Below are 72,089 nucleotides of genomic sequence, written 5' to 3' on the forward strand. Positions count from 1 at the left end.
TCCGTTTGTGTCCTTGCTCTCATGTCCTTTGAGTAGTGACAGCATATAGATGGGTCCTGTTTTTTAATCCATTCTGCCAGTCTATGTCTTTTGATTGAGGAGTTTAATCCATTAACATTTAGTGTTATTACTGCGTGGGTAGTACTTTCTTCTAGTATTTTGCCTTCTGGATTTTATATGTCATATCTAATTTTCCTTCTTTTTACCTTTACTCATAGTCTTCCTTTCTACACTCTTCTGCACACCTCTCTCTTCTGTCTTTCCATATCTGTCTCTAGTGCTCCCTTTAGTATTTCTTGCAGAGCTTGTCTCTTGGTCACAAATTCTCTCAGTGATTTTTTTTTCTGAAAATGTTTTAATTTCTCCATCATTTTTTTTAATTAACAGAAAAAAAAGAAATTAACCGAACATTTAGAAATCATACCATTCTACATATGCAATCAGTAATTCTTAACATCATCACATAGATGCATGATCATTGTTTCTTAGTACATTTGCATCGGTTTAGGGGAACTAGCAGCACAACAGAAAAAGATATAGAATGTTAATATAGAGAAAAGAAATAAAAGTAATAATAATAGTAAAAAAAACAAAACAAAAAAAACCTATAGCTCAGATGCAGCTTCATTCAGTGTTTTAACATGATTACTTTACACTTAGGTATTATTGTGCTGTCCATTTTTGAGTTTTTGTATCTAGTCCTGTTGCACAGTCTGTATCCCTTCAGCTGCAATCACCCATTATCTTACCCTGTTTCTAACTCCTGCTGGACTCTGTTACCAATGACATATTCCAAGTTTATTCTCGAATGTCGGTTCACATCAGTGGGACCATACAGTATTTGTCCTTTAGTTTTTGGCTAGACTCACTCAGCATAATGTTCTCTAGGTCCATCCATGTTATTACATGCTTCGTAAGTTTATCTTGTCTTAAAGCTGCATAATATTCCATCGTATGTATATACCACAGTTTGTTTAGCCATTCTTCTGTTGATGGACATTTTGGCTGCTTCCATCCCTTTGCAATTGTAAATAACGCTGCTATAAACATTGGTGTGCAAATGTCCGTTTCCGTCTTTGCCCTTAAGTCCTTTGAGTAGATACCTAGCAATGGTATTGCTGGGTTGTATGGCAATTCTATATTCAGCTTTTTGAGGAACCGCCAAACTGCCTTCCACAGTGGTTGCACCATTTGACATTCCCACCAACAGTGGATAAGTGTGCCTCTTTCTCCGCATCCTCTCCAGCACTTGTCATTTTCTGTTTTGTTGATAATGGCCATTCTGGTGGGTGTGAGATGATATCTCATTGTGGTTTTGATTTGCATTTCTCTAATGGCCAGGGACATTGAGCATCTCTTCATGTGCCTCTTGGCCATCCGTATTTCCTCTTCTGGTAGGTGTGTGTTCAAGTCTTTTTCCCATTTTGTAATTGGGTTGGCTGTCTTTTTGTTGTTGAGTTGAACAATCTCTTTATAAATTCTGGATACTAGACCTTTATCTGATATGTCATTTCCAAATATTATCTCCCATTGTGTAGGCTGTCTTTCTACTTTCTTGATGAAGTTCTTTGATGCACAAAAGTGTTTAATTTTGAGGAGCTCGCATTTATTTATTTCCTTCTTCAGTGCTCTTGCTTTAGGTTTAAGGTCCTAAAACCGCCTCCAATTGTAAGTTTCATAAGATATCTCCCAACATTTTCCTCTAACTGTTTCATGGTCTTAGACCTAATTTAGATCTTTGATCCATTTTGAGTTAACTTTTGTATAAGGTGTGAGATATGGGTCTTCTTTCATTCTTTTGCATATGAATATCCAGTTCTCTAGGCACCATTTATTGAAGAGACTGTTCTGTCCCAGGTGAGTTGGCTTGACTGCCTTATCAAAGATCAAATGTCCATAGATGAGAGGGTCTATATCTGAGCACTATTCGATTCCATTGGTCAATATATCTATCTTTATGCCAATACCATGCTGTTTTGACCACTGTGGCTTCATAATATGCCTTAAAGTCCGGCAGCCCAAGACCTCCAGCTTCGTTTTTTTCCCTCAAGATGTTTTTAGCAATTCGGGGCACCCTGCCCTTCCAGATAAATTTGCTTATTGGTTTTTCTATTTCTGAAAAATAAGTTGTTGGGATTTTGATTGGTATTGCATTGAATCTGTAGATCAATTTAGGTAGGACTGACATCTTAACTATATTTAGTCTTCCAATCCATGAACACGGTATGCCCTTCCATCTATTTAGGTCTTCTGTGATTTCTTTTAGCAATTTTTTGTAGTTTTCTTTATATAGGTTTTTTGTCTCTTTAGTTAAATTTATTCCTAGGTATTTTATTCTTTTAGTTGCAATTGTAAATGGGATTCGTTCCTTGATTTCCCCCTCCTCTTGTTCATTACTAGTGTATAGAAATGCTACAGATTTTTGAATGTTGATCTTGTAACCTGCTACTTTGCTGTACTCATTTATTAGCTCTAGTAGTTTTGTTGTGGATTTTTCCGAGTTTTCGACATATAGTATCATATCATCTGCAAACAGTGATAGTTTTACTTCTTCCTTTCCAATTTTGATGCCTTGTATTTCTTTTTCTTGTCTAATTGCTCTGGCTAGAACCTCCAACACAATGTTGAATAATAGTGGTGATAGTGGACATCCTTGTCTTGTTCCTGATCTTAGGGGGAAAGTTTTCAATTTTTCCCCATTGAGGATGATATTAGCTGTGGGTTTTTCATATATTCCCTCTATCATTTTAAGGAAGTTCCCTTGTATTCCTATCTTTTGAAGTGTTTTCAACAGGAAAGGATGTTGAATCTTGTCAAATGCCTTCTCTGCATCAATTGAGATGATCATGTGAATTTTCTGCTTTGATTTGTTGATACGGTGTATTACATTAATTGATTTTCTTATGTTGAACCATCCTTGCACCTGGGATGAATCCTACTTGGTCATGATGTATAATTCTTTTAATGTGTTGTTGGATATGATTTGCTAGAATTTTATTGAGGATTTTTGTATCTATATTCATTAGAGAGATTGGCCTGTAGTTTTCTTTTTTTGTAATATCTTTGCCTGGTTTTGGTATGAGGGTGATGTTGGCTTCATAGAATGAATTAGGTAGTTTTCCCTCCACTTCAATTTTTTTGAAGAGTTTGAGGAGAGTTGGTACTAATTCTTTCTGAATGTTTGATAGAATTCACATGTGAAGCCGTCTGGTCCTGGACTTTTCTTTTTAGGGAGCTTTTGAATGACTAATTCAATTTCTTTACTTGTGATTGGTTTGTTGAGGTCATCTATTTCTTCTTGAGTCAAAGTTGGTTGTTCATGTCTTTCCAGGAACCCATCCATTTCATCTAAATTGTTGTATTTATTAGCATAAAGTTGTTCATAGTATCCTGTTATTACCTCCTTTATTTCTGTGAGCTCAGTAGTTATGTCTCCTCTTCCATTTCTGATCTTATTTATTTGCATCCTCTCTCTTCTTCTTTTTGTCAATCTTGCTAAGGGCCCATCAATCTTATTGATTTTCTCATAGAACCAACTTCTGGCCTTATTGATTTTCTCTATTGTTTTCATGTTTTCAATTTCATTTATTTCTGCTCTAATCTTTGTTATTTCTTTCCTTTTGCTTGCTTTGGGATTAGTTTGCTGTTCTTTCTCCAGTTCTTCCAAGTGGACAGTTAATTCCTGCATTTTTGCCTTTTCTTCTTTTCTGATATAGGCATTTAGGGCAATAAATTTCCCTCTTAGCACTGCCTTTGCTGCGTCCCATAAGTTTTGATATGTTGTGTTTTCATTTTCATTTGCCTCGAGGTATTTACTAATTTCTCTTGCAATTTCTTCTTTGACCCACTCGTTGTTTAAGAGTGTGTTGTTGAGCCTCCACGTATTTGTGAATTTTCTGGCACTCCGCCTATTATTGATTTCAAACTTCATTCCTTTATGATCCAAGAAAGTGTTGTGTATGATTTCAATCTTTTTAAATTTGTTAAGACTTGCTTTGTGACCCAGCATATGGTCTATCTTTGAGAATGATCCATGAGCACTTGAGAAAAAGGTGTATCCTGCTGTTGTGGGATGTAATGTTTTATAAATGTCTGTTAAGTCTAGTTCATTTATAGTAATATCAGATTCTCTATTTCTTTATTGATCCTCTGTCTAGATGTTCTGTCCATTGATGAGAGTGGTGAATTGAAGTCTCCCACTATTATGGTATATGTGTCTATTCCCCTTTTCAGTGTTTGCAGTGTATTCCTCACGTATTTTGGGGCATTCTGGTTTGGTGTGTAAATATTTATGATTGTTATGTCTTCTAGTTTAATTGTTCCTTTTATTAGTATATAGTGTCCTTCTTTGTCTCTTTTAACTGTTTTACATTTGAAGTCTAATTTGTTGGGTATTAGTATAGCCACTCCTGCTCTTTTCTGGTTGTTATTTGCATGAAATATCTTTTCCCAACCTTTCACTTTCAACCTATGTTTATCTTTGGGACTAAGATGTGTTTCCTGTAGACAGCATATAGAAGGATCCTGTTTTTTAATCCATTCTGCCAGTCTATGTCTTTTGATTGGGGAATTCAGTCCATTAACATTTAGTGTTATTACTGTTTGGATAATATTTTCCTCTACCATTTTGCCTTTTGTATTATATCATATCTGACTTTCCTTCTTTCTACACTCTTCTCCATACCTCTCTCTTCTGTCTTTTCATATCTGACTCTAGTGCTCCCTTTAGTATTTCTTGCAGAGCTGGTCTCTTGGTCACAAATTCTCTCAGTGACTTTTTGTCTGAGAATGTTTTAATTTCTCCCTCATTTTTGAAGGACAATTTTGCTGGATATAGGAGTCTTGGTTGGCAGTTTTTCTCTTTTAGTAATTTAAATATATCATCCCACTGTCTTCTGGCTTCCATGGTTTCTGCTGAGAAATCTACACATAGTCTTATTGGGTTTCCCTTGTATGTGATGGATTGTTTTTCTCTTGCTGCTTTCAAGATCCTCTCTTTCTCTTTGACCTCTGACATTCTAACTAGTAAGTGTCTTGGAGAACGCCTATTTGGGTCTAATCTCTTTGGGGTGCGCTGCACTTCTTGGATCTGTAATTTTAGGTCGTTCATAAGAGGTGAGAAATTTTCAGTGATAATTTCTTCCATTAGTTTTTCTCCTCCTTTTCCCTTCTCTTCTCCTTCTGGGACACCCACAACACGTATATTTGTGCGGTTCATATTGTCCTTGAGTTCTCTGATCCCCTGTTCAAATTTTTCCATTCTTTTCTGGATAGTTTCTGTTTCTTTTTGGAATTCAGATGTTCCATCCTCCAAATCACTAATTCTATCTTCTGTCTCTTTAAATCTATCATTGTAGGTATCCATTGTTTTTTCCATCTTTTCTACTTTATCCTTCACTTCCATAAGCTCTGTGAGTTGTTTTTTCAGTTTTTCTATTTCTTCTTTTTGTTCAGCCCATGTCTTCTTCATGTCCTCCCTCAATTTATCGATTTCGTTTTTGAAGAGGTTTTCCATTTCTGTTCGTATATTCAGCATTAGTTGTCTCAGCTCCTGTACCTCATTTGAACTATTTGTTTGTTCCTTTGACTGGGCCATATTTTCAATTTTTTGAGCGTGATCCGTTATCTTCTGCTGGCGTCTGGGCATTCAGTCAGATTTCCCTGGGTGTTGGACCCAACAGGTTGAAAGATTTTTCTGTGAAATCTCTGGGTTCTGTTTTTCTTATCCTGCCCAGTAGGTGGCGCTCGTGGCACACATTTGTCTGCAGGTTCCACCAGTAAAAGGTGCTGTGGGTCCTTTAACTTTGGAAAACTCTCGCCGTGGGGGAGATTCACCAGCCGAAGCGGCTTGGAAGAGTGCCAGCCGGCCCGGGGGTCCAAACGCAGGGAGGGTCGCTGGCCAACGCAGCCCGGGATAGTGCACCATTCCCAGCCGGACCGGGGAGTCACGTGTTTGGAAGGGACCCCCCCCCGGTCACCATTCTCTGCGGCCTGGGGATTTCTGACCCAACTCTCTCAGTTGTTCCGGGGGGCCTCGCGTGGTGGGGGCGCCAGCCGCCACGGCCCGAGGGGACCGCCTGCTGAATTCTGCCAGCTGCCCTGGGAAGGAAGAAGGGAGGGACTCCGGCCGCTTGTCGTCCCGCCCGGGAAAGCCCGTGCCCCTCGGCGATCTCAACGGAGCTGGTTCTCCCAGACAGTCAGCTGTTCTAGGATGGGGTACGCCGTCCCTTTGATCTCCGTCGTGGCTCCGGGAGGTGCTCTGTATTGTCTCCACTCCCCCAGTAGCTGTTCTGGAGTAGGAAAGGTGAGGGTGGCAAGGCTGTCGAGGACGGTGGCGGAGGAACTGGTGAACGCGGAAGAGGGCACGGTGGTGGTTGGAGAGCCGCCGGAGCAGGAGGAGAAAGGGAAGGATAAGATGGCGGATGGAGCGCTGCCGGAGCAGAAGGGGAAAGAGAAGGGCAAGATGGCAGCGGGAGCGCCGCCGGCAGAGAAGGGAGAAGAGGAGGGCTGGCTGCCTGGCGGCGGGAGCACCGCCGGCGGAGAAAGAGGGAGAGGAGGGCTGGCTGGCTGGCGGTGGGAGTGCCGCCGGCGGAGAAAGAGGGAGAGGAGGGCTCTCCCTCATTTTTGAAGGACAATTTTGCTGGATATAGAATTCTTAGTTGGCAGATTTTCTCTTTTAATAATTTAAATATATCATCCCACTGTCTTCTGGCTTCCATGGTTTCTGCTGAGAAATCTACGCATAGTCTTATTGGGCTTCCCTTGTACATGATGGATTGCTTTTCTCTTGCTCTTTCAAGATTCTTTCTTTCTCTTTGACCTCTGACATTCTGATTAGTAAATGTCTTGGAGTACATGTATTTGGATCTGTTCTCTTTGGGGTATGCTGCACTTCTTGGATCTGTAATTTTTAATCATAAAAGTTGGGAAATTTTCAGTGATGATTTCCTCCATTAGTTTTTCTCCTCCTTTTCCCTTCTCTTCTCCTTCTGGGACACCCACAACACGTATATTCGTGTGCTTCAGATTGTCTTTCAGTTCCCTGAGTCCCTGCTCATATTTTTCCATTTTTTCCCCTATATTTTCTTTTTCTTGCTGAATTTCAGCTGTTCCATCCTTCAGTTCAGAAATCCTATGTTCTGTCTCTTGAAATCTACCATTGTAGGTTTCCATTGTTTTTTTCATCTCTTCTACCGTGCCTTTCATTCCCATAAGTTCTGTGATTTGTTTTGTCAGACTTTTCATTTCTTCTTTTTGTTCATTCCTTGCCTTCTTTATATCCTCCCTTAATTCATTGGCTTTTGCTCAGGTTTTCTATGTCTGTTCGTATATTCTGAATTAATTGTTTCAGTTCCTGTATCTCATTTGAATTATTGGTTTGTTCCTTTGACTGGGCCATATCTTCAGTTTTCCTAGTGTGATTTGTTATTTTTTGCTGGTGTCTAGGCACTTAATTACCTTAATTAGTTTATTCTGGAGATTGCTTGCACTTCTTTTACCTATGATTTTCTTGCTGGATGAATTTGTTATCTATCTGTTCTTTGATATTCAGTTCAGCTTTATCTGGACCTTTAGCTTAAGTTTTGTTTAAGAGAGGAGAATTTTTCAGTTCTTGTTTTCTTTTTTCTTGCCCTGCTTGTATGGTGCCTTTCCCCGCACACACTTAGGAGGATTTACTTAGGTATTATAGACCGCAGCCGGATTTTTCCCAGACCAAAGTGGCCTCCTATCAGGAGGAAACAGTCATCTGCGTCGGTTTTCCCTGAGGATGGGACCCAGCAGGTTGAAAGGCTTTCCTGTGAAGTCCCTGGACTCTGTTTTTCTTATCCTGCCCAGTATGTGGTGTTTGACTGCCTGGAGGTCCCACCAGCATAAGATTATGCAGTACCTTTAACTTTCGCTGGGGGCGTGGTGGAGACAGAGGAGAGGTTGTAGGCTGATTTTAATAGCTTCAAATTACCAAGCCCTGGTGTCTGAATTCCTTGAGAGAGGGATTCCACCTGAGTTGGGCTTCACCCCTCTCCTGGGGAAGGCACAGGCTCCAGACAAGCCCTCAAACGAACTTGTTTCTGTCTCTGCCTGGGGCAGTTGTAGCCTGAGGAGCCCTGCCACTGTATCCAAATGCAGTCAAGCCTTTGTAGAAACACAGCCACAAAAACTTCTGTTTCCTTCTTTTTTTTTTTTCCTTTTTCTGTCAGCCCTGCCCCCTTGGCACTGGGGCAAAAATGAGCGACCTCCGCTTTGACCAGGTTCACCTGAGCTGGGAGCCTATTTTTAGTAGTCAGAATTTATTAATTCCACGATTGGCATTTATTTGGGCTCAGCCCCTGCTGCTGGTAAAGTCTCTTTCATTTCCCCTCTGGGATGCAGCCTGTGGGGGAGGGGCGCTGGCCGCTGCGGCTTGGGGAACTCACGGTTCTGGGTGGGGGGTGCTCGCAGCTGGTCCTGCTGTTCCAGGCTGGGGTACACTGTGTCCGGTCACTGACGTGGCCCCAGGAGCTGTTCTGTACTGTGTCTGGTTATTTAGTAGTTGTTCTGGAGGACAAACTAAAATGTGCACATTGTTAAGCCACCATCCTGAAGTCTTGTGACTTTTGTTTTTACGCAAAGAATAAGCACTTGAAATGTTTCTCTAGGAGATGGAAAAGAATAAAAATGTGGCAGTTATTCATTATCCTGCAAAGAATCGGCACAGGAAGTAAAATACTGGACAGAAAGCAAGCAAGGAAGACTCTTGTCTCCAGCCAGAGTCCTCAGTTTATTTTTTTGTCTGCTATTTATGGGGTGAAAGGGCCATTTTGGAGTTAAGCTATCCTTCAGTCACCAGGGGAGGTTCCCCGTTGCCTTAAGGAGGTATCTTTAAGAACAAAGCAGGAATTTTCCCATGCATAGATGTTCTAGATAAGCAAATGGCATAGATAAGCAAAGCAGACAAACATTTTGAGCTGTTTTCAGATCTCATGCTGTTTTCAGCATCAAGCCTATGAACAGACAAACCAGCAGACAGGTGCAGTGGTTTTCCACTGCTTGAGGATGTGCAAACGCAGAGCAAGTTTACAATGCTTTAACCATATCCTCCCCACGTCTCCCCTCTTTTTATTTATTATTGCTGTTGATGTTGATGGCAGCAATGACTGCAAAGGTGAAGCGACTACGGCTGCTAGTTGAAAAAAAAAAAGAGACAAGAAATCATAGAATAAATCATTCTGAGGGCTTCACAGAGTTAGAGGTGTCTACAGCTAGGTAGTCCAAAAATCTGTTCTCAGGTGTAGGGGGAGTATCCGTTCATGCTAAAATTTCTGAAGCTTTTCCATCTAGTTGTTTAAGACTACCCCAGGTTACTTCCTGAGCCTGCTGGGTGCTCCTGCATGGTGCTATGTGTTGAAATTCTTGATCGTCCAGACTCTGGGTCTCCATTTTCGCAATTGGGCTGAATGGTTGGTCCTTCCAGCTCATGGTAAGGTTTGACAAACTTTGCCAAAAGCCACTGGGATCCTTGGAATGAACGGTTTCAGTTTTTCTGCTGCAGTTGAGTTTCTCCTCTATTACACATACTGACTTTCCATGTCTGGTATCGCGTCTGTAGTTGAAGTTTCACTCCATATGTTTCCTCACATGGGGCACCATTTGTGGCAGTTATTCTTCATCCTTGACAGTCTAGAGAAATAGGCATCTGTGGCTGAGTAGCGTCCTACAGCCTGGGAAGGGACCAGTTGTGCTTCTCTGCGCCTCACTGGTGAAAGCGCAAGGCAGAGCCTAAACTCTTAACCATGAAGCTCTACTGCAAATTATTTCCTTTTTTTAGTATGTTTCTGACTAGAAGTTCCCAAAGAATATTTTAATAGTGGTGAAGTCTTCATAATGGCCAAGAGAATGCCTCTTACCTAGGGTCTCACTATTAGTGATGCTATCGATTTGACACATTATCATGATAAGCTGTACCTCTACCTTTGAGACCGAAGTTCATAGTCATGAGAAAGATCACTATTAGGTGGGGCCCCAGTAGAAAATGCCTTTGGAAAGACTGGAAGTTGAGGTCAGATTTTTCTCTACAACTTTACAACGAACAATATGTATATTGGTTTGCTCTATCATATTTTTAGATTCAAGTCCAGCATTTGAGTAACTACTATGTGCCAGACCTTGGATTTTCACTTAATCCTCAAAATAACCAACCAGTTACCATACATTAAGGTTAGAGTTTTAATGTTAAAACCTGAGGGCAAGCATGGACACATTTTTTCTCCCATTATTTCAACAGATTATCAATTATGTCCCAGGACTGAGGCTACGATGGAAAATAAGGCAAATCCCTGTTATTGTAGCACATTCTTGTGGAAGTGAAGTCAATAAAAAAGTGAAGTTAACTGGGTAATTTAGGATTTAATTAGTAAAGAAATAAAATCTAGGGGTGTGACAAAGGGGTATGGGCAGGTTTGGCTAGAACTTAAGTGGTGGAAAGACAAAAGATTGGCAAGGTCAGATTACAGAGCTTTGGGAGCCAGTGTGGAGTTTGAATTTTATTCAGAATGCAGTGGGAAGCCATTAAATGTTTTTAGGTGGGGAAATGACTTATTTTGGCATCTCTCTGGGGGTTGTGTGGAGAAAAGGCTGTAAAGAGAGTAAGAATGGATGGATGCAGACTTAAATTATTGCAGTAATCCAGGTGAAAGATAAGGATGGTACTAGGATGGTAGTAGTGAAAAATGGTTAAGTTTTGGATGCATTTTTGGAGGAAGAGCCAAAAGACTTGAGGATGTGAGGAAGTGGGAGAAATTAAAAGGGTAGCTTAAGACATGGAAGGAAATTAGTTCTCCTGGATGAATGCTCACATGGTTTTAAATTCTAAAATCTGTCCCCCTCATTCTTGTCTTTCTCATTGTTTCTACTAATCACATGACTTTCCTTAGCTTCTCTCATTTCTGACAAAATTAACTACTTGTATCAGAGCATGGTGACTAGAGAAGGGCCAGCATTTGAGACTATAGGGACAAATTTCCTGTGTGAGCTTTGATAAATTTCTTCATCTGTAAAACAGGTCACCTAAGAGTATTTGCAAAATACTCTGTTCAAGGGGGAAGAGCGAAATGAGACAAAATTAAGTGTCAATGGCTGAGAGATTCCAAAGTCGAGAGGTTATCCTGGAGGTTATTCTCATGCATTAAATAGATATCACCTTGTTAGTCAAGATGTAATGGAGAGGCTAAAGGGAACTGCCTGAAAATGTAGAGCTGTGTTCCAGTAGCCTTGTTTCTTGAAGATGATTATACGATATAGCTTTCACAATGTGACTGTGTGATTGTGAAAACCTGGTCTGATGCTCTTTTTATCTACCTTAGCAACAGACGAGTAAAACATATGAAATAAAAATAGGGGGAACAAATGTTAAAACAAATCTAGATTGAAATGCTAGTGATCAATGAAAGGGAGGGGTACGGGGTATGGTATGTATGAATTTTTTTCTGTCATCTTTTTCTGAATTGATGCAAATGTTCTAAGAAATGACCATGAGATGAATATGCAACTATGTGATACTGTGAATTACTGATTATATATATATATAGAACGGTATTAAGATGTATTAAGAATGTTTGTTATATTTCTTAAAAATTGATTTAAAAAATACTCTGTTCATCTGTTTAAAAATTGATCTAGACTTTAGGAAAACTTTTCTGGAATCCTGAGATAATAACTATTTATGTGTTACTTAAAAAGGTTAAAAAAGCAGGTTACCTTAGGCTTGAAGATACTAAAAGCTGAAACCAAACTCAGCGTGATAGTAGTTTTAGCTATAGTTCCTACACGTCACTGGCCCCAACTCATTCACTAGAGGATTTTCCTAGCCAGGTTTGTCATGTAGCAATTCCAAAGCCTAAAAGGGAAGAGGATTATCAGTCTAACAGTTACTGAACATTAGCCCAGGGATGTATGGGTGAGATCAAACTTATCCAAGACTCAAAGGACAGCCCCTAAGCTCAAAACTATGTATACTGGTCAGACCTTCAACTGCCTTATTTTGTAATACACAGCTTTATTGTGTATAGTGCCTGGACAGTAAACACCCAATAAATATCCAAAATGGGTTTAATAGATGAAGACCCCCATCTCATAGAGAATGAAAAACTATACTGTTAGTTTACGAAAACATTTAAAGAGCAAAATTTCCAAGAACTTGTAAGGCAAATATTCTAATTGTAAATAATTGGTCCACATCAGACTCCAGCAAATAATGTAATTATTGCCCACTGACCCCCATTAGAGGCCCATTTTCTCTACTAGTACTGTTTACTAATAGACCTACCATTTATCTACCTTCGTGATGCAGAAACTTGACTGAACAAGAGACATTTAACAACTACTGTTCACTTTCAGCAGCTTGTTTTTGAGAAAATACCAGGCAATTAACAGGTACTGTCTAGTAATCCAAGCACTACCAAGGAACACCTGTAGAAACATAAAGGCTCACACAAAAAACCAGGAACCCATGTTACCAGATGTTTTATAATCTAAAGATGAAGTTTATTTTCATCACATTTAGGCAATACCTCATACCTATCTACAATTTGGCAGTCTTCTCACTTTCACCTTAAGGGAATCACATGTCCTTTTCCTGAAAACAATACTATTAACCATTAAAAAAAAAAAAGTTATTGCTAAAAAGGAGCTTAAGACCATTAAGAACCTAAGCCAAACATTTTACCTTATTGACCTAAATCTGTTCTTAGTCATTCATTGTTAATATTTCATGATATCACTTCCAGAGCCAAATTTCAAACACTGAAATGTCCCATCAGTACATTAGGGATGTTTTAGGTCTTAAGTTAATTATCCTCATTTCACAAGCATTCTGATGCTAAATAAAATGCAATGCTAAGAATTACTGGTGTTTCAGTAACTTCAGGGTTAACTAGTACACAGCATCATAAATAGCAACTTCTCCAACATAGTAATTTTCTAGCTGAAGACTCATGGTGATGTTTTCACTTAGTTACTGTTAAACATTTAAAGTTTATGTAGTACATATTTATAAACTATTTTCACTACTCAACAGAGTTTACTAAGTTTTTCCAGGTGACCCTGCTGATTAGCTATATATGTTATATGTGTGAATATAACATATCCAGAGTTTAATTTAAGATTTGGCTTTGGCAAATATATTTCATATCTACAAAGTTAGAAAATTAGAAGGAAAACCAGTACTCCAGTTTCTTCCTCACTTGAAGCTTCCACTTTTCTCCCTCTTAAGTCTTATGTCAGATAGAAGTTGACAGTTAAAAGCACTTTATACTAAAATTTTTTTGAACACAGGAATTTCAAATGAATTAACTGTATAAACAAGGTTAATAATAAAGACCAAAAGCAGGTATAGTTTAATGTATTTTAATAGCAAACTTACAGGAACAGCACAGAAGACAGACAACATTAAAAACATGTACTTGCATGTAGGACAACTTAGTTAGAAAAGTATAGTGAATGGATGGAATCTACTGTATGATAAAAATGCTACAAACACCATTTAGTTGCCATCAATAAGAAATTTACTTGTTTTAAAAAAATCCAAATGCTGGCATTATCCAGAAAAATTTAACAGGTTTATTTATAATTGTTATAAAGTTGAACTGTTGAAACTTGTTCACTGAAACATTTTGACTTACATTAATGCTTTATGTCCCCGCATTTATATTAAAAATTCACACACAAATGAAAATGGAAAAACTGCCAATACCTGATTTCTGTCCCCTATTTTTCCATTCACAATCATATACTTAGGTACCTTTTGACCCCATGGGGAAAAAAAAAAATCTAACGTTCAGAACTACCAATAACAGGAAGAGAAAAAAAAATTTTTTTTTTTTTTTTTTTTAAGAATGAAATGTTTCCCAGCAAGGTGGATTCTTAAGCACGTTCTCCACGTATGCGGCGTGCTAGCTGGATGTCTTTTGGCATAATTGTTACACGTTTGGCATGGATAGCACACAGGTTGGTGTCTTCAAAAAGGCCAACCAGATAGGCCTCACTTGCCTCCTACAATGGGAATGAAGAAACAAGTATTAATGGCATATTTCCAGAAGACATATATAACTTTAAATTAAAATGATGAGGGTTTTTAATCCTTTAAAAACCTACTTCAGAAGACATTGATTATTTTACTAATAAAACCTGTGGGACAAAGGTGAGAAGGGAGCTTATGAAAACTCAAATGCTCAAGTCTGTAAATATGAAATTACTCAAGGGTTCAATTACTTTATTACTAGGAAAGTTTCTCTAACATTAAAATGTGATTTCTAGTAATCTGAAATATCTTGAGTAGAGAAATCCAATTTAAACTCTAATATTCTTAGAAAGATAAATGGAACCATGCATGTACTCAATCCAAAATAATATCCACCCCCAACCTTTCTCCTTAACCTGAACCCCATTCAAACTCTTATCTTCGTTTTTAAACCTCTGCCTTGCTAAGTAATACAACGGTGACAACTGGTTTCCATCTTATGGTCCTCACCTACCTTTACACCTCAGAGGAATTTTATCACTAAAGTACTTTACAGGTCCCAGAATACACCACAGATTAGTCTGTTATTTACACACTCCCACCGATTTTGCCCAGATGTGCCCTGCTATTCCTTACTATCGTCCTCTATATACCCTGATGTGTCAGGGCATTCATTGCCTTGTAATAATATTGATCCCTGTTTTTTCCACCCTAAGACTCTGAAAGGTACTTCTTATACTTACTATCACTCAAAAACTGCTAGCTGTATGAATCATTTTGACATCTGGCACGTGAAGAGGAAATAAAAGGGAGCTTCCACTTAAAGTCAACTTGTAACACAAACTAGTTAAGTTAAAATACCATGCACATTTTGAAATGAAGAGATTGCTGGTTTGTGTGTTTTACTTGTTTAGTTAGCTCAACGACTTCAGTGAATTGGGAGTATTAAATGACAACATTTTTTACTTTTGCAAAAAAAACTACTGAGACTCTACTTTTAAAAGCTTTGTGAATGTTATTAACACCAATGAATTATATACTTCAAAGTGGTTAAAATGGGATATTTTATATTGCGTATGATACCACATTAAAAATAAAACAAAACAAAACACACACTGACAGAACTGAACAACACAAATAGTGGACCCTAATGTAAACTAAGGGCTTTAGGTAACAATAGTTATACTGACTCATCAATTGTAACAAATGTACCACACTAATGCAAATGTTAATAGGGAAAATGGGAACTCTACTTTCTGCCCAATCTTTCTGTAAAAAAAATAAGTTAAAAAAAGCATCAACGTGATGATTGAACAATGATATAGCTTTCACAATGAGACTCTGTGAATGTGAAAACCTTATGTCTGCTCCTTTTAGCTACTATAATCAACAGAAGAGTAGAACATATGGAATAAAAATAAATAATGGGGGAACAAATGTCAAAATAAATTCAGTTTGAAATAGTGGTAAATGAAAGCGAGGGGTAAGGGGTATGGTACATATAGTTCTTTTTCTCTATTATTTTATTTCTTTCTCTGTTGTCTTTTTATTTCTTTTTCTAAATCGATGCAAATGTACTAAGAAATGATGAATATGCAACTGTGATGATATTAAGAATTACTGATTATATATGTAGAATGGAATGATTTCTAAATGTTAATTTTTTTAATTAATAAAAAGTTAAAAAAAATTAAAAGATAAAAGCATCAACAGAGTTATAACAGAGAAGATAGGATTTAACAAATGAGTATGACTGCTGAATCATATTGTTATTCCTTTAGCCTACAGTCTCTTGGAGCTGCTAGAAGGAAAAACCTGAAATTGTGAAACTACAATTCATACCAAACTTTGAAATTTGTTCTATAATTATCTGTTAAAATGTACTTTGAAATTTATTGTTTTTGTATATATATTTCACAATAAAGTGTTAAAAAAAAAAAGCACCAACACATCAGTAATTAACTCAAATGGTTTAAATTATTTCCTTTTATGAAAAAAAATTTCCTTCACATTTATACCATCAGCCTTTTCAGCCTTATCTCTATTCTCTTGTAATAATGTTTTCAAACCTTTCTAAGCCTACTATTTTTCTTCAGCATGTTACCAAGAGCTAAATCTTATTTACCTACTCTTGAAGGCCTACCTCAAGACTATACTATGAATGAAAAGAAGAAAGCAAGCACTCCTCTTGCCCGTTTCCAGATGCAGGTAACCATGAGATCCAGTTACTTAACAGACACCTTATTTTATCCTACAATGGCTTTCCCTCAAGTGGATATTCAACCAACATTTGGTTTGTGTTTTTATATTTAACCCTAATTTTAAAAAAACTCTTGTCTTTGTAATTAATCCTGCATATTTTACATATTCCAAAGGTTCTTAATAACCAGTGACTCATTTTTGGGGATATTCTAGAATATGGGCAAAAAGTTTGGAAAACATGGCACACTCCTGGGAAGGTTCACAACACATTAGCACATGAGGTCGGAAGTTTCTCAGGAAAGAAACCAGTTAAATTTTGCCTAACCCAGCATATCTCAGGATTATGCAAACGTAAAACACTTCTGAGCAATGCAGCACTATGAGCTGCTATGTGGACAGCCCAACAGGTCCATGGTTCCCAGACCATTTAGAGCAGTATAATCTATCAGCTCCCCTGGGCCTACTCAGATGTGGCATGTGACAGCTGGGGCTCTCAATACTCTTTCAGAACACGGCTGCCAGTTTATACATCTGTCTCTGGTCAGCTCTGGGAGAGAAGATTCAATATACATGGGGGTTTGACCATGACCCAGATATTTCCAATTCTATTATCAATATCTCAAAGTCCCTTAAACATTAAGGTTAATGGAAATTCTTTTGTGATTAATAGAAAAAAAAGAGAAAAAAACCCACAAAATCTGCAAGCTGAAAGAAAGTGTTAATTTGCGAAATTTTAAGTACATCCCAAATCTGACTCTTCTACCATTTCAAAACATCAATGTCCATTTTTTACACAAAGATATTCTAGTTCAAACTGACATGAACTTCTCTATTATCCTCAATGGACTACACCCCTCCTTTTGTGCATGATAATAGCATGTACACTAGCTAGAACTGTAATGTACGTTGTGTAACTCTAAAGACAAAAGGTGTTTAAAATTCTATTCAACGGCTCGCATATATTACTTATTTCCATTAGTAAATTCTTCATCGTAGTTTCTTTAAGAAAAAAATGTATGCTCTTGAGTAGGCCCAGGGAAGCCTACTTTTATTCTTTATGTATAAAAAGAATAAAAACAAAACAAAAAAACTAGCAAAGATTACCCTATCCAATAAGCACAATAAAAGATATTTAACTCGTAAAGGAGTACTACAGATAGCAGAGGTGACCGTTTTGCTCAAAATTTGTGTAACAATAATGCCAAATACAGCAATAATAGTCTTTTACCCAGGTTATTTAGTAATCTCAATTTAAAGTCTACATTACTGACACTTAAGATATTTGGCGATCTCCAGCTTCTAAGTGTAGGGCTTTCAAGTAGAATTGATATAGAAAAATAAAATTAACAGTTTTGTATCAATGCTTGGGAATCTTAGTAGTATTTCTGTATTTAAAATACAGTGGGAAAACACAATCTGCAATCATAACATAGTTTCAAGTCACTGAGAATTTAATGGATGCCTAGTCCTGGAATTCACCAATCAAAGAACTTTAGACTAACCATAGAAACAGCTCAACCAATTACACTTCAGTGAGGAATCCACCTATTAAATCTTCCTTACACATAAAGCAAAAGCCTGGCACAGCAACAGCAGCCTTAAAAATCCTCCAATGGAGTACATGTAGATTCTAGAGTATATGTAAATTCGGGACCCTCCCGAGAGATTTGATTCAGACCTACAGTGGTACGGAGCAATTGCATTTTCGCCACCCCCACTTGCCTCTAATGGAGGTGATCTTACCACATTTTGAGATACACTGATCTTAAGAACACCAAATACACAATATAAAATAGATTACTTAAGTGATTGATGTATATATGTATGTACAAGCACACACCTGTCAAAAGTTTTACTTGTGGGCATTTCAAGCTTTTACTCTTGGCAAAAATCCACAAAATATTTCAAATACATAACCACATCTAGAACAGAATTCTGAATACTCCAGAGCTAAGGTTAAATTCAATATGCTCCCCATTTAAGCAGAAATCCATAACCCCTTTGGCAAACTAAGTTTTCAAATCCCTGTTATCTTTACAAGTCCAGTCTCATCTTCAAGCACTCATTTTCCCTACTGTCAATCCAATCCTATCAACCACTTGCTCCTTTTACCTCAAGGCTGCCTCTTCCCACCGCAGACATTAAAGCTCTCTTCGTTTGCATTCGCATAGCCAGGATGACACTCACTCAAACATTCCTTTTATACCAATCACTCTTGCTTGAAACTGTGATTACAAATACAAGCCTTTAGGTCCCATATCTTCTTAATGTCCTATAACATAGCATAAACCGAACCAGTATAGATTCTTTTTTCTTTAAATATTTTAGTGCAGTGAGTTACTCTCATTTTAAAAAGGTATGGTGGAATCTGCCATTAGGTTTTGTAGCTAAAGATGAACTGGCGTTCAAATCATGGTGCTACCACTTTTCTGTGAATGACCTTGAGCAACTTAACCTTTCTGAAATATCTTCAATAGTGAAATAAAGATATAACCTACCTCACAGACTTTTGGTGATCAAATTATATAAACATATATAAAGACTTAGCATTGTTCTTGGCATAGAGCAGGCACTCTAACTCTTAGAGCTTCCCCCCACCATTTTACCTGCAAAGCACCAATAGCTGCGCTCTGGAAGCGCAGATCTGTTTTGAAGTCCTGAGCAATTTCTCGCACCAGACGCTGGAAGGGAAGTTTGCGAATCAGAAGTTCAGTGGACTTCTGATAACGTCTAATTTCACGGAGTGCCACGGTACCAGGCCTTCAAAAAAATTAACATTAAAGAAATTATTACCAGATACATAAATTACACAAAATAGTGGTCAGCTTTAAAGAAATGTAGTATTTCTCATCAAAAAACAAATCATGTCATTATCAAATTTCACTTATTAATTTGTGACCTCAACCCTCAAATCTAGTAAGATTAATACCTTTGAGACCAAAAGTATGAAATTGAAGTAAGTTCCTGGCAGGGAGTGTATCAAAGCCCCATTTTTTCAATTTTTAAAATTTGTGTATATCACTACTTTGTTACTGCAAATTACAAATTTATTTATTGTAAAAAATTTATTTATTGCAGGTATTAGTTTCCAGGCTAATAACAAAGTTGAAATTGTTCAGAAAAGACACTTCTCAATTTAGTACTACACTCCTTCTTCCCAAATATACTCTCAATTTTTTAAAGATTCCTTAAAAACCCAGCACGACCCAACGAGCTTTTATAAGAAAAACACTTAACAGTATTTAATAAGACTGTTTTCCCAGAATACCTTTACTTTGACTACTGCCCATCCCTCATGAATGATTAAATTAAAAAACTCCTGACTATGCAGTGTTTCCTCCATGTGGAAGCGTTTATTATCAGCAAGAAAATTACCTCCAGTTCTGACTTGTATCTTCCACTGAGCTTTATTTTTGGTTAATTGTAAAATCATTTGCAGACAGGATTTACCTAAGCATGGACAATGCCTGCCCTCTAATGGTAGATGCCCTTAACAACACTGCTCAGATAGTTCAAACCAAATGAGCTAATAGAGGAGGAAATAAACCAATTCAAGTAAATGAGGGCTGGGGAGCACTTCACTTAATAAAACAGGAAACCTCTATAAATCTTGATTAAATTACCATTGATCAAAAGCAAAGATATCTTCAAAAATATACTTCAAAAACAACACTTTACTATTTAAAAAAATGTTACTAACCTAATAGCTAATCATCTATCCCATTACTATTAGTGATGTATTAGATCTTTTTATGCATATGATTCTGATTATGGTTTCAAAATTAAACATATTCCCAATAAAACCTAACACTGAACTATATATAGTCAAGTATTCAAAAAAGGGAGAACCCATTCCTAAAGCAAAAAACCGGCGTGTGGCGCATCTTTTCCTTAGACTGCGCGGATTCTGCGCAGAGGCAGCCCGCCCCGGCCCCCCCCCCCAACCCCAGCACCTGTAGCGGTGGGGCTTCTTCACCCCGCCAGTGGAGGGCGCGCTCTTGCGCGCGGCCTTCGTGGCCAGCTGCTTCCTGGGCGCTTTGCCTCCGGTGGACTTGCGGGCGGTCTGCTTTGTACGGGCCATGGCGTGGAGACCTCCTCACTTCCTACCAGCGTTAAAACAAAATCACTACATCCAGTCACAAACACACAAGCGTTTCTGCAGCTAACCCCCTCCCCCAAATCCGGAAATTATGGTCAGTATTAAAATGTCCCTAATGTTATATAATTTGAAAGAGTGCACATTACGCCTACCTCTAAGTATGACTTCCTGAAACAAACTACAGTACTAGATGATTGTTAGCATGAATACCAACCATCACTTAAAATGCCAACTCTGAGCGACAAACAGGAAAACAAAAGACCCCTAATAGCCTTTCCTCCAATTCCCTTAATTAAAGTAGAAATTCGAAATGTCTGTAAACATTTGATCCACAGACAAGTAAAAACGAAGCCACGAACCAGAGAGGTCGAATCAAATTACAGCAAAAAAGGTTTTAACCCCCGCCCCCGCATCTGGCAGTTGATGGACTGCTGTAAATACCTGAAAACACCCCTGGCTGTGCATCTTTAGAGTACTGTTGACAAAAAGGCGTTTCGAAAAGCGAGAGGAACAACAGCTACCAACAACGAGCATCTACAAAGCACCGTCTCCGCGTCCGGTCCGAACAAGCTTTGCAATGGGAAAAAAAAGTGCCCGCACCCCAGTTCCAATGAACGCACGAGGACCCCCAGCCAGCCCCCCGAGCACCCCACAAAGTTTCGGCTTTGCCCCTTCGGCCCCGCGGCGCAGGCCCGGGCCTCCGCCTCCTGCCGTCCAGCACCAACTCGACTCCCAGACCACAACAAAATGGAAACAATCGCAAACCTAACCGATCCCCTTCCAGAGACAAAACGCCGAATCGCTCAAAAACACCCCACTCCTGCCACGCGCCACCCTCCAAAATGCAAAAGTTTTTTTGCATTTCAAATACATCAAGTTTCCGCTTCTCCAAAAAAGGAAAAAAATTCCCTCTCTAAAAGATTTTCCTCCTTTTTTGAAATAGGGAAGAGAGAAACGGGGGGAAAATATGGTCGGTGACCAGAGAAGAGAGACAAGATGGTGAAGCTTAGCAGCAACTGTGGGGAAGCAGCAAAAAGCGAGTTACCCCGGTGGGAAGTGGAGGCCATTTCTACCCCTTTCCCGCCCCAAAACTGGGCTTGGGGACCCGGGGGCGGCAGGTAAGGGGCTTGCGCGGGTCCTGGTGAAGGTCTAGGGTCCGGGAAAGGGGCGGCGGGAGGGATTTCACCGAAGAAAGAGGAGTCGGGGCGCGGGGAGGAGGGAGGGCAGGCTCGGCGCCGCGGCGCTCTGCTGTGGGCTGAGGCGGCGAGAGACCCGGGGCCGGCGCCGCCGAGGAGCAAAATCGCGCCTCTCCTCCGTTCCCGGGCCAAAAAGTTTGTGGGCTAAGCTGGAGGGGTCCTGAGTCCCCTCTCCACCCCTAGGGGCCCGGCTCGGGCAAGCCAGGCGCGGCTCCGGGGAAACGGGCAGCCAGGGAAACTTACCCCCCTTCTCCTCGGGCTGGAGCTCGGCGAGCTGGAGGCGGCGCTGGCGTCGGAGAGCGACGGCTGCGCGGCGGCGGCTGCGAACACAATTGAAAGATGGCTGACACCGAGGCTAGCCCCCAGCACACACCGCCCCGCCCCCGCGCCGCGCGCCGGCCAATCACACACAATGGAGGGAAGGCTCGGTCCCGCCCCCGCCCCGCCCCGGCTTGCGCCCCGCCCCCGGCCCTCCCCGCGCGCCCGTGCGCTCGCGCGCGCTCCCCCACTACGGGCGCCCGCGTCCCCCCACGCTGTGTGTACAAACACAAAGGCCGTGTGAGGGCCTCAGGCAGCTGCCCCTTCCCCACCCGCCCTCCGCGCACACGTCGTCGAACCCTCGAAGCTCGGATTTGGGGGGCCAAGGTGGAAGCGAGGGTGGGGGGCGCGGCGGGCGAACGCTGGGCCGCGGACGTCTCGGACCGCGGCGGGCGGACCTCCCGCCTTCCCCCGGCGTGTGCCCGGCGCGCGTGCCCGAGGCTCCGCGGGCGGCGTGGGGGCGGGAGGAGGACTTGGCCGGCAAAGTCGCTCAGGCTAGCGGGAAGCGTAGAGGCGGGAGTCGCGCCGTCCCGCGCCCGCTTGCGATGCGGCTGCTACAGCACCAGTGGGGCGGACGGTGGCCCTCGGCCGGCTTCCCCCGGGCGAGCTGCGGCCGGGCCAGGCGGGCCCAGTCTGGAGGTGCGGAGTCCCGGGGCCCCTGCACACAACTTTATCGTTTCGAACGCGGCGCGGGCCGAGACGGGCTACGGGCGCTCCCTCCAGCTCCCACCCCAGGGCGCCCGGGCCAAGGGAACTAGGTCGCCTTTCTAGCAGCCCGGGTGCCCGAGGTTGCATTTTGTAAGCTTGTATCGCCATGAATAGACCAAGTAATTACCCGCGCCTGTCCTAACAGCGGCCCCTACCATCCTGCGTGGCCTCGAACCTCATATTCAATAGGAACCATCGGAAAGGAATTGCCAGATTCAGGGCGTTCAAGTGTTGACGGCAGCTTTTGCTTAGTTTAGATGAGACTGAAAACGGCAAAAATAGGGAAAACGCGGTTTGAGGATTGTTACATTTACCCGTTTTCAAATTCTCAGAAGCATAGGAAGCGGACTTCTTGGTCTCATGTTATCTTAGTTTTAGAATCTCTGAACCATCCCTAGATAGTATTACAACGCTCTACAGCTGTGTGAAGGTTTTCAGCAGAAGGGTTATCTCATAGGATAGCCAGGAAAGTACTTTCTATAGATGAAGGGCACTGACTAGAATGTGTAACCTGAAGATTTCACAGAGCATCTTAGTCATAAACATTATCCTGAACCAGATAGATGGAAATCAGATATAAGGTAGGGAATAGATTTCGGCGAGGTCACTAAAGTAAGTAATAGACTCTGGAGAAACAAAAAAGGCCAGGTCTCTCGTTTTATAATTATTTAATGAATGGTAAGTGTCTGTGGTTGCAGCACAGAGCATATGCAATCTATGAGTCCCTCTAATATGCAAAAAAAAAACCTATGTAAAAAGCTGAGCTGCTGAGGAGGAGTTCCTATAATTCAGTCTGAGGAAAGTATTTTTATTTTGTTTTCAGGACACCAAAGTGTTTGCTGTTGGGTTTATTCAGGAAGGCTGTTTTTAATCAATAAAATTCATATCTTCAAGAAATGTTAGGGCGGTGCCAGGGTGGCTCTGTGGCAGAATTCTCGCCTGCCATGCGGGAGATCTGGGTTTGATTCCTGGTGCCTGCCCATGCAAAAAAAAAAGTTAAATGACAAGGTGGAGTTATAACAAAGAACATAGTATTTAACAAATGAGTATGATTGCTGAATCATTATATTTCTCTTAGGTTCCAGTGTCTTGGAGCAGCTAGAAGTAAAAACCTAAATGTGCTGGTTTGAAAGGAAGTATTATGCCCCCTAAGAAAAGCCATGTTTTAATATAAATCCCATTTCATAAAGGTAGAATAATCTCTATTCAATACTGTATGTTTGAAACTGTAATGAGATCATCTCCCTAGGTGATGTGATTTAGTCAAGAATGGTTGTTAAACTGGATTAGGGGACGACATGTCTCCACCCATTTGGGTGGGCCTTGATTGGTTTATTGGAATCCTATAAAAGAGGAAATATTTTGGAAAATAGAGATTCAGAGAGAGCAGAGAATGCTGCAGCACCACGAAACAGAGAGTCCACCAGCCAGCGATCTTTGGAGATGAAGAAGGAAAACGCCTCCCGGGGAGCTTCATGAAACCGGAAGCCAGGAGAGAAAGCTAGCAGATGATGTCGTATTCACCATGTGCCCTTCCAGCTGAGAGAGAAGCCCTGACTGTGTTCGCCATGTGCCTTCTCACTTGAGAGGGAAACCCTGAACTTCATTGGCCTTCTTGAACCAAGGTATCTTTCCCTGGATGCCTTAGATTGGACATTTCTATAGACTTGTTTTAATTGGTACATTTTCTCAGCCTTAGAACTGTAAACTAGCAACTTATTAAATTCCCCTTTTTAAAAGCCATTCCATTTCTGGTATATTGCATTCCGGCAGCTAGCAAACTAGAACACTAAAATTGTGGAATTTACTTTACCAAACTCGGAAATCTTATCTACAACTAATTGTTGTGGTGTATTTTGAAATTTTTTGCTTTTTTGTATATGTTATTTTTCACAATAAAAAACAACAACAAATGACATGGGTAATGTCTTTACATGCTAGATTTTCCCACTGCTTCTACTTCTTGATTTAAAAAATATATATCTAAGGAAGGTAAAGATTAATTTAGGGCAGATAGTTCTGTTCTTGGATTATCTGAGCAAACTCAGCTGTCCATCTGTAAAATGGAAATAATATTTATCCATGCGAAGGTAGGCCGCAAGTCTTTTCTAGGTGTAGGATCTAATACTTAAGCACCTGGATAGGTGTCTAGTTACCTACATAATGGCTTCAGAAAGTTCTCTTACTAAGTAAACATTTGTTGAGTACCAGTTATGCCAGGCACAATTCTGGGTGCTGGGAATACAACAGGAAGGGCACAAGCAACACTCCTGTCTTCATGGAGTTTAGATTTCTGGAAGCATTGCTTCCTGGAGGAGGGAAAGAAAGAGCAGCAAAACTGTAGCCAAGGGGAGAAGGACACTGTGGGGAGGAGAAGTGCCAAGGTTGGATTCTAATGGGAAGCAGCGGCCACCCCTGAATTGACTCTACTTCTAAGACTCTTGGCCTAAAAATGGCCTCAAAATTTGGAATTAAAAGGGGGGCGGGGCAAATGCTTTTAAGTAAGAACATTTTCCCTAGAATAGAATACTTATGGTCACTAATTTAGATGTGTTTTTAATTTAAAAGTAGAATGGAAAGGAATTTAAAAGCACTTCTGTTAATTTCTGCTTGGCTCTTGTCACCCTGTTCTCAGTACAGAGATCACCAGCTCATGGAGGTATTTCTGGCCATTAGTATCCCCCTCCCCCCTTATTACATCATTCTTTTTCTTTTAACACATTGATTTAAATCTATCATATTTGTTGTTTTTGTTTTACCTGTTTATTTTTCATCTCCCCTAAAGAATATATACTCCAGGACAGCAGTCATCTCCTGTTTCTCCTAGTTATGCACCTATCTTCCCCCTGCCCCTCAGTTTGGGTCCTCTTCTCATTTGCTGCACCCCCTTATTAAAAGTTCTCATGCAGTTCCATGAAAAAGTTTAAACATGTACAAAAGTAGAGACTGGTACAATAACCCCCATAATCTTCTCAGCCAGCTTCAACAGTTACCTACTTAAGACCAATCTTGTTTACTCTTCCCCACCCTACTTGAATTGTTTGGAAGCATATCTTGGATGTGATACCATTTTATCTGTAAATATCTGTAAATATCTTAGAATGTATTTTTGGAGCTAAATAAATGGTTGATGTCTCTTAAACCTCTAAATTTACGGAATCTCTCTCTGTCTTTTCACTTTATTGAAAGATATGAATCATTTGTCCCTCTCTCAGTCTTACCCAGTAAATGTCACCACCATTTACTCAATTGCTCAAACCAGAATACAGTCATCCTCCTTGAGCCTCCCTTTCTTTCACCCCGAAAGCTAGCCCCTCAGCAGGTCTTTTTGGTTCTATCTCTGAAATGCTTCTCACTCTTCACCTCTCACCTGGACTCCCACAGTAGCTTTTTATATGACCTCTCTCTCCACTCTCATGTCTCCATATTCCATTCTCTGCACAGCATACAGAGATTAGATTTATAGAATGTAAATCAGATCAATTCGCTCTGCTGCTTAAATCCATTCAGTGGCTTCCCACTGCTTTTGGATTAAAATCCTCATTGTGGAACGTAGCATCACTCCTCCCCTCCTTGCCCTCTTGGGGCCAGCCCCACAGCCTCTGGACTGTCAATCCTTCCCTGCCTTGGAGACATTACACTTGCGATTTTTGAGGCTTGAATCTTCTTCCCTCAGCTTTTCACGGCGTTCGCTCATCTTCTAACGCAACATTTCTCAGCCGTCACTATGTCATTTTAATGTTAGAAAATGATCATGTTTGTAAGGTACACTGAGGAAAATTAGAGGGAATTTGGGGCCATTTAGATGAAGCTTGATAAAAAAGTTCATTACATATTATAATATTACAAAATAATTAGAAGAGAAAATACTTAGTTTTATGGAAAATATTAAATATTAAACTTGTATAAAACTTTGAAATAAAACATTTTCAAATTTTTTAATGAGAAGCATTGAGCTTCCTTTCTGAATGTAATTTTTATATGGGGTTTTGCGGTTGAAATGGATATATGCAGTTCCTTAGCAAGACATTATAATAAGGATCTCTTCAAATTCTTGATAGCGCTATCATTGAAAAGCTTTGCTCACACAAGTAAGTGATAAAAAAATTTTTAATCATCTTTTCAGTCATTAAAAAATTTATAAGTTGAAGTTATATATTTCAAAGCTCTTCCCTTTCTTTGATTGATAGATGTTAATCTTCAAATTTATTGTCAATAGATTTTGAATCCATTAAACTTTTTAAAGAATCAAGTACTTAAAAATAATGATGCAGCTCAAAGTTGTGGACTGCACATGTACCATTAGAGCAATTACCTTGCAGCTGCCTCAGACACCACCAAAAAGGGCCTAAAAACTACACATGGACAGAAGTATCTGAAGTGAAGACAGAGATTCAGGTTGGCATCAGAATTCCTTTTCAGTTTCCTGTCCCCGCCCGTGACTGGCTACATTGTGGGCACCTGGCATGGGTATCCCTTGGGCTCCTTGTCCATGATGGGCTAAAAGCAGTGAGCTAGGAGCCAGAGTTCCTTCTTGGCTGTACTTGTGCATCACGGTGGCGCAGTGCTGGGTGCCTCTTATCTGCTCAGCCCTGGAGGAACCATGGGGCCTAGGTCTGGCCCTACCACTTTGTTCAGCGCCCTCTGAGGCCGGGATGGGTCTGCTCACAATCCGAGGCGCTGGTCTCTCCCATGCCCTGTGCCCATAGTGAAGACCATTGTACTGCTCCAAGGTCTCAGCTTTCATGTCACCACCTCAGAGAGCTTACCCTGCCTCTCTGTCTCCCCCTCCACATACACATTATTCTCTGTCACATTTCCATGCTGATTTCCTTCATAGCAACTCTCACAAGCTGACATTTTGTTAATTTGTTTGCTGGTGTGTGGTCTTGCCTACCACACTGTAGACTTGGTGAGAGCAGGGACCTTGATGTTTTATATACTGCCCTCTCCATCAGCTTATACAGTACTGAGCCCAAGCCAGACACTTAATAAATATTTGGTGGGTGACTTAATAGAAAGTGACCATATTTTATCAAATCTTGCAATCAAAACCTGTAAGGTGAATATTATTTGTACGATATTCAAAAGTGAAAAATTAAGAGTTAATGAACTATAGTATGTTTCCCAGGACTCTCATCAGTAAAAGGATAACAATATTTTTCTCATGGTGAAGCTGTGAGAATGAAGTGGTACTGTGTGACCAGGCTTAACCATCACTACTAATGTTCTATTAATTTTGCATACTTCTTAAAATTAAATAACTGATGGCATCTATTATAATCATTGTTCCCTGCTCATGAAGCAAACTTGGGACTGCAATTGGACTTTCTGAATAGCGGGGGAATGTCTTCCCCCTTTGTAAATGGATACATTGGTGTTCTGTTTTCTATAGGAGTCTTTGTGAATTAGGCTAGTGTGGTTCTGCCTTGAGGAAAAAGTATCAAAATATCAAAGTGATTTCTGAGACTGCAAGGCCTGGGTCACACCTTGAAGCATGGTGAATTCATGAAGGTAATGGTACCTTGTGAAGCCTCTTGGTGGACATTAGATAGCCTTGGAAACACTCCCTTACCCTCTTTTTCTGAACTCCTTACTTTGAATATCAAGAGTTACCTGGTATGGTAGTCTTCCTAGAAAGGAAAGGATGGATGCAGCAAGAATGCAAGTGTACACTACCCCTGCAGGCCCATGCAAGAAAGCCAGGTTCAGCGGCTGTAGAACAGTTCAGAACACCTTGAGCAACTAGGAAGGAGATGGGACCATGGAGAGTTGAAGAGGAAATGGCACTTTAGCAGGGTTAGGGGTGCCAGATTTAACAAATAAAAATACAGAATGCCTGGCTAGATTTCAATTTCAGATAACGAACCATACTTTAGCATAAGTATGTCCATGCACTATTTTATCTGGCAACCCTAGCAAGGGGTCATTTCCTGGTCTCAGTTTGAGGACTATAAGGGGAGGCTGGGAGTGCTCGCTCTCTGAGGCTTGGAGATAGTGTGCCCAAGATGGGCCTGGTTGTGCATGGAAGTCAGGGTTAGAAGTGGTCTCAAGAAAGCTGTATTGTCTCAACAAGTAGCCTTGTGGGTATTGAGCGCTCACATTCCAACTTAGAAAGGGACAAATGATCTGAAGTGCATATTTTTTTCAGATTGAGATGATAGAAATTCTCATTGTTTAGGTAAAGGCTTCACATTTAATGATTGATATAATATGTCTCTCAATTAAAATTCTTCATATAATCAGGATAAAATAACTTGCCTGGCCTTTCAAGTATTCCTTTGAGAGAACGAATTGACTTTCCTTTTTGATACTAGAAAAATAGGAACACCATTGCTTAGACTATTTAAAAACAGTACCAGGCAGTTTGAGTCTTCCTAGTAACTGCATACTATCCTTGTCCTTGTGACAGGTTGAGCTCTGTGGAGCTGTGTCATTCTCAGTCTACCAAAGGGAGGTAAGTCCTTTTTTCTCCCAGAAGAAAAGGTCCTTGCTTGAACCTTTTTCTTCTTGACTTAGACAATTAATCCAGTTCTTGGATGAAAAGGGGATACGTTTTAAAAAGAGGTAATCCTCTTTCCTTTTCCTTTTTAATTTTCTCATCTCTATATTAATATTTAAGAAGTGCCAAGACCATTATATGAGAAAGGTTATAGATGAGGAAATGGGCTAAAGAAGGTCATATAACTGGTTCAAGTTAACATGTGGCAGAGCTGGGGTTCTGTCCCCTACATCTGCTCAAGAGCCATTGTTCTGCTGCCCCCATGATTCGCAGACTTTGGTTTTACTAAGATTAGTCACAGTTATCAGAAAGTTACCTTAAATATCTTAAAAATGGCTGCATTTGATATGGTTTTATCTACTAATTGATTTTTCTAGTGCCATATAAATGTTCTAATAAAGTATACTAAGAAACTCTCTATATAAATACATATATATATATTTAAAACAGAATGTAATTCATTGTGTATAATATTAAAAGCTGCAGTAATTTCCAAAGGAATTAGTACCAAGATACAAGATTCCTCAGATAGGGAGGGTAAATTAACCCATTTGTGTGCATCAGCAGTTAGCACAGTATTGGTATTTAGGAAATATTTTTCTATTTTTTTTATTTCCTTGGGGTGTAGAGGTGCTGCTATTACATAGTCTCCAAAGAGAGGCAGTGGCCGGGCTGACACTCATGAGCCTGGGGGTTCCCAACCACAGAATTTCTGCCATCAGTCTCTGCTCCTCTGAAACGTTTTGCAGAGCTGCTAAGTAGTGAAGCTGAGGGGTCAGCACACTTGACCCAAACTTTTTAAATGGACAAAACCAGTGGGAAAGGGCCTGTCTCTTTGTAGACACCCTGTAAACGTCATTTTCCCCTTCCCTTAGTCAATGAATAACTATTTGGTTTCTGTCTAGCTATGATTTGTTGTTATATTAGAAAATAATATAATCGATCCCATATATTGTATCATTGATTAGAGTTGAAGAGGAAAGACTAATGTGGGGCCAAAGATGCTTCACATGATATTTACATAGAAAGTTGATTCTTTATATACTCTTGGAGCTGTTTGGAGTTTGGCCTCAGACTCAAATCTGCCCAAAGCCTTTTCTTCTGAAAAGCTACAAAAGCTACCCTAATTGCAATTTGTTTGCCTGTCTGCTGTGTTTCCTAGCAGTACATAGATATGTCATTGGAAATTGGGATTTGGAACACCAATTCCTTTTTTTGTTGTTGTTAAATCTCCTCTCCTGGCTTAAATGATATCCCTCTTCGGTTTATCGCCTTTGGTGTGACATCTACTTATTATCCATTTTGTCCTTGTACTTTACCTACTATAGGGGTGGGGGGTGGGAGGCGGGAGAGGGGGGAGTGGGTGATGAAATCGTCCTAAGAAACACTTCAAAGCTTCATCTCAACACTGATTTATTATCATGGCTTATTGTTAAGGGAGGTAAAACAGATACCCTCATACATTGTTGGTGGCTGTGTACGTTGGTGCAACCTTTTTAGAAAGCAATTTGCAATATGTATCAAGAGCCATAACAATATTCATACTCTGAGCCTATAATTCAGCTTCTAGAATCTAAACCAAGGAAAAAATGAAAATAATATATACACAATGATTTTTTGCAGATTGATTAATAACAGTGAAAAATTATAATCAAATAGAAATATGATTAAATATATATTTCAGTAATCCACCTCTAAAAAATATTACCTACCCCTGAAAAGCTGTTTTTAAAAATGTTTGCTAAAAATGTTTTTAAAAATGTAATGGGTAAAGTAGATTAAACATGGCGTCTTCTTTGCTGGCTGGCGAGCGGCTGGTCCGCGCTTTGGGCCCTGGCCGGGAGCTGGAGCCGGAGCAGCTGCCCCAGAAGCTGCGGGCAGAGCTTGAAGCCGCTGTGGGAAAGAAACACATGGGCGGTGAAAGCCGCAGTCGCCCCGGACGCCTGGTTCCCTTCCGTCTGATCCGGAATCTGCACCAGCACCTGAGAGAAAGGAACTCCACATCATACCTTCATGAGCTCCTGGAAGGCAGTGATATCTATCTCCCAGACGTTGTGAAGCCTCCCCGGAATCCAGAGTTAGTTGCCCGGCTGGAGAAGATTAAGATACAGCTGGCCAATGAGGAATATAAACGGATCACCCGTAATGTCACCTGCCAGGATTCAAGGCATGACAGGATGCTCAGTGACTTGGGCAAGCAAGTGAGGTCAGTGAAGGCTCTGGTCATCACCATCTTCAACTTCATTGTTACGGTGGTAGCTGCCTTCATCTGCACTTACCTTGGAAGCCAGTATATCTTCACAGAAATGGCTTCGCGGGTGCTGGCTCCCTTAATCGTCGCCTCTGTGGTGGGTCTGGCTGAGCTATATGTCATGGTGCAAGCAATGGAAGGCGAGTTGGGAGAGCTGTAACTTGTGCTTCGTCATCAATGGAATCCAGGCCTTTCCAGAAGTAGCATACTATCTAGAACTTGCCCAAGTGCATACATCAGTTGTCATTCTTTGTCCACATGCTTTGAGGCAGCCCTGTAATTTAGGTCAGAAGCCCCCAAGAGAACAGTATGGATCCCCTTTCTCCAGTTTGTACTAGAAGAGAAATTGATAAGATGACATCAGACAAGAGAAAGGGATTGGTACAGGATGGTGGAACTGGAAACAAGGCAGCTGCCATGTTGGAACTTAGTTTCAGTCTTCATCTTCTTCCTTCTGCTAACCCTCTTCTGAGTTTCTGTATACATCTGCTTGTCTCTATCACTCACTAACCCTTCAACTTCTCACTTTCCTGCCCTTTTCTCTGACTCCACAGAGAAAAACAATCCAGATGGCAAAACACTATGTCAACTTTTAATTGCATATTGTTTATGGGAGGAGTATGGTTACTGTGAATTGTCTCAATCAGGAAAGGGGGGCATTATTTCTTTGTAGACAGGGACTATTTGCACATTTAACTATATATAACAATATGAATATGACTATACATATATATAATTACACATTTTGTCATACATTAGCCTAATGCAGGATGTTTCATGTGGGTTCTTAAACATGTTTGGCTTGAATGTAAACGTTCACAGTTGGCCAGTTACTTTACACGATTGCCTTTGCTCTTCACAAGAATCCTGGAGGTTTGAAAAGGAAACGTTATTAGGCCCTTTTCCAGAAGAAAAAGCTGAGACTGGGGCAAATCAAATGGGCAACTTGTGATCTTTCATTTGATAAATGGAGCCCAGAACTCATAGGTTGTCCTGAAGTCCCTTTGTAATGTTCAACTCCTAAGACCTTAGATCAGTGGTGTGATCATAAGACTGTGTAAAGCACTTAAATGAATATTGGTATTAGTTATTTACCCAGTAAATATTTATTGTAGTCTGTGAATTCTTATTTCATATCCTGTGACAAATAACACAAAAACGCAAAGAAAAATGTAATGTTGGCTCTGAAGCTCTGAAAGTCAGCAGTACCCCATACAGGAACTGTTTAAAAAGTTGAAAAAGTGATCAGACTTTGAGTAGAGATATGAATGAAGCTGATTTGGATAGGACTAAGGTATATTAGAAAACAGGATAAAGGATGATATTGTCCATATTTTAAAACTCCAACTTCTGTGTGAGACCAAAGGGAGAGAAAGGTGCAAAATTTATATTTTGGGTAGGGCATTTCCTAATTTAACTTGTTTGGTCAGTTTAGTTGAACACCATAGTACATGGAATCTTGAATAGGGTGTGAGATTTTGTTGGTTTGTCCAGGTTAGTGTGATGCCCCAATATATGCCAGAGTAATATGGGCAGTGAATAAAGAAGTATTTGTCTGTGTGTTGGTGACTTTAAGAATTGTGTCCAATCTGTATTAACATTCTACCTCCTGTAGAAAGGCTTGACCAGTTTGCACTAGAAAAATATTTATAGAAACCAAATCAGTCATTTATTAGCCCTATAATATTTTTGTCCCCATCACTTTATATACTCTAAAATAACTTAGTTTTCCATTAAGCAAATATTTATATTTGATAAATATTTCCAATTATTTAAGTTGCAATTTCACAGAAGTACTGATTCAGTCCTCAATTAATTGCACTAATAGGTGGTAATAAGAAAGCAGTTTTATTTGTGTTATGCTTTATACAATGTTTGCAGAAGGTGGACCTACACTAATAAAGTTAGTATTTTCTTGTTCATTAGTACTGGTTTGAGGAAGGGAGAATCTATATCTGACCCACAGTCAAGTCTTTCGTCAATGACTGAGAGTTGACTGTTATCACTTGCCAATAGAAACTGGATTTTGAATCTTTTAAGAAGTGCACTTTGATCCGAAATAAAAATATAAAGTAAAAAAAAAAAAAAAAAAGAAGTATTTGCAAAGTCCCCTTGGACTTCCCCATTTTGAGAATTTCTGATATTCTCACAAGCAATGGGGACAACCAAATCAATAGACCGAGCCCTTGATCTTGGGGTTTGCCCCTATGAAATTTATCCCTGCAAAGGATAGGCTAAGCCTACTTAAAATTGGGCCTAAGAGTCACCCCCAGAGACCCTCTTTTGTTGCTCAGATGCGGCCTCTCTCTCTCTCTAAGCCAAATCAGCAAGTAAGGTCACTGCCCTCCCCTCTATGTCAGACATGACTTCCAGGGGTGTAAGTCTCCCTGGCAACATGGGACAGAAATCCCGGGATGAGCTGGGACCTGGCATCAAGGGATTGAGAAAGCCTTCTTGACCAAAACGGGAAAGAGAGAAATGAGACAAAATAAAAGTTTCAGTAGCTGAGAGATTTCAAATAGAGTTGAGAGGTTATCCTGGAGGTTATACTTATGCATTATATAAATATCCCTTTTTAGTTTATGGTGTATTGGAGAGGGTTGAGGGAAGTACCTAAAACTATTGAGCTGTGTTCCAGTAGCCTTGATTCTTTTTTTTTTTTTTTAATTTTTTTAACATATGATCATTCCATTCAACATATATAATCAGTAATTGACAATATCATCACATAGTTGCATATTCATCATCATGATCATTTCTTGGAACATTTGCATCAATTCAGAAAAAGAAATAAAAAGACAACAGAAAAAGAAATAAAACAAAAACAGAAAAAAAAATAAGTAAATAAATTATGCATACCATACCCCTTACCCTTCCCTTTCATTGATCACTAGCATTTCAATCTAAATTTATTTTAACATTTGTTCCCCCATTATTTATTTTTATTCCATATGTTCTACTCATCTGTTGACAAGGTAGATAAAAGGAGTATCAGACACAAGGTTTTCACAATCACACAGTCACATTATGAAAGTTATATCATTATACAATCATCATAAGAAACATGGCTCCAGTAGCCTTGATTCTTGAGGATGTTTGTATAAAGATATAACTTTTACAATGTGGATTGTGAAAACCTTATGTCTGATGCTTCTTTAATCCAGGGTATGAACAGATGAGTAAAAAAAAAACATGGCTAAAAATAAATAAATAAATGATAGTAGGAAAAAAAGAAAAAAAATGATAGTAGGGACAAAGGGTAAAATAAATTGGGTAAATTGAAATACTAGTTGTCAATGAGAGGGAGGGATGAGGTGTATGGGGTGTTTGAGTTTTTTCTTTGTATTTCTTTTTTCTGGAGTGATGTAAATGTTTTAAAAAATGATCATCATGATGAATACACTGCTATGTGATGATATTATCAGCCATTACTTGTACACCATGTCTGGAATGTATGTGTACATTCAATAAAAATATTTTTAAAAATGTAATGTTGGTTAGAAAAAATAGGATATAAAGTTACATACTTATTTTGGTAATGTGCTGGAAAAGTATACACCCAATTTGGGTGATGGTTTTAGGATGATATATTATGGGTTTTCCTTCCCAACTTTACAAAATTTTAATAAAGTGATTATATTATTTTTATAATGGAATGATTTTTAATTTAAGAAAAAAGCAAAAAACCTCATGGAAGAACAGTTGGAACCATATACCATTTTGATGAGAATTTTCAGAACTAAAAGCATCAGACTTACAGTCTGGCACTGGACACAGAGTTTGAAATTGGAATTATTCCCCCATGTCCGGACATGTACATATAGGTAGATAAATTGGCAATGACAGCGGTAAGTCAAAAGTGAACTGGGTGACGGCTTCATCTGAGGGAATCCCTGCAAGCCTGTGTTGGTGTTGACTAAAGGCCACCCACAGTGCCAATAGCCCCAGGGCAGGGCAAGCTGTCAGGGAACCAAATAAAATCGATACCACCCATGAGGCTAAACAGGGAATCTTTTAAGCAGTTCTCATGCCCAGGAAACTTCTCTGTAGGTAGTGTCATCATTTTATACAAAGGCAAGTCTGTGGACAGTCTCAACGAACATTAAAACTACTTTAAAAGCATTACAACATCTGATCCATGACTTAGAAGCTTTTCCTTAGAGTTCAGATGGCCACGTTCTGCTATTGGGCCCTGCTCCCAGGACAGTAACTTTGCCTCTCCTGGGAGAAGAGCCTTCCTCCTCCTCCTCCTCGTTCCTGCATTCCACCATGCATCCAGCATTCTGTACTGGAGAATAAGCCAGACGCTTGGTGTTATTGTTACTTTCTATTGTTATTGTTGCTCTTTTCTCACTGATATTACATATACTCCAAATTAAATGTTAATAGAAGGGTATTGCTGAGTGTCCTGAAGATTCATTCATTCATTTAGTCATTTGATCATTTATCTATCAAGGGTTAATTGAAACAGGCATAATTTATTACATATTGGAATTAAAGGGCACAGGAAACCATTTTCCCCCAGGTTTATAGACTAAGTCAGTATCATAGATGAAAAATAATTCTAAGGATCTTCTATAGGCTACTCCAGAAATTGCTGGGGGTGGGGGAAGGTCTTTGTGCTTAGGACCTCGTGACTGAATGAGCTTCTTAGGGAGGAAAGCTCCTGGGAGAATTGGGCCTCCAGGTTGAGGCAGGGAGTATTTGGCAGGGCCAATGAGTTTAGCTGTTGACACAGAAAGGGGAAGGAGAAGATATGAGGAAAAATGCCACATACTAGACAATTTTGCTAAGTCTTGAATAAGGGAACAGGAGGACTGTTACTTTTCGCCTTTTTTCTCTAAATTGACCTTGGAGTTCAATCCCTTTTTAGGTATTTCTACTAATAGGAAGTGTTCACAGTCACCTGCCTAGGAGAATTTCTAGGAACTTACTCAGCAGATTTCTTTGATGTCTGTGATTTGATGTATTCCAAGAAACCGCCTGAACAAATTCATAAACATTGAACTGGAAGGTAAAATTCTCAGGGTCAGCAGGCCTGCTAATTGCTTCCTTCCATTCCAGAACCTAGCAGTAGGATAGGCTACCTCATCCACTGAGCACATGCCTACTTCACCTTCGGGGTAGTCTAACCTTGGTGTCTTTGTCTTTGAGAGGATTTCTGGACAGTACAATAATTTTCTCAAGCCTAGGAGGTAGGAAGGTGAGGTGGAGGAACTTTCAAGTTCTTCTTGGTAAGCTTTAATTCCATCCTCATCTTCTAGGCAGGCACAGAATGATGCTCCTGTTCTCCTTTTCTCTCTTCATCTCCTTTGTCCCCACTTTCTCCTCCACCTCTCACTCCTCATTCTGGCCAAATCAACTGGGGAGGGAAGGAGTGGTATGGCCTCGAAAAGCTGCCTTCTGTCTCTGGAGCAAGCCCTGAATTTCCTCCATGAAGGCACCCACAGGTTGCTGAGGTCACTCAGCTTCAAAAGTTAGCTTCATCTAGGGTGGATCAGCTGGGCCAAAAGGCCATCTGGAGCATCACCCCAAAACCCCTCCATTGTCTCAGAGCAGAGCTGGGGCTGCCCCGGCTTCAAAGCTGCTGCCCTGGCCTCAGAGCTGCTGCTAATACCCATGGGTGAGAAAGATCCAGGTGTGGTGGAGGGACTGGGGATCAAGCAGGCAGGCCCAAGGTCTCAGCCCTTCTGGGGGTGAATGATCAGAACTCAGCCCCTCCAACTCACTCCAAAAAAAAGTTAAAATGACATTTTTAATGATGAAAGAAACAGTCCCAATATTATGAAACATTTGGAAAAATAGAGACTAGATCAAGAAAAAAAAATTCACCCATACTTCTACACCCTTTACAACCACTTATGTCCGAAAAAGTTTTTAGTTATTGGTCAGGCTGGTACTATAATGGGGACGTAGTCTGTATGAAGGAACCCACAAGTCCAATACAGCAAAGACGGACTACCCTTTGAGAATACAGTCAGCGAGAACTGACGAGATCAGTCCTCCGTAGCAACGGTGCAATCCAGTACATTGTCTGAAGTAAGTTTGCTGACATATATCAGTTTTCTCTCCTGAAAAAATGACAATAATACCTGAATTCCCTTCTTTTCAGAGTTGTGAGAATAGAATGGAATAAGAAAAAGTAGTAAGTTGAAAAGCCACTACTAAAGAGATATATCCTACCACGTCATGACTATTCAATTTATTTAAATGAAGATGCAATCAAATCACATAATTCAGAATTTTAAAAACCTTACTAATACCTCAGTTACTTGCCTACTTGTCTAACTTGGTGAACTATAATAGGTAATTGGCAAATATGTCTTACAAAAGTTGTACAGATCTAGTCTGAAATTATCAGTAAAGATGTGGTAGACTAATGCCCTATTTGTGCTTTTTAAAGGCCTTTATTGTGCTTAGCCTATTAGCTAATTACATTTGGGAACTAATGCTATGGAAGTATGACAAAAAAAGTAATGATGGAAAGTTAAAGAATAGAGAAAAATGGAAGACTTGGAATAGTCATACATTATATAGTTTTATACTCTATAATAAACTGTGGATGCAGTTCACCCTCTTATATCTCCACAAAACAATGTGCTATACTAAAGTAGAGAGCATAAATACATAAACAAGTTTTAGAGAAATTTGCTTTCTCTGCTTTCAGAAACACAAAATGATCACACTTACTCTGATTGGTTCTCAAGTTATTACAATTTTTTCTTTATATTTCCTAAGCATCATCTCTTCATACACAACCGGGTAGCCATCAGGTTTCATCCTGCCAGAATTAGAATCAAATCCCTTCTTGTAGGAGATAATGTATTTGCTTGTTTGTAATTGATTAGTCCCAGAGGAAGAACTTTCTGGAGAAAGTGGGCGGGTCAGCGAGAGGCTGGCCCTTCACTTGGGGCAGTTGGCTTCCAGGATGCCAAGTTCTACCCAACACCCAAGAAGGCTGGCGACACCCCACAGGAGGCCTGGAATTTTGGAAGAAACGTTTCCCCCTCTTTTTTTCTTGGACCGATTCTGGCCTAGAATAATCCACTCTCCACTCCCTCTCTTGAGGTAGACTTGACTGTCATTCCTGAGAGAACCTAAGAAGGGCATAAAACTGTCTTGAGATTTGCTTTGGAACTTCCTCTGGCCAGAGACTCAAGTCATTTGTGAACCATCACTTACGCAAACCTTTAACGTAGAAACTACAAAGGTAATAGAGAATGCAGAATGTGGACAGAGCTCCAAAAAAAGAGAACTGTTTTCTGTATTTTCCACAAGAGGAGAGAAAGACAAGAAAGAAATATGAAAAATGTGAATTGTTGAATCTAGGGTAAGGTGTATGGCTGTCAGTATACTATTTATAATTTTTTTATATGTTTATGTTTTTCATTAAAATGTTGGGAGTGGGGAAGAAAAAGGGGGGAAATCCTGGGCAGAGGATTGAGAAGAGGCAGGAAAAAATCCAGAAGAATATTATGAAACTTATGAAAGACAGATAGGAAAACGGCTTTGGAAAGGAGGGGAAAAAATAGATGCTTTTAGAGAGGGGGCATCAGGAAAAAGCTGAGAGGAGAAAGCGTGGTTTACCATTTTGCATCCTTCACTCAGTTCTATAACAACATACTCACCCAAAGTTTCTGTTTCTACTTTGACACTGTAATATGAGACTGGAAGTGCAAACATTTAACAGGAAAAATAACAGGAAAAAAATCTCCTTTCTGCTGTGTGAATGCTGCGTCCACACGCGACCTGTGTGGTTTCCTGGCCCACCCACAGTGCTTCCGTGTGGCCTTCCCTGCCCGCTGCCAGCCCGTCCTGCAGGGCCAAAGTGGATTCCCTCTCCTGAGCCTTTCAAGTAAAGGCTGGAAACTGAACGGTCATTTTATAGAGAACAGGGGCAGAGAGTGGCCTTTTGAGGGACTATTAAGCAGAGGACCCTGGTCGGAAGAGGAGCTGGGAAGAACCGCGCACGGCCGCGGCGGGGGAGGCCCGGGGGGAGCGAGAGGAGCCTGCCCGGCCCACTCTCCCGGGCTGCTGCGCCTTGTTTCCTCCATTCCTTTGAATACAAGAACCCGGATCGCTTTCTGTGTCCCCTGCTGACCCCGCCTTCTTTTAACTGAGCTCGCTCAAGTGGTGCCTGTTCCTCGTAATCAAATCAGCATGCCCGGAGTTTTGTCAAGCCGGTCGCGGTGGAGCCACGTGCGGAGCCCGCGAGGGGTCCAGCCTGGAGCCTGGAGCCAGGCGCGATCCCCCCTGTCGCGTCCGCACTGACCAAACTCTACTTTGTTCACGGCTGCAGTCCTAGCCTCCAGTAAAACCCCTGGCACGTTGTAAGCCCTCAGTACAGACTCAGAAGGAGTTAACTACTACGCTAGCTGAGGCTGGGCTGCAGGAGCTGCCCCTCCGCAGTCCAGCCTGTCCTTGCTCAGCTCTCTCTTTCCCCACCCCAGCTCTTCCAGTCGCTCAAGCCGCCCATCCCACTGCCTCTCTCCACAGCAGAGACATGTTTACCGAGGGCATATTTTGGGCCAGGCACTGTTCTAGATGAACTAACTGCTGTAATCTTCCTGAAACCTGTGGAGCAAATACTGTTATCATCCCTGGTTTACAAATGAGGAGGTGAAGGCAAGGAGACTAGTTACTTTCCAAGGGCACAAGAGTGTATGTAAATGAGCATTCAAGCAGTCTAGCTCCAGAATCTGCTCCTTTACAATTTTTTTAGTTTTGTGATAATAAAACCCAGCAATGCTCAGCAGCCTAAATAAAAGGGCAGAGGAAACTCCTTAGTTTTCAGAAAAGGAAAGAGAAAAAAGATTGTTTCTGGCATCATGATGGTAAGGAGGAGAACGAGCAGGCTCTGGTGACCCAGCACAGGCCACTGCCTTCTGGGGCACCAGGACCAGTGAGGGGTCAGAGGCGAATTCCGCCTCTCGGGCCATCTCCCCGGCCCGCCCTCAGTCTCAGAGAACTGGACCTCCCTCACTTTCGGTCTGGCTCCCGCCAGGCTGCTTTGGGGGCATTGCTTTATCAGACTGCGGGGCAGGGTCCTGGCAGAAGAGAGGTGGCAGGCTCAAAGAGGTGAAAGTAAGACAGGTTTAGTGAGAACACCATTCATAGAGGTGTCGGTAGGAAGCTGTTACTACCCAAGGGCTGAGGCAGAAGGGAGGAGACAGTGGTGCTGGGGCCAATGGGAGCTGATACTGTGGCAAGGGGCCGCGCGATGGAGAGCGGCCGCGCAGTGGAGAGGGGCTGTGGAGAGGAGCCGCGCTGTGAAGAGGGGCTGCGCCGTGCAGAGGGGCTGTGAGGGGTTGTGACGGGCTGTGGAGAGGGGTCGCGCCATGGAGAGGGGCCATGCGTGGAGAGGGGCCATGCGTGGAGAGGGGCTGTGCGTGGAGAGGGGCCATGCGTGGAGAGGGGCTGCGCCGTGCAGAGGGGCTGTGAGGGGCTGTGACGGGCTGTGGAGAGGGGTCGCGCCATGGAGAGGGGCCATGCGTGGAGAGGGGCTGCGCGTGGAGAGGGGCTGCGAGGGAGGGGTCGCACTGTGGAGAGGGGCTGCGCTGTGGAGAAGGGCGGCGCCGCGGAGTGGGGCTGCCTGGCGGTAATGGAGGCCTTCAAGTGAGGCCATCAACAATTTGCAGGAAAATAACTAGCTCTCCTCCCCTCTCTCCTCCTGCCCGTAGTCGTGCAGAGATCTCTGGAAGTTTGAGAGCAAGGGCACCTGGTGATGGATACAGCGCAGGCAGAGAAGGGAGATCTGGGAAAAACGGAACACAGCAAGCCCAAAGACGTTTCTTCACTCTTGAATTGTCCGCTTCTCTCCTTGCTATTGGTTTCTTTCCAATAGCAAGATTGGGAGATTTTCCTTTCTAAAAAGAAGATTCCCTCAACATTTTTTTCCCCTCTACTACTCCATCTCTCCCCTTCCTTTCATGGACAAGTTCTTCACCCTTTTACCATCTGTTAACTCTAAAAATCCTTATTGCATTTTGGATTAAAAACACAATATTGAATTATACAATATTCAAGCACTACAAAGATATATAAAATAGAAATTAAAAGTCCTCCATACCATTAGGCCCCCTACCATCACCACTAGAAACTACTACTGTCAAAAATTGGTGTTTATTTAACTTGAAGAAATATATGTGTAATCAGAATGGCTAAAGTAAAAAATAGTGACAATAATAAATGCTGGTGAACAGGCAGAAAAACTGCATACATTTTGATGGGAATATAAAATGGTACAGCCACTCTAGGAGACAGTATGGCCATTTCTTAACAATGCAAGATGTGCTTAGTGTTTGAACCAGCAGTTGCACTTCTGAGTGTTTATCCCAGAGAAATGAAAACTTAATGCTTACACAAAAACTTGTGCATGAACGTTCATACCAGCTTCATTTGTAATAGCCCAAAACTGGAAACAACAGATATCCTTTGATAGGTGAATAAACAATCATGTATATACATACCAAGGAATATTGCTCAGCAATAAAAAGGAAGGAACTATTGATACACACAACTTGAATGGATTTCAGGGAAATTATGCTGAATGAAAAAATCCATTCGCAGGTCTTTTTGAACTCTGCGTAGTTTCAGGTAAATATATTAAATTATAGGTCAGAATCATGTGGTTTCGGGTATGTTTTTCTATCTTCACAAAAAAAGTTTATTTTCCTTTCACTTCTTTTATACCAGAAGAATGACAGGAATTGTTTTTTAACAGAGACAGTTATTTCCCCTCATCATTATATTAATTGTAGCACAGACTTTCTGTTGGAAAAAAAGTCATTTGTGATTAAAGTTCAGAATATCACATGTACCAAATCACTTACATAAAAATAGGATATATAGTTTACTGGAAAATCAATATTTATAGGTATTTTGAACCTCTCTACATACTTATTCCTATTTTCATAGCTCTGTGCTTCATTTTAGTCTCAATAAACCTGCGATGATTTTTACAAGTAAAAAAAAAAATCCAATTGCAAAAAAATGCAAAATAATGTTCCTGAAATGACATATAGAGATGGAAAACATATTAGTGGTTGCCAGGGATCCAGGAGTGGGGAGGGAGGGTGACCGAGGAAACTGCATGATGGAACTGTTCTGTCTTCAGTGTGGTGGTGGGCCCTAGAGTCTTCACATGTGATACAACCACACAGAACTAAATACACACATGCACACACCCTGATGCGCATAAAATGGTGAAATCTGAATAAGATTGATGAATTGTATCAAGATCAATTTCCTAGTTGTGATATAGTTATACAAAACGTTACCATTGGAGTAAAATGGGTAACGGGTATATTGGATTGCTCTGTACTCTTCCTTTTTTTTTTTTTTTTTTTGCATCACTTTATTGAGATATAATTCACATGCCATAAAATTCACCCATTTAAAATTTACAAATCAGTGTTTTTTTTTTTTTTTACTATATTTACAGTCATGCCACCATCACCACTGTCTAACTTCAGAACATTTTCATCACCCCTAAAAGAAACCCTGTACCCATTAGCAGCCACTCTCCATTCTTCCCCACTGACCACCCCCAGCCCCTGGCAACCACTGATCTGCATGGATTTCCCCATTCTGTATATTTCATATAAATGGAATCATATTATATGTAACCTTTGTGTCTGGGTTCTTTTACTTAGTGTGCTGGTTTGAAAGGATATATGTCCCCTAGAAAAGCCATGTTTTAATCTAAATCCCATTTCATAAAAGCAGAATAATCCCTATTCAGTAATGTATGTTTGAAATTGTAATCAGATCATCTCCCTGGAGATGTGATTTAATCAGGAGTGGTTGTTAAGCTGGATTAGGTGATGACATGTCTTCACCCATGTGGGTGGGCCTTGATAAATTTCTGGAGTCCTATAAAGGAGGAAACATTTTGGATAATGAAAGAGATTCAGAGAGAACAGAGCAGAATGACATAGCCACAAGAAGCACAGTCCACCAACCAGCGACCTTTGGAGATGAAGAAGGAAAATGCCTCCCAGGGAGCTTCATGAAACAGGAAGCCAGGAGAAGAAGCTAGCAGATGACACCATGTTCCCCCATATGCCCTTCCAGATGAAAGAGAAACCCTGACTGTGTTCGCCATGTGCCCTTCCAGATGAGAGAGAAACCCTGAACCTCATCGGCCTTCTTGAACCAAGGTATCTTTCCTGGATACCGTTGGTTGGACATTTCTATTGACTTGTTTTAATTGGGACATTTTCTCGGCCTTAGAACTGTAAACTTGCAACTTATTAAATTCCCCTTTTAAAAAGCCTTTCTAGGGTGGGCCACGGTGGTTCAGCAGGTCAGAGTGCTTGCCTGCCATGCCCGAGGACCTGGGTTCGATTCCCGGTGCCTGCCCATGTAAAAAAAAAAAAGCCTTTCTGTTTCTGGTATATTGCATTCCCGTAGCTAGCAAACTAGAACAATCAGGTTCTTCAGGTTCATCCACATTGTAATATGTATTAGTACTTCCCTCCTTTTTGTGGCTGAATAATATTCCATTGTATGGCTATACCACCGCATTTTGTGGCTTAATTCATTCATCAATTGATGGACATTTGGACTGTTTCCACTTTGGGGCTATCATGAATAATGCTGTTATATCAGTGTACAAGTTTTTCTGTGGACATATTGTCGGCATTGTGGTGATTAGGTGCATGTGTCAACTGGTTAGTTGATGATGTACAGTTGTCCAGTCAAACAAGCACTGGCCTCACTGTAACTGTGAGGTTATTTCATGGACTTAAATCATCCATGAATTCATTGCATCTGTGGGTGATTACATCTACAATCAACGGAGAGTGGGGTGCTGCTGTGGTTTGCAAATATCAAACATGTTGGAACGGCTTTTTAAATGGATGAAGGGCAGATTCTGAAAGAGTTGTGAGAAGCTTCATAGAGAAGGCCTAGAATGCTTTGAAGAGACTGTTGGTAGAAATGTAGACTCTAAAGATACCTCTGACCAGGCTTTAGACAGAGATGAGGCACGTGTTATTATAGACTGGAAGGAAAGCAAGCGTGGTTTTAAAATGGCAGATAATCTGGCAAAATTGACTAGTGGTTTTGGCTGGAAGGCAGATTTTAAAAGCCATGAACTTGGATATTTAGCAGAAGAGATCTCCAGATTAGGTCTGGAAAGTGCAGCCTGGTTTCTCCTCACAGCTTATAGTAAAATGTGACAGGAAAGAGATAAACTGAGAATTGAACTCTTGGGTACAAAGAAACCAGAAGTTGATGTTCTGGAAAATTCTGGGCTTCCTGGAAGGGAGACACTAGAGAACAGTGCTCTACATGAGGATTTGACCAGATGTGGAAACTGTCAGTCATTTCAGAGAAAGCCAGGATCAGACATGGAGTTATCCAGGAAGGATTTGTGGAAACTCCTTATGTCTGATGGTCATGATTCAAGGCTACTGCATAGAAAGTCAACGAGAGTGCTGTGGGACCTGTATAAACAGAGCCGCTGCCAGTCTGGACTGGGGGGTTCAGAGAAGGGACTCATTGGAGGAAAAATAACTTCAGAGGCAAAACCGCGGAGGCTGAGGTCTGAAGTCAAGAAGCCTCAGGCCAGGAGAGCGGACCCACCCAAGCCCGTGGAGAGGGTGAGTTTGCCCCAAAGGCAGAGAATGGGCCTTTCACCTGGTTTCAGTGGAAGAGTCATGCTGCCTCAGGCCTTGGAGAGGGTGAAGCACATTCCTTGGGGTTTGGGGAGAGCCTGGCTGCCACCACATGGAGGGGTTGAGCATATGCCCCAGAGATGGCAGAGAGCCCAGGTGCAGCCCTGATGCTTGGAGAGGGTGGAGCCTAGAAAAAGGTGGTCTCCCCAATGTCCCCCAAGGTTGAATTCGAAGAGAGGCAGGCCTCTGCATAGGCCCTTGGGAAGGGTGGGACTGCCGCTTTCAGAAGCCCCGAGGATAAATGATTCTCAGACTTTGAAATCTAATGGACTTTGCCCTGAGGGTTTTCGAAACTATGGGTCCAGTGACCCCTGTGTTCCTTCCTTCCTATGGAAACGTGTATATGCATCCTATGACTGTTCCTCCTTTGTATGTTGGCAGCAAATAACTTGTTATGAGTGTTCAAAGGTTCAAGACAGGATAATTTTGCCTTAGACTGTCCATGCCTTTAACTAACTTTGATGAGACTTTATACTGATTTTAATCTTGTATTTGAAATGTTACAGGAAAGGTTTAAGGATTTCTGATATTGTTATGAAATTAATGTATTTTTATATGGGAAAAACATGTCTATTTTAGGGGCCAGAGGGTGGAATGTGCTGGGTTTCAAAGGAAGTATGCCCCCTAGAAAAGCCATGTTTTATCAAAATCCCATTTCATAAAGGTAGACTAATCCCTATTCAATACTGTGTGTTTGAAACTGTAATGAGATCATCTCCCTGGATGATGTGATTTAGTCAAGACTGGTTGTTAAACTGGATTAGGTGATGACATGTCTCCACCCATTTGGGTGGGTCTTGATTGGTTTATTGGAGTCCAATAAAAGTGGAAACATTTTGGAGAAAAGAGATTCAGAGAGAGCAGAGAATGCTGCAGCACCACGAAGCAGAGAGTCCATGAGCCAGTGACCTTTGGAGATGAAAAAGGAAAATGCCTCCTGGGGAGATTCATGAAACTGGAAGCCAGGAGAGAACGCTATCAGATGATGCCATGTTTGCCATGAGCCTTTCCAGATGACAGAGAAGCCCTGACTGTGTTCACCATGTGCCTTCTCACTTGAGAGAGAAACCCTGAACTTCATCGGCCTACTTGAATCAAGGTATCTTTCCCTGGATGCCTGTGATTGGACATTTCTGTAGACTTGTTTAATTGGGACATTTTCTCGGCCTTAGAACTGTTAATTAGCAGCTTATAAAATTCCACTTTTTAAAAGCCATTCTATTTCTGGTATATTGCATTCCGGCAGCTAGCAAACTAGAACAACTCTTGTGCCTTTTTATTCAGTATTTATCTTGGACTGTCTTCTCTGTAAAGACTTTCCAGACCTTCCACCTTTCCTCCTCCCCACCAACCCTGCCTGAGCTGTCCTCTCCTCTCCTTCAGCCCCACTGTCCTGCTCCAGTGCAGACACCTATCAGAGCCCTCAGAGGACACCTAGAGCTCCCTACTACATCCCAGTGGGGTGGGGGGAACAGGGCTGCCCCTCATTGGTGTCCCTTAGAAGTTCAGCGCAAGGCAGCCACTTAAGAAGTGTTTGCTCCATGAGTGAAACTAAAGCACCCAGTGACTCTCCAGAAAGGAACAAAAGTGCAACAGGAAGGTGAGGAGCTTTGCCTCTTGGCAGATGGCCTCATGAATGCTCCATTGTGGTAGAATTAAACCTGCTTTGCTTTGAGGAACAGAAAGATGGGAAGTTGGAAAGGAAGTGGGAACAGAGGAAATGCCTTGGGGCTGCCTCCTGGGGAATTTAGAGCCCACGGGTGTATGCCCGTTTCATGACTGCCCAGAGGTGAAGAAGGACGGTAAGTAAAAAGGTAAGGGAGGATGCAGAGAACTGGTCTGTCTCTGCTGTTCCTCCCTTGATAAATCCAGCACCTACATTCTAAATCCAGACGCTGTTTATTTACTGAAAAAATGGTCAGGATCAACTGCCTTAAATGCTTAGACCTCCTTTCCTACTTGGGTAGAATGAGTAAAGATTAGAGAATTGTTTCACTGTGTCCATGGGAACTTCTTCCTCTTCCCAATTATATGAGTATTTTGAGTATGCTCCTACTTGGAAACATTAAAAAACAATCTATATAAATGCAGTCTTTTTCTAATCATAAATTTATATTTGATTAAAGTTTCATCCCATAGCAGAGGTGAAAAAAAAATCAGATTAAAGTAATCAAAGACAAAGAAATCTCCCAGGAAAAAAAGTTCGAATTTTTGTTTTTCCTCTAAGAAAAGTTGGGTGAATTTCATTATTTTCCTTTTGTTTGTATCTATTTTGTAAATGTTTTATGATGGACATGTCTTACTTTTGAAATAAGAGAAAAAAGCAATGAATTTATTTAAACCTAAAGAACTTGCTGATCAGGGGACATGAGTAAAGGTATAAGAAGAAAACCAGGCTTGCTGAAGCACTTTACTCAAATTGGAGGCTTATAGGATAAGGGGTATATTCATTTTCTTTGCTGAGTAACAAATTACTACAAACTTGGTGGCCCCAACAGCACATTTTTATTATTCTACAGTCCATGGGCCAGGTGTCCAGACATGGTCCAGACTTGATCCTCAGCAAGGCTGTCATCTCGGCATTGGCTGGGACTCAGGTCCATCTGGGCGCCTGACTGGTGATGCATCTGCTTCCAAGCTTACTCAGTTTGTCGGCCTGGCTTTTTACCGGCCGTTGGCTGGAGGCACTCTCAGCTCCTTGCCATGTGGGCTTCTGGTAGGCCCTCTCACAAGATGACGGCTTGCTTCTTCAAAGGCAGCAAGGCAGAAAGAGAGCGAACAAGATGGAGTCATTTTGTAATTGTAGGAGCAACATCACCTTTGCCGTATTTGGTTGATTAGAAGTAAGGCATGGGTTCCTTCCACACTCAAGGGGAGAGGATTATACAAGGGTGCAAATACCAGGAGGCAGGGATCATAGGGACCACCTTACAGTCTGTTTGCCACTAGGAGCTCAACAAATCTTGTGGAATCCTTATCCCTCCATTACTCATCAATCTAATACATTCCAGTGGCTGCCTTACTGTAAAGCACCTGCAATTCTCCAACTGACAGCTTCCTTTCCACCTGAAAGACAGACATGCTGGGGAGTTCATAATCCTAGAGGCAGACCTCAGCCAGTAAGAGATGGGAATCGGAGGCTCCACAGCTTCATTGTCCCTTGGATAAAACAACTCAACGGTGTATCCTACACTGTCTCTCAGAGTCCCCAGCAGGACTGAGCTCTGGATGCAGTTGCCATAGCAGTAACTTTCTTAATTATGTTCCTTTTCTTGGCTTCCTTCCCTTCCCTGTCTTACTTCCCTATGCCCCAGCCTTCCTAAGACTATTTGAATGCAACTATTTTAACTAGTTGCATTCAAATCCTGTCTTAAGATCTGATTCTGGGGCAACTCAACCCAAGACAGTAGGAATCAATATTAAAGTTGGATAGCAGACACAAAAGCAGTTCCAAGTTGAATTTCTTTGAACTTTTTTGTTGTATAATATAACATATATACAAAGCAAAGAAAAAAAAAGCAATAGTTTTCAAAACCATTCTTCAACAAGTGGTTATAGGACAGATCCCAGAGTTTGTTATGGGCTACCATACCATCATCTCAGATTGTTCCTTCTGGCTGCTGCAGAACACTGGAGGATATATATATATTTTTTTTTTTTAAACATGGGCAGGCATCAGGAATTGAACCCAGGTCTCTGGCATGGCAGACGAGAACTCTGCCTGCTGAGCCACCGTGGCCTGCCCAGAATATATATATTATCACTTTTTTCTTTTTTTGTGTGTGAAAAATAGCATATATACAAAAAAGTAATAAATTTTAAAGCACAGCACAATTAGTTGGAGAACAGATTTCAGAGTTCGACATGGGTTACAATGCCATAATTTTAGGTTTTTACTCCTAGTTGCTCTAAGATACTGGAGACTAAAAGAAATATCAATATAATGATTCAGCAATCATACTCATTTGTTAAACCCTACCTTCTCTGTATAACTCCACCATCACCTTTTGTCTTTCTCCCACTCTTTTTCATGTTGGAAGCCCTTATCCATAATAACTGGGAGATAGAACCAGCTGATGTTCTGGAAAGGTTGGCCCCTCTAGGTTTCAGGATTTATCTGGTCTAGGGACCCATCTGGAAATTATGGATTTCTGGAAAGTTACCCTAGTGCATGGAACCTTTGTAGAATCTTATATATTGCCCTAGGTGTTCTTTAGGGTTGGCTGGAATGGTTTTGGTTGGGGTTTGGCAAGTTATGTTAGGTAGCAATGTCTAACTGAAGTTTGCATAATAGCAACTTCCAGAGTAGCTTCTTGACTCTATTTGAACTTTCTCAGCCACTGATACCTTATTTGTTATACTTCTTTCCCCCCTTTTGGCTAGGATGGCATTGTTGATCCCACAGTGCCAGGGCCAGACTCATCCCTGGGAGTCCTCTACCATGTCGCCAGGGAGACTTTCACCACTGGATGTCATGTCCCATGTAGGGAGGAAGGCAATGATTTCACTTGCAGTGAGTCCACATCTGAGCAACAAAAGAGATCCTCTGGAGGTGACTCTTAGGCACTCCTACAGGTAGGCTAAGCTTCTCTGCTACCTATATAAGCTTCACAAGAGTAAGCCTCAAGATCAAGGGCTTAGCCTATTGATTTGGGTGTCCCTAATGTTTGACAGAGTATCAGGGGTTTTCCCAGTGGTAAAGTTAATAGTTTCATATTTTTTCTCCCATCCCTCAAGAAATTTTGCCAATTTTTTTTTTATCTGCTTAATACATTCTGGGATATATCCAGGCATTATATTAAGGGATATAGGATTAAAGACCCTCATTTTTATTCTGGGCTCCTCATGTCTCAATTGTTTAAATGAACTATCCAGACAGATTGAGCTAGATTATGTCAAGCTGAATTTTTGGATGTACAACTGGAAGGAACCTGAAATCAGCAAGGACTGAGAATTGAGGGAAGAGTTTAGCAGGTCTGGTGGTTGCAAAAGAGGAAAATAAAACACCAGACCTCACATGTTAATCAAATGTAGCTAAACTGGAGATGTTTCAGTGACAGATGACATCCTAAGATTCCTCACTGTGTAATAAAGCAGGCTTGTATAATAAAGCAGGTTTGTGTCCTATAAACTGCCAACTCCGTGTGTCAAAATTCGGACACTGTGACAGAGGAGGTGTACAGAAAAGACAGTCAGGCTTTAGTCCTCCAATGGTGAGCTAAGTAGAAATGACCACTGTTTGGGGGCTGCATCTATTGCCACTTTCTTGTTAACTATACCCCGATTTTCCTTGAAAGTCTCTGAGATATCTCAATATCCACACAACCAAAACAGAATCCATGGTTCTCCCTGCTTCTTCAGCACCCTACAGCTCAAGGTGACACTACCAGCCATCCAGTCGCGTAAGCTAAATGCTCAGGCATCATCGGGTTTCTTCTCTCTTCCCCTGTGTACAAAGCACTCCCAAGTCCTGTGGATTTTCTTCCCTCAGTCTCTGTTGTCTCCATTTGTCTCTCTCCATCTTCACCGCTGTGACCACCCTAGCCCAAAGCAGTCCCCTAACTGTGTCTCTTGCTAACAGAATAGTCCCTGTGGGTGGGAAGCCCTCCTGACTACATCTGCAGGTCTCAGCTCCTTCCTTGGAGAAGCCTCCCCGGCTGCCCCCCCCCCCTTACTCCAAGTCTGTCTCACGTTCAGAGTTCCATACAACTCTCCTTTTAACATTTAACCATAGCTGTAATTGAAATATTTCCAAATATATTAATATTTTTAAGAACAGCAAACAGAGAAAAATAGAGAGAACAATATAACAAGCACCCATGTTGTCATGACCCAGAATTAACAATGTTAACAAATGTCAACTTTCAGCCATAGGTATTTCAAATCTTTTCCTTTCTCATTAAAATTAATCAAACACAAAATAGATATGGTTAAAACCTCTTTTGAACACTGTTCCCTTCCCTACTCTCGTTCTCCTCTCTCTGCTCAGAGGAACTACTATCAAGAATTTTGTTGTAAATGTTAAAAAAAATTGAGTAGATTGAAATACTAATGATCAATAAAAGGGATTGGTAAGGGATAGAGGAAAAAACGGGGAACAAAGGTTAAAATATATTGGGTAGATGGAAATACTAGTGGTCAATGAGAGGGAGAGGTAAGGGATATGGTATGTATTTTTTTCTTTTTTCTTTTTATTTCTCTTTTCTGGAGTGATGCAAATGTTCTGAAAAATGATCATGGTGATGAATATACAACTATGTGATGATATTGTGAACCACTGATTGTATACCAAGTATGGAATGTTTGCATGCTAAGAATGTTCATGTTTGTATGTTGTTTTGGTTTGTCAATTAAAAAAGTAATGAGGGAAAAAAAAGAATTTTGTAATTGAACAAAAGAACAAAACAAAAGAAACAACAAAAGAAATATTGTTTCTTTTCCATTCATGTTTTTATGTTTTTACTATATGTGTGCTTTTAAAAACTCAGTAGTTTTGTTCCTATGTGTTTTTAAAATTATATAAATGACATTGTACCACTGAGTTATAATTTCACAGTTGTGTTCCTATTTGTTTAATGTTTATCTCTTTCACTGACTGTAAACTCTTTGAGAACAGAAACAGTACATGTTTTCTCACCATTGCATCTATAACACCTGTCATGCTTGTCATATAGCAGGCTCTCAATAAGCATTTGCTGATTGTGTGAATAAAAGCTACCTCTCTACTGTACATAAAGATGGGACTTCTATTTTGAGAGTTTCCAAAACCAAATATCTCTGTTTCTTATTTAAATCACTTTAATTTCATTCAAGCCAAGAATATCTTGATCCTTAGTCAGTGTATTCAGGAGGGAACCAAGGCAGTTTTCATTCTGTCTCATTGTGGCGAGAGCAATCAGCTCCTTTTCTTTTCCCATTATCACTTCAAATACCAGAGGAGAACAGGGGTGGGTGGGGGGCAACAATAAGGACCAGAAGCTATCAAAGCAGTAGGGCACTATGCTTTGGCTTCTGTGGGTTCACCTGCTGGCAACCTCAATACAGGATAAAAATAGCTAACCCCTGCCTTTAGAGACCAGAAAATAAAACATAGCAGGTGGAAAGGCGGGGGGCCACTCCTGTGCCCACCTGGTTCTGGAGACATGGTGCTGTACTTCGATCCGATTGAGCAGAGCAGTTGTGTCATGTGGGATGCTGTGAAGCTTTGGGTTAAGAGGCTCAGAGTGCCTCTAAGTTGTGACCACAGAATAATAAGGTGCACAAATTCCTCTGGCTTCTCTGGGACACTTCCCCCACTTTCCCCAGTTTGTTATAGAGGAGAGGATCTTCTTCAAAAGTCCACAGGACTTGGTGGTGCATTGTACACAGGGGAAGAGAGAAGAAGAAACCTTCAAGATTAGTAGCTTCCAGATGCAAAGAGAAAGGGCATAAAAACAAAGCAAATTTTTTTCCAAATGATAATGCAAGCCTATCTGTTTTCTCTAGATTGAGAATTAATTACTTTGCCCTGACAAAGGGTCCAAAAAACATTGTCAGCTCAACATTTTTGACCAAGAATGAAGGTTTTTATTCTTAAGAGGGAAAGGATCTTCCGATCTCTTGTCATCAATGTACTTGTCATCTCTGCCTAGAACCAATTTGGCCCAATGAGCGCCACCACTCGTGGAACCTATCTCCGCTTAGGTGTAGATGGACAGTGTTTGTTATCTATAAAACATGTACTTATTTTGAGTGTGTAGAATATGAGGAAGTGGAAAAAACATGACCTTTAGAATCAAACAGACTTCGGTTCCACACTTGGCTCTGCCACTTCCTGGCTGTGTGTTACTTCTCTGAGTTTTAGTTTCCTCTTCCATTCTATGGAGTAGTAGAGATAACTAAGTGAAAGCACTGTGTCTGAGACAAGATTTGTCCCCTTTTACCTAAATTTGGACAAAGTAAAAAGTTCTGATTCTGGGTTGTGCCTGGAAGAGACTGCTGATGTAAAGATCAAATCCCGGAGACCCCAGCTCGGTCACCCGGCTTCACCATCGCCTAGGTGTGGGTAGAGGCCTGCAGTGAGGGTTGGTTTTGCTCTGATCCTTGACCACAGGATGACTCAGCATTTGGGAGTGGCATTGCTTAGTCACTCGCTGCATCACCTTGCCACCACAGTAAGTTCCCATCTTGGTTTCATGCAAGGTTATTTATGTGTGGAATAAGAGCTATTTTCAGTCTCAGAGGGACAAGGACCAACTGAGAACACCATGGCCTTTGGGGGGAATTTGGAGCTTCAGGGCTCCTACTGTAACAGGTTGTCCTCTGTCTTGAGAAAGAAATGCTGAAGACCCAGCTGTCAGACACACAGGGGATCTGTTTCCCCATATCAACTGAACAGGAAAATCAGAACCTCTTCTACCTCTCCACAATGAAAGGGCAATTCTGTCCACTCGCCTACAGAGCACTTCATCTTAGGAAGCTTGTTAATGGGTAGAACAGCTGGGTTCTGTAATTCCACCTCTTGCTCCACCTTCACCCATGTGTAACTTTAGGCTGACTAAACACCGCCAAAGGAAACATGCATTATTCAGGGAGTGTAAGCTTGTGGGCCCCATGCCCACACTGTGTGTCATGGACTAATGAACGAAGTTTGTTGCAAATGAGGAGAGGCATCAAAAAGTTTCAAACAATACGAAGCTATCAATAATGGAGGGATGAAGCCCAAATGAAACTCTGGTGGATTATCCACCTAGGAAAACATAAAGAAATTTTGGTGGATGGAGTACAAGCCAATGACTTCTCTACCTAACCTATTCTTTTAGTCCTTTCAAGCTGGTTTTACAAGGTTTTAAATGTCACCCAGTTGTGGGTGGAGCATTGCATCCTGGGAACAACTCCCAAGTACCTGAAATATCTATCATTTAAGAATGAGCAAGACGTGCTCTTAAGGTCAAGAGTTTCTCTAGGGCTACAGTTACCCTTCACTATGCACTGATCATACATGGATTTTTGTTTGTTTGACTTGTAAACTTTAATAGGTTGTTGGTCACACATTTTAAAAAAGTGGAATTATCAAATATATGATATCGATCCTTCCTTTGTTTGTTATTACATTATTGCCCTGGAGCTAAGGTGGCAGGTATCAGAAGTGTTTTACATATAGTCTGCATCTTGTGTTGCATGTTTATTTTCAGATTCAGGCTTTGGCAGAGCTGCTAAATACACAGATGCCAATTAGGAAACTAAAATCCAGTCATTACTCAGAGATTAAATATTTCAACACAGTGTCTCAAACTATAATTAAAGGCAGTGAGCTTCATTACTGGGAGAACAAAAACACAGAGAGGCAGAAAACTATTTTTGGAATTGTTCTTGTCTTCTCTACATCTACTTTACTTTACAGTTTAGCAACTTGTTGATAATATTTCCAACCTTACAAATCAACCTAAATAAAACATCATAAACCGAAACATTTGTGAAATGGCCTAAGGAAAAGCTGGGAGGTAGCAAGCAGAAGATGAGGTGATGAGAACAAGACAGAGGGATAGATTCTCTCTCACTGCAAAAAAAGGTTAAGGAAGAAAATGAAAAACCCACCGCCTGTGTGTCAGATTTCAAGAGGTGGTTGACAGTTCAATTTTGCACCAGATTTACTCCCTGTATTTTGTCATAACATTCAAAATTAAAATTACAAGAGTATAAAGTACCTATATATATATTATGTGCACATCTTATGCATGTACTAATAAAATTCACTACTTTATACATATCATGGTTTCTGTCATTTAAAATGTGTCGTATCTATACATGCTTATATATAATCAGAAAAAATTGATTTGTTAAGAAAAGTCAACTTTAAAAATCCATTTTCAGTATCTAAACATTTGATTAACTATCTTAAGACTCCTTCCATATATTCTAAGCATATTCTTTTTTTTAAAAATATTTTTATCAACAAATCTTCACATGTATACAGGTCATGCATGGTGTATAATCAATGATTCACAATGCCATCACTAATTGTGTATTTATCACCATGATCATTTTTTAGATGCATCACTCCAGAAAAAGAAATAATAAAAAAAGAAAAAACTAATACATCCCATACCCCTTACCCCTCCCTTTCATTGACCACTAGTATTTCCATATGCCCAATTTATTCTACTCCTAATATCCCCCATATTATTTATTTAATTATTTATCCATGTTTTTTACCCATCTGTCCATACCCTGGATGAAAGGAGCAATCACAATCACACAGTCACATTGTAAAAGCTATATCATTATACAATCATCTTCAAGAATCAAGGCTACTGGAACACAGCTCTACAGTTTCAGGTACTTCCCTCCACCCACTCCAATACACCATAAACTAAAAAGGGGTATCTATATAACGCATAAGTATAACCTCCAGGATAACCTCTCAACTCTGTTTGAAATCTCTCAGCTACTGAAACTGTTATTTTTGTCTCGTTTCTCTCTTTCCCCTTTTGATCATGAAGGCTTTCTCAATCCTTTGAAGCTGGGTCCCAGCTCATCCTGGGAGTTCTGTCCCAAGTTGTCAGGGAGGTTTACACCCCTGGGAGTCATGTCCCACGTAGAGGGGAGGGCAGTGAGTTCACCTGCAGTGTTGGCTTAGAGAGAGAGGCCATATCTGAGCAACAAAAGAGGTTCTCTGGGGGTGACTCTAAGGCCTAATTTTAAGAAGGCTTAGCCTATCCTTTGCAGGGATAAGTTTCATAGGGACAAACCCCAAGATCAAGGTCTTGGCTTATTGATTTGGTTGTCCCCATTGTTGGCAAAAATATCAGAAATTCTCCAAATGCAGAAGTTGAATATTTCCTCAGTATTTGCTCAGTATATACCCGGAGGAACTGAGTGTGGGGACACAAATGGACCTTTGCATACTGGTGTTTATGGCAATAGTGTTTGGGCATCCACAATGAATGGAGGTGGCCTAAGGGTACAGCAACTGAGGAATGGAAGGGGGAACTATGGTATATACACACAACTGACTACTGTGCAGCCTAAAAATTGTGAGGCATGCAGCTAGGTGAATGAACCTTGAGGACTCTATGTTGAATGAAATGTCAGGAATGAAAAAACAAATATTATCATGCCTCACTCATATGGACTAACTAAAATATCAAAATCTGGTGAACTAAAGTCAAGAGCATGGGTCTTCAGGTTGAATTGTAAGTTCTTACAGCAGTTACATATATTCAGGAGTTGTAACTGCTATTTCTAAATTCTGAGATACTGAGCTGTTTGTATATAACCTGGTCGTTCCCAGAAACTTTGGGTATTTATGTGACACTTGAGACTCAGAGTTAGAACTCTGAAACTATGAAAATCAATAGTGCCCCATACAGGAACTATTTAAACATTTGAAAAAGGGATCTGACTCCGAGTAGAGACATGAAGGAAGCTGATCCAGATAGGACTAATGTAAATCAGAATACCCGGTAAAGGATGATATCATGCATATTTTAAAACTTCAACTTCTGTGTGAAGGGAGAGATGTATATTGGGTGCAGAATTTATATTTTGGGTAGTGCATTTCCCAATTTAACTTGTATGGTCAGTTTAGTTGAACACCATGAGTACATGGAATCTTGAATAGGGTGTGAAATTTTGTTGGTTTGTTCTGGTTAGTGTGATGCCCGATATATCCCAGAGTAATTTAGGCAGTGAATAAAGAAATACTTGCAATGTCCCCTTGGGGGAATGGGGAGAAAGGAGGAAGTATTCAACTTCCATTTGGAGAATTTCTGATATTTTTGCCAGTAGTGGGGATAACCAAATCAATAAGCCATGACCTTGATCTTGGGGTTTGTCCCTATGAAACTTATCCCTGCAAAGGATAGGCTAAGCCTTCTTAAAATTAGGCCTTAGAGTCACCCCCAGATAAACCTCTTTTGTTTCTCAGATATGGCCTCTCTCTCTAAGCCAACTCTGCAGATGAACTCACTGCCCTCCCCTCTATGCGGGACATGACTCCCATGGATGTAAACCTCCCTGACAACATGGGACAGAACTCCCGGAATGAGCCGGGACCCAGCTACAAAAGATTGAGAAAGCCTTCCTGATCAAAAGGGGTAAGAGAGAAACGAGACAAAAATAACAGTTTCAGTAGCTGAGAGATTTCAAACAGAGTTGAGAGGTTATCCTGGAGGTTATACTTATGCATTATATAGATACCCCTTTTTAGTTTATGGTGTATTGGAGTGGGTGGAGGGAAGTACCTGAAACTGTAGAGCTGTGTTCCAGTAGCCTTGATTCTTGAAGATGATTGTATAATGATATAGCTTTTACAATGTGACTGTGTGATTGTGAAAACCTTGTGCTGTTGCTCCTTTCATCCAGGGTATGGACAGATGGGTAAAAAACATGGATAAGTAAATAAATAAACGTGGGGGGGGGGGGAACAAAGGGTTAAAAAAAAAGACCACATGCATATTTTTAAGAGATGCATACTGAAGTATGTAAGGGTAACTTGAAATAATTTCTAGGATTAAAAAATAATTCAAAGAAAGAGAGATGAAATAAGTGTAGCAAAATCTTGAAAATTGTTATCTGGGTGATGAGTATATGGAAGTTTATTGTACGGTTCTCTCTGCTTTTGGGTAAGTTTAAAATTAACAGAATGAAAATTTTAAAGAAAGTTTTCATTCAAACAACTTTTTAAATAGTTTGTTCTCTGCATATATAGACCATGAAATAGATGGAGATAATTCTGCTATATTTGAGCCAGCTAAAAGAATTGTTTCTCTACAATTCTTTCCAAATTGTTTATGTAACAGAGTCTGGTTAAAACTCAGATTGCTGTGTCCCGTTGCAGAGTTTCTAATTCAATAGGTCTGCACAGAGACTGAGAATATGCATTTCTAACAAGTTCCCAGGTACAGGAACTATACTTTTAAAATCATCACTCTAGCTAAGTCATCTCTTCTAAACCATCCTGCTTCATTTTTCCTGCAACCAGTTCCATTCTTTTATTATTTCATGTCAAGCATGAGCTTTGAGTCTTCAGATGAGCCAGTTTCCTATACATAACACATAAACTATGCAAAATTTATTTGGGAACATCCCTAGAGTCAAAAGTCTTGAGAATTTTAATCTTGAGTATTAAGGCCTGTTTTAGTTTGTAAGCTACTGGAATGTAATATACCAGAAATGAACAGTTTTTTAAAAGGGGAATTTATTAAATTGCAAGTTTACAGGTCTAAGGCCATGAAAATGTTCAGATTAAAACAAGACTATAAAAATGTCCAATCTATGGCATCCAGGTAACGATACCTTGGTTCAAGAAGGCTGATGATGTTCAGGGTTTCTTTCTCAGCTAGAAAGGCACATAGTGAGATCTGCCAGCTTTTTCTTCAATGGCTTCCCCTGGACTCTGTCCATTCTGTTGGCTATGTCGGTTCTGGTGGCTCTTGTGGCTCTAAACCTTTTTCCAAAATGGTTCGCTCTAAAGGGCTCCAGTAAGCAACCCCACCTTGAATGGGTGGAGACACACCTCCATGGAAACCATTTAATCAGAAGTTCCCACCCACAGTTGGGTGGGTCATATCTCCATGGAAACAATAAAAAAGATCCCACCCAGCAATATCGAATGAGGATCAAGGGACATGGTTTTTCTGAGGTACACAATAGATTCAAACTGGCACAAGTCCCTTTACTGTTTGGTGCCAATGTACTTAGTTTTCCAATCTTATCTTCCACTATTTCCCCCCACTCCAGCAATATCAGGCTACCTTTTCTCTGAACAAGTCATACATATTCCTACCTCAGTACCTTTGCCCATGCCATCATCCCTTCCCAGAATGCAGGCACATGTCCATGTACACAAACTTGCACACACATAGACACCCAGAGAATAACCAAGATACGTTCCACATCTCTTCTCCTTCATGAAGCTCTCCCAAGCTACCTGCACCCATGGTGATCTTTTCCAATGAAACCTCTCATTTTGCATTAAAGATGCACTGCCTTGTAACAATTTTTATATTATCATTAGTTATATGCATGTGTCTAATCTTTACAATAGACTATAAACTCCTTGAGGTCAAGGGCTGTGTTAGGCAGATCTTTGGACAGCCCACAGACTTTGGCACAGAACTACATACTTAACAGGCAAGTTCATTTTCCCTGAAAATCAGAAGGGAAAATACTTAACATTTTTTGTAAAGCAAATAGTGGATGAAACCTAATGTCTACAGCTATAGAAGAAGCATCAGTAAGAGGTTAATAGGATCCTAATATCTACTTACCTCCAAAAGGTGTTGCAAGAATAATTGCTGTTTATATAGGTCTTTGAGATCTCCAGATGAAAGGAGCTTTGTAAGAACCCAGAATTATTATGATGATCCCTGTGACTCTTTCAAAGTCTCACACCAAATTTCCTGGCACCTCCTGGGTCTCTTGGATTGGGAAGAGATTTGAGGGCTGTTCCTCTGGTAGTAGCTAAGTGATGACTTCCCAGTGCTGCTTGGGATTTTTCAGGGAAAATTAACTCTAACATAAGGTCAGCCGTATTAAAAATCCAAACATAGCAATCTCTTGGCTTCCTGAGAAAAAATAAAACAAGATGTTTCTTTCTGTCATTCAAGCAAGGCAATGCTGAATTCTAGACAGGTTACCTCTGCTCCATTTCTGCTATCACCACCTGTGTGAGCCTCACTCGTGGGGTCTCGGGTGTCAGGGTTTTGCCTGCAGTTCCTTGGATTAGAATCTTCTGATCAAAGTAACTGCAAATCACAGAGATATTTAGTCTGAGTACACAGATTTTGGCCTGAGTTCTATTCTTCATGAATCATTATGGATTCAACATCTCTCTTAGAGTAGCTCAGGTGGTCTGTGGTGACCCACACTAGAGAATGTTGCTTCAACAATTAAGCTCAGGCCTTCTTGCAGCCTCTATTTTCCTTGATAGCAAGCTTCCTTTCTCTTTTCACTTTGCTTTATTCTTGCATCCTTATTTTGTTTGACCTGGATTGATAGTGCTTTAGAAATAATTCATTAACCACAAGCATATCTTTCCTGTATCAGTAGCTATAAGTCCTTATGCTACATGAAAGGAAAAGTGCTCCAATGCATTTGCCAACTCTGATAGACATGGATATAGTTATAATTAAGCAGGGCGGTGCAACAGTGGTTCAGTGGCAGAATTCTTGAATGCCATGCCGGAGACCCAGGTTTGTTTCCTGGAGCCTGCCCATGCCAAAAAGAAAAGAAAAGAAAACAGTACTGTTATAATTAAGCAGTAAATCACAAGAAGACGCTGTTAGAGCATACCTCAGGTGTGCTGGGAAAAGTCAAACGTCATCACCTGCCAACAGGAAAGATCAGTAGAATAATCCAGCCAACCTTAACCAGATAGGGCTTAAACCTGCTATGATCATAAAACCACTCCTGGCTTGTAATTCCAGGAATGAAAAATCCAATGTACCAAGAGCCAGAGTTATATTACACACAGAATGCTAACTCCTTCCTTAGCAGCCGGATTGGGTTGAAACATTTCATGGCTTGAAAGGGCCAATTTTGGTCACACTAATGTGTGAGATTAGAAGTGCCCAGACAACCATGATAGGCATGCTGAGAGCCTACAATTTAATTAAAACAACAAAAATCTCATAAATGCACTCCATCCCAGACCCTAAATCGGAAGGCGTGGATTTTGAGCCTGATCTGCCATCAATTAACTAGGCGCTTGGGGTGAGGCAGCACCTTGCTCTGGCCTCAGAGGCTCATCGCTGGCATTTGCCTCTGTGCAGGGACAGCCGTGTATGAAGGCCCTTGATTCCTGACTCAGACTTAAGGAAAACAAACAAGCAGTCTTTGACTGCCCTTTGAACTCCAATTCAAAAATGAGGTCTCTCTTCTGGGCAACTGTAAATGAATGAACATGATGCTTCGCTTGCCCGCCCTCCCCCCACCACGCTGGGCAGCCTCGGAGAGGCTAAGCTGCGTTAGCTGCCCTTTAAGTTGGAAGATGAGATGCACTGAACCAAAGGGAAAAATGGTATTTATAGTAAATTGTAGTTGAAATAATGCTATTAATTGAGGTAAGGTGTGGGTTAAAAAGGCTTTTTGTGATTTGGACCGGGACCCCACCAAGCACTACTTGTAATATTTTTAGAAAAATGTTTCATGAGACACACACAACTGGCCTTTAGAAAACAAATACCTCAACAAGTTGGCGACTGGACATCCTCACCACAGAATCTCACTGTGGAACAGGCCTTAGAGATCATACTATCAAACCACAGATATTCTATCTTTTTCCTTCCTTTTTTTTTTTTAACATGGGCAGGCACCGGGAATCGAACCCAGGTTCTCGGGCTTGGCAGGCAAGCATTCTTACCTGCTGAGCCACCGTGGCCCACCCATCAAACCACCGATATTCTAAAACCTTTTTTTAGAATGTCCCAAGATAAAGGGGTAGAAGGACTTGTTGCAACCGTGTGGCTCGTGACCCCTAAGTGCAGTCCCAAATCACCTAGCAGCAGTAGCACCTGGCAGCTTGTTAGAAATGAAAATTCTCAGGCCTCACCCCAGGCCGACTGAAACTGAAACTTTGGGTGGGGGTCCAGCAATTGCTTTTAACAAGCCCTCCGGGGTGGGGTGGTGCTGATAAAATTTGAGAAGCACTGGTGTATAGGAAAACATATGTATAAATTTAATTTCCAGAGGGAGAAATTTGGAGAGGGGGAATACTTTGTCTACCTGGAGTGTCCTTAATATTAGCGTAAATAACCACTTTTGACCCTTCTTTGCAACCCAATTATTTCATGTGAAAAGCAGAAATTAATGTTTCATTTTGCCCCCTTCACCAAGAGAGCGCTGACGATGTATTAGGAGAACACTCGCCTTCTAATAGTCTTTCATCTCATACCCCGCAGAGCAAGGTGCTCCTTCCAGTACAAGCCCTCTCAGCCCTGGAGGCACCAGATAAGGTTCCCTGCAGGGTTAGAAGCAGCCTGGGAAGCTGAGGTAAGGAATGTGAAGGTTTGCTGCAGCCTGACTGGGAAGAAACCTGCTGGTGTGCTCAGGGTCCCACATGGCGCTCCTGCAAAGACTACCAGTTCAGAAACACTTGATAGGTCAGTTCAGATAAGGTCAGAAGAGCCGAGGGCCTGGGACCTTGCAAAACAAAGACAGATGACCCCAGGGTCATAACCCAGGGGCTGTTATCAGAATTTACGGTAAGAGAGGGTGCACCCAAGGGCCTCGGAGCCCTCTCAAAGAAAGGCACAGTGTCAAGACTATTCCAGCAACATTTATTTATTTATTACATGTGAGTGAGATTTTCCTATTTATATTTCTGCCTTATACAAACTCAACTGGGATTTCTTGAAGGCAAGGACATATCTCTAATTCTACCTCATCTTTGCAAACCTGTCACTGGTTACCTAGTAAAAGTATTCAACATTTACTGTGTGTAGAGGTTGTGCAGAGCTGTCCTGGAACCCAGGGAAGACAAATTAACTGCTTCTTGAAATACCCGGGAAGGCAGTACACTGTGTGGTTAAATGTGGAGTCAGACTGCCTGGCTTCTGCAATTACTTGCTGTTTAACCTTGGAACAGTTGTTTAACTTCTCTGTGTCCCAGTTTTCTATAGAAAAAAAATGTCAGTAATAATAGTAACTTCTTTGAGAGGGTTCAAAGAGATAATTGGTGTAAATGCTCAATAAAAACCCATCCCTAAACTCATCCTGACTTTTCTTGCCTGTGCATCTTTGGTTCTACCATTCTCCTTTCTGAAATTCTCTGCACTCTGCCCCCTACCACCCCTAGACACATACATATCAATATTTCCTGTGACTGCTCGTTCTTCAGAGTGCACTTTAAATGTCATTTTTTTCTGTTTCCCCCATCCTCTCAGTCATACTGCACTTTGTTTTACATTTTTATGGCATTCATTGCATTTTTTCCTTCAGATTTCATAATGTAAAGGACCTCAGTTTATTTACAGTTCCTTCTCAATTTTGTATCCTTCTAAAGCACCTACTAAGAGGCCTCCTTGACTAAGAATATTGGTGTTAGGACTTTTTCCTTCAAAAGGACTCATGAATCCAATCCAGATTGGTTTATAAAGTAAAGAGGATTTATTGCTCATGTAACTAAAAATTCCTGAGGAAATTCAGGCTTCAAGTATAGTTTGAGCAGGGTCAGGCTTTGTTTCACAAGCTTCTCTCAGCTCTGTCCCTCCCTGAGCTGTTAGCGTTGTCCTAAGCATGACCAGTGGCAGCAGATTGGGCTGCATATTTGGTTCACGTCTAGGGGGAGAATGCATTTCTCCTCCAGCCGGCACACAGAGCCCTCTTCCTTGACTTTAATCAGGCCAATTTACATCAGATACTCCTCCCTTAGTGGATAACTGGTAACTGAAGCAGGGTATGGGATTACCTTGATTAATTTGGGCCAACCAGACCTCTCTTGGAATGAGGGCAGGCAAACTGGCCCCAAACTCTAGGTTGCTGTGCAGTAGGGGTACTGAAGACTGTCTATGTATCTAGCTATTTATTTATCAACCCATTTTCTGAACTCTTGAGTTTAGATTGTATACATCATGTTCCTTGAACACTTAAAGCCATGTACATTTCCTGAGAACAAGGATATTCACTTATGCTACCATTTTAAGTGCAGTTATCAAGTTCAAGAAATTTAACTTTGGTATAAAGCTACAGTTTATATTCCTTTTTTTTTTCATAATTCCCAATAATATCCTTTTGAGTCTTTTTTCCTTCCTTGTTAGATCTTGTCCAGGACGATGTATTACATTTAATTATTATTGTTTCCTTACTGTTCTCTCTTTTTTCACTGTGGGAACATATATAGAACATAAACTTCCCCTCACTACCACTCCCAAGTCTGCCATTCAGATCGATCATGCTCACAATGCTGCAATACTCTGACCACCCTCTACCACCAAAACTTTCCCATCTCCCTAAACAGAAACTCTACATGTATCATGTATCAACTCCCCATTCCCTCTGTACCTCATCCTGGCAACTTATTCTGTAATTTATGTCTCTATGAGCTTACATATTCTTTGATATTTTCTCTATAATCACTATAGCTTAAATTAAACATCCGAAACCTAAAACAATCTTGCTTGCTTTATATCAACTTGCGTTTGATACTATAAACAAACTTTCTTATACTCTCCCATCCCACCACCTTTATGTAGCTCTTGTCACAAATTACATGTTTGTACATTATGAGTCCCAAATCACTGGTTTATCATTACATTTTACGCATTTGCCTTTTAGATCCTTGTCATGGATTGAATTTCTACCCCAGTTTGGACATGTTCTTGGTCTTGGTTTGCATCCTGGTGGGTGTGTATCCACTGTAAAAAGGATCTCTTCAAAATGTTAAGATATGGCCCCACTGAATCAGATTGGGCTTTAATCTGGATACTGGAGTCCTTTATAGGCAGAGAGAAAGTCAGACTGAGAGAGAAGACAGGAGAGGTCGCCACGTGCATTGTCATTTGACAGAAAAGCCAAGGACCAAGGATCACCAGGGTCCAGCCCCAGAATGCCACAATCTTCAGGAAGAAAGCATCACCTTGCGGACACCTCCGTGTTAGACTGACTTTTAGCCTCAAAACTATGAGACAATAAATTCCCATTGTTTAAGCAACCCCCATCGTATGGTATTTGTTTTAGCAGCTAGGAAACTAAAAGAACCCTATAAGAAGTAAAAAGTAGAATTATAAACAAAAATACAATAGTACTACCATTTATATTTACCATGTCGTTACCTTTACCTGAGATCTTGATTACTCTATGTGGCTTTGATCAATTGTCTATTGTCCTTTTCTATCAGTCTGAAAATCCCTTTAGTAGGGCAGGTCTAGTGGTGATGAACTCCCTCAGTTTTTGCTTATCTGGGAATGTCTTAATCCCTTAATCTCTCCCTCATTTTTTTTTTTTACTTTTTTTATTGTATAATCCAACGTATACACAAAGCTTAGAAAGAAAAAAGCAATAGTTTTCAAGGCACTCTTCAATAAGTAGTTACAGGACAAATTAGTTTGTCATGGGCTACCATACCATCCTCTCAGATTTTTTCCTTCTAGCTACTCCAGAATATAGGAGGCTAGAAGGCATAAATATTTTTTTTTATTATCACAATTGACTTTTTTTCTTTTTTGTGAAAAATAACCTGTATACAAAAAAGTAATAAATTTCAAAGGACTGCACAATAATTAGCTGGAGAACAGATTTCAAAGTTTGTTATGGGTTACAATTCCACAATTTTAAGTTTTTACTTCTAGCTGCTCTAAGATACTAGAGATTAAAAGAAATATTAGTTTAATGATTCAACACTCACATTCGTTTGTTAAACGCTCCCTTCTCTGTATAACTCCACCATCATCTTCGATCTCTCTATCCCACTCTTTAGGAGTGTATAGGCTATGGCCATTTTAACTTTTTCATGTTGGAAGGGTCTGTCACTAATATGGGGTAAGGAGATGGAACTCTTTTGATCTTCTGGAGAAGCTGCGCCCTCTAGGTTTCAGGTCTTATCTGGTCCAGGGACCCATCTGAGGTTGTAGGTTTCTGGAAAGTTACCCTAATGCATGGAATATTTGTAGAACCTTATATATTACCTTAGGTGTTCTTTAGGATTGGCTGGAATAGTTTTGGTTGAGGTTTGGCAAGTTATGATAGTAGCAATGTGTAACTGAAGCTTGTGTAAGAGTGACTTCCAGAGTAACCTCTAGACTCTATTTGAACTCTTTCTGCCACTAATACTTTATTAGTTACATTTCTTTCCCCCATTTTGGTCAGGATGGAATCGTTGATCCCACAGTGACAGGGCCAGAGTCATCCCTGAGAGTACTCTCCCACACCACCAGGGAGACTTTCACCCCTGGATGCCATGTCCCATGTAGTGGGGAGGGCAATGATTTCATTTGGAGAGTTGGGCTTAGAGAGAGGGAGGATACATCTGAGCAACAAAAGAGGTCCTCCGTGAGTGGCTAAACAAACCGTGGTATATACATATGATGGAATATTATGCAGCTGTAAGACAGAATAAAGTTATGAAGTATGTAACAACATGGATGGACCTTGAGGACATTATGCTGAGTGAGATTAGCCAAAAACAAAAGAACAACTACTGTATGGTCTCACTGATATGAACTGATATTAATGAATAAACTTGGAATATTTCATTGGTAACAGAGACCATCAGGAGATAGAAATAGAGTAAGATATTGGGTAACTGGAGCTGAAGGGATACAGATTGTGCAACAGGACTGAATATAAAAACTCAGAAATGGGCAGTACAATACTACCTAACTGTAATACAATTATGTTAAAACACTGAATGAAGCTGAATGTGAGACTGATAGAGGGAGGAGGGCTGGGGGCATAAATGAAATCACAAAGAAAGATAGACGATAAAGATTGAGATGGTATAATCTAGGAATGCCTAGAATGTATAATGATAGTGACTAAATGTACAAATTTAAAAAATGTTTTTGCATGATGAAGAACAAAGGGATGTCATTACTGCAGGGTGCTGAAAATAGATGGTAATTAATATTTTAAAATTTCACCTTATGTGTGAGACTAAAGCAAAAAATGTTTATTTGGTACAAAATTTATATTTTGACTAGTGCATTTCCTAATATAACTTATGTAGATAGCTTTATAGAACACCATAAGTACTTGGAATCTTGGGTAGGACATGAGATTTTGTTGGTTTGTCCAGAGTGATACCCTGATGAATCCCAGAGTGATTTGATCAGTGAGTGGAAAAGTATTTGCAAAGTCCCCTTCGGGGAATGGTGAGAACAGGGAGAAATTCAACTTCCCCAAGTTGAATTCTTGATATTCTCACAAGCAGTGTGGACAACCAAAGCTATAGACTGAGCCCCCAGTCTTGGGGTTTGTTCATATGAAACTTAAGCCCACAAAGGATAGGCTAAGCCTACTTAAAGGCCTAAGAGTCGCCCCTTAGAGACCCTCTTTTGTTGCTCAATGTGGCCTCTCTCTCCAGCCAACACAACAAGTAAAGTCACCACCCTCCCCCTGTCTACGCGGGACATGACTCCCAGGGGTGTGGACCTTCCTGGCAACGTGGGATAGAAATCCTAGAATGAGCTGAGACTCAGCATCAAGGGATTGAGAAAAACCCTAGAATGAGCTGAGACTCAGCATCAAAGGATTGAGAAAACCTTCTCGACCAAAAGGGGGAAGAATGAAAAGAGACAAATTGTCAATGGCTGAGAGATTCCAAACGGAGTCGAGAGGTTATCCTGAAGGTTATTCTTATGCATTAAGTAGATATCACCTGTTATTCAAGATGTGATGGAAAGGCTGGCGGGAACTGCCTGAAAATGCAGAGCTGTGTTCCGGCAGCCATATTTCTTGATGATGGTTGAATAATGATATAGCTTTCACAATGTGACTGTGTGATTGTGAAAACCTTGTGTCTGATGCTCCTTTTATCTACCTTGTCAACGGACTAGTAGAACACGTGGAATAAAAATAAATAATAGGGGGAACAAATGTTAAAATAAATTTAGTTTGAAATGTTAGTGATCAATGAAAGTGAGTGGTAAGGGATATGGTATGTATAAGTTTTTTTATGTTTTCATTTTATTTCTTTTTTGAACAGTTGCAAATATTCCAAGAAATGATCATGATGATGAATATGCAACTATGTGATGATATTGTGAATTACTGATTATATATGTAGAATGGAATGATCATATGTTAATTTTTCATTCATTTGTTGTTAAATTTTTTTAAATTAATAAATAAATAAAAATTAAAAAAAAGAAGAGGTCTTCCGGAGGTGACTCTTTTTTCTTTTTAAATATTTATGAATAAAACCAATCAACATACAATATGTACATTCTTTTTTTCATCACATAGTTGTATATTCATCATCATAATCATTTCTTAGAACATTTGCATCAATTCAGAGAAAGAAATAAAAAGAAAACAGAAAAAAATTCATACATACCATATCCCTTACCCCTCCCTTTCATTGATTACTAACATTTCAATCTACTAAATTTATTTTAACATTTGTTCTCCCAATTATTTATTTTTAATCCATATGTTTTACTCATCTGTCCATAAGGTAGATAAAAGAAGCATCAGACAGAAGGTTTTCACAATCACACAGTCACATTGCAAAAGCTGTATCATTACACAATCATCTTCAAGAAACATGGCTACTGGACACAGCTCTACATTTTCAGACAGTTCCCTCCAGCCTCTCTGTTACGCCTTAACTAAAAAGGTGGCACCTATATAATGCATAAGAATAACCTCCAGAATAACGTCTCGACTCTGTTGGAATCTCTCAGCCATTGACACTTTATTTTGTCTCATTTCTCTCTCCCCTCTTTCAGTTGAGAACGTTTTCTCAATCCCTTGATGCTGAGTCCTCAGTTATTCTAGGATTTATGTCCCTCGTTGCCAGGAAGTTTTATACCCCTGGGAGTCATGTCTCATGTAGAGAGGGAGAGGGCAGTGAGTTTGCTTGTCTTGTTAGCTGAGACAGAGAGGCCACATCTGAGCAACAAAAGAGGTTCTCTTGGGGGTGACTCTTAGGCCTTTAAGTAGGCTTAGCCTATCCTTTGCGGGGTTAAGTTTCATATGAACAAACCCCAAGATTGGGGGCACAGCTTATTGATTTGGTTGTCCCCACTGCTTGTGAGAATATCAAGAACACTCCACTTGGGGAAGTTGAATTTCCCCCTTTCTCACCATTCCCCCAAGGGGACTTTGCAAATACTTTTTTATTCACTGTTCGAATCCTTCTGGGATTTATCAAGGCATCACTCTGGACAAATCTACAAATTCTCATGCCCTACTCAAGGTTCCATGTATTTATGGTGTTCAATTAAGCTGTCCACATAAGTTATATTAGGAAATGGACTAGTCAAAATATAAATTTTGTACCAAATAAATATTTTTTGCTTTAGTCTCACATATAAGTTAAAGTTTTAGAATATTAATTGCCATCTATTTTCAACACCCTGCATTATTGATATTTCTTTGTTCTTCCTTCTGCAAAACATTTTTAAATTTGTACATTTAGTCACTATTATTATACACTCTAGGCATTCCTAGATTATACCATCTCAGTCTTTATCATATATCTTTCCTTCTGATTTCATTTGTGCCCCCAGGCCTCCTCCCTCTATCATTCTGACATTCAGCTTCATTCAATGTTCTAACATCATTATATTACAGTTGGGTAGTATTGTGCTATCCATTCTGAATTTTTACCATCAGTCCCATTGCACAATCTGTATCACTTCAGCTCCAATCACCCTTATCTACCCTATTTCTATCTCCTGATGGTCTCTGTTCTTGGCTGATATTCTCCAAGTTCATTCATTAATGTTAGTTCATATCAGTGAGACCATACAGTATTTGTCCTTTGTTTCTGGCTAATCTCACTCAGCATAATGTCCTTAAAGCCCATCCATGTTGTTATACACTTCATATATTATTCATTATTCATATATTCATTATTCTGTCTTACAGCTGCATAATATTCCATCGTATGTACATACCACAGCTTGTTTATCCACTTGTCTATTGATGGACATTTGAGCTGTTTCCATCTCTTGGCAATTGTAAATAATGCTGTTATAAACATTGGTGTACAGGGTGGGCTATGGTGGCTCAGCAGGCAAGAATGCTTGCCTACCAGGCCAGAGGACCCGGGTTCGCTTCCTGGTGGCTGCCCATGTAAAAAAAAATAAATAAAAGTAAAAAATAAAATAAAATAAAATAAACATTGGTGTACAAATGTCCATTTGTGTCTTTGCTCTCATGTCTTCTGAGTAGATACCTAACGATGTTTCGGAGGTGACTCTTAAACATACCTATAGGCCTCCCTCATTTTTGAAAGACAGTTTTTGTAGATATAAAATTTTTATTGGTAATTTTTTCCTTTTAGCACCTTAAATTTGCTATCCCAGTGTTTTCTTGCCTTCATGGTTTCCCATGAGAAATAGGCACTTAATCTTATTGAGGGTCATATGTACATGACACATTGCTTCTGTCTTGCAGCTTTCAGAATTGTTTTATATCTTTGTCATTTGAAGGTATTATTTACTACATTGTGGTAAACGTTTATTTCGGTTTATCCTGACTGGCATTCACTGAGCATCTTGGATGTGTATATTCATACCTTTCATTAAATTTGGGAAGTTTTCAGCCATAATTTCTTTGAGTATTCTCTCTGTTTCTTTCTCTCTTTCTTCTCCTTCTGGGCCACTCACAATGCATGTAATGATAGGCTTGATGGTATCCCACAGGTTCCTTTGGCTCTGCTTGCTTTTCTTCATTCTTTCTTCTTTCTGCTTTTCAGACTGAATGATTCAAATGGTCTTATCTTCAGGTTCACTAATTCTTTCTTCTGCCAGCTCCCATTTGTTGTTGAACCCTGCTAGAGAATTTTTTATTTCTTTTACTACGGTTCCTTTTAAAAATGGATTAATCTTTCTATTGATATTCTCTTTGTGTTCATCTATTGTTTCCTGATTTCCATTAGCTATGCTTTTTCCATATTTTTCTTTTGCTATTTGAGCATACTTAGTGACATTTTTAAAAAGTCTTTTTCTGGAATGTCCCAGGTCTGGTCCTCCTAGTTGATGGTTTCCCATGCTTTAATCTTCTCTGTTGCCTGGGCCATCACTTCCTGTTTCCTTGTATGTTCCATGATCTTTTGTTAAAACCTGGATATTTTAAAATATTTTAATATATTATCACCGGAGTTTAGACTCTGAGATGTCTGTTCCTTAAGCTTGCATCCAGTTACTGCTATCAGAGTGCTTTCCTTGAATGAGCTAACCAAAAAAATAAGAAAAAAGAAAAGAGAAAAAGGAAGAAAACACCTTTCCCAGTCTTTGCAGGTTGACCTGTACCAGTGCTGTTCTTCAAATTTTATCCATACAAAGAGTTTAGAGAATAGTTCAAGGCCAAAACATAGGGATCTCTCTGATGTTTTCTGTGCATATGTCTTGTTTGGGGATGTTCTTGTGGCCCTAGGAATTCTCCCATTTACAAGGATATAAATATCCCCTCTTTCCTAGTGTGCTGGTTTGAAGGATGTATGTCCCCTAGAAAAGCCATGTTTTAATCTAAATCCCATTTCGTAAAGACAGAATAATCCCTATTCAATATTGTATGTTTGAATCTGTAATCAGATCATCTCCCTAGAGATGTAACCCAATCAAGAGTGGTTGTTAAACTGGATTAGGTGACGACATGTCTCCACCCATTTGGGTGGATATTGATAAGCTTCTGGAGTTCTATAAAAGAGGAAACATTTTGGAGAATGAAGGCGATTCCGAGAGAGCAGAGCAGAATGACATAGGCACAAGAAGCAGAGTCCACCAGCCAGCGACCTTTGGAGATGAAGAAAGATAATGCCTCCCTGGGGAGCTTCATAAAACAGGAAGCCAAGAGAATAAGCTAGCAGATGATGCCATGTTCGCCATGTGCCCTTCCAGATGAGAGAGGAACCCTGACCATGTTTATCATGTGCCTTTCCAGATGAGAGAGAAACTCTGTTCGCCATGTGGCTTCTCACTTGAAAGAGAAACCCTGAACTTCATCGGCCTTCTTGAACCAAGATATCTTTTCCTGGATGCCTTAGATTGGACATTTCTATAGACCTGTTTTAACTGGGACATTTTCTCACCCTTAGAACTGTAAACTAGCAACTCATTAAATTCCCCTTTTTAAAGCCCTTCTGTTTCTGGTATATTGCATTCAGCAGCTAGCAAACTAGAACACCTAGGAAACAGTTTCCTCATGGTTCTGGGCACTGCACTGTATGTCCTACAGCCAACAATTCCTTGCTGCAGGCAGCCATGACCCAGTGTTCTATAGTACAGCTATATAAACTGCCTTCTGTACTCAGGGAAAGTTCTGGGATGGTGAGCCTGCTATGAATGTCTTGGTTCAGTCCCTGTTCTAGTTTGCTATCTGCCAGAATGCAATATACCAGAAACGGAATGGCTTTTAAAAAGGGGAATTTAATAAATTGCTAGTTTACAGTTCTAAGCCTGAGAAAATGTCCCAATTAAAACAAGTCTATAGAAATGTTCAATCTAAGGCATCCAGGAAAAGATACCTTGGTTCCAGGAGGCTGATGAA

At 40.5% G+C, this 72,089-nt stretch overlaps 1 protein-coding gene and 1 pseudogene across 1 annotated transcript; one reads left to right on the plus strand and one right to left on the minus strand.

The window, feature by feature from the left end:
- Positions 1-13,364: 13,364 nt before the first annotated feature.
- H3-3A (H3.3 histone A) lies at positions 13,365-21,865 on the minus strand. The gene is made up of 4 exons (XM_077168575.1): positions 21,734-21,865; positions 20,149-20,298; positions 18,802-18,955; positions 13,365-14,025 (listed from the first exon to the last, which is right to left on the minus strand). The coding sequence occupies exons 2-4, from the start codon at positions 20,274-20,276 to the stop codon at positions 13,897-13,899; spliced, it is 411 nt and encodes a 136-aa protein (XP_077024690.1). The 5' UTR covers positions 20,277-20,298; positions 21,734-21,865; the 3' UTR covers positions 13,365-13,896.
- An 8,935-nt stretch (positions 21,866-30,800) lies between these two features.
- LOC143689522 (vacuolar ATPase assembly protein VMA12 pseudogene) lies at positions 30,801-31,442 on the plus strand (annotated as a pseudogene).
- The last annotated feature ends 40,647 nt before the right edge of the window (positions 31,443-72,089 follow it).

This window comes from Tamandua tetradactyla, chromosome 7 (genome assembly GCF_023851605.1).
Source record: "Tamandua tetradactyla isolate mTamTet1 chromosome 7, mTamTet1.pri, whole genome shotgun sequence".
Lineage (NCBI taxonomy): Eukaryota > Metazoa > Chordata > Mammalia > Pilosa > Myrmecophagidae > Tamandua > Tamandua tetradactyla.

Bases quoted from the DNA above. Each gene is read 5' to 3' on its own strand.
- H3-3A (XM_077168575.1), bottom strand. From the start codon at position 20,276: ATGGCCCGTACAAAGCAGACCGCCCGCAAGTCCACCGGAGGCAAAGCG. The intron at 18,956-20,148 runs GTGCTGGGGTTG...ATTTTTTTGAAG, and splicing joins AAGAAGCCCCACCGCTACAG to GCCTGGTACCGTGGCACTCC. The intron at 14,026-18,801 runs GTAAAATGGTGG...TTCCCATTGTAG, and splicing joins CAGCTATTGGTGCTTTGCAG to GAGGCAAGTGAGGCCTATCT.